General features: G+C 36.3%; 1 protein-coding gene and 1 long non-coding RNA gene across 3 annotated transcripts; both read right to left on the bottom strand.

Annotated features, from left to right (window-relative positions):
• Positions 1-305: 305 nt before the first annotated feature.
• On the bottom strand, positions 306-30,606 carry LOC310726406. Of its 2 annotated transcripts, none has more exons than XR_014533740.1 (3): positions 30,470-30,606; positions 1,184-1,304; positions 306-488 (listed from the first exon to the last, which is right to left on the bottom strand). It is a non-coding gene; the product is annotated as an uncharacterized lncRNA (long non-coding RNA). The 2 variants fall into 2 exon arrangements; XR_014533741.1 differs by having other exon boundaries at positions 1,184-1,313; positions 30,470-30,519.
• Positions 2,918-5,175, bottom strand: LOC310726592 (uncharacterized protein; the record flags this gene model as incomplete). Its single annotated transcript, XM_083542347.1, has 2 exons — positions 3,499-5,175; positions 2,918-3,452 (listed from the first exon to the last, which is right to left on the bottom strand). Exon 2 carries the CDS (start codon positions 3,221-3,223, stop codon positions 2,918-2,920), a length of 306 nt encoding a protein of 101 aa, XP_083398473.1. The 5' UTR covers positions 3,224-3,452; positions 3,499-5,175.
• Positions 30,607-60,948: the final 30,342 nt, after the last annotated feature.

The following is a 60,948-nucleotide window of genomic DNA, read 5'->3' as shown; positions in this document are numbered from 1 at the left end:
CTTAGCGCCACCTTTTGACAAATCAACTTATGATCAGTGTAAGCTGCAGGAAGGTGGATCTCCACAGGCTCCTACAGTAAACTGCACTCATTCCCTATTTTACTTTCAGCAGCTTCCATCTCCATCATCCTGCTCTCTATACTGTTTCTATTAGTGCTTCTTCTAGATACATTCATCTCAATGTTATTTCTAAAGAAGAACAGTGGTAATGCTTTAATGTTACTTGACTAAAGACACCACAAGCATGGATCACTGTTTAGCATTTTGCTTTATTATTGAATAAGTTACTTTTGGAATGTATTGATTAAAACCTCCACCTCCTCCTCCTGCAAACCGTCGCCGCACCGTTCATCCACCTGGTTTTCCCTCAGAAAGTGGCGCTGGAGCGACTGCAGTAACGTTCAGAGCCCTGAAGTGACACAGCGACATCTTGTGGAAACATCCGTCATTTTATAACAAAAACGGTCTCAGCTTCAGCATTTCAGCTTCTTTTTGATCCGATACCAAAGATTTTCAAGACTGGTATTGGGGAAATCGATACCGAGAACAAAACAAATATGAAAAAGTTTTCTGTGTAATTATATAGTTTATTTAGTTTATGAAATTCATTATTATTAATGTTAAATTAACTGTAATGAGACTTTCTTCCTTCTGTTACATTTATTGAAAGAAATAATCTGTATGATAAATGGAGTGGAAAAAGTAATAGTTCCTTTATCACATTAAAGAAATGTGAGGTATGATCAATATTTAAATGTCAGAATCAATTCTCTCTATACATCACCAGCATGCCTAGCTAGCAGCAAACTTGTATTAATATAATCACGTAGAAATTCTCCAGAAACTTATAAAACAGATGATACTTGGTGTTATTTACAATTCCACACAAAGTTTTATGTTTTAAAGTAAACTGTCACTATAACCTCTAAAATAGATTTTAAAAAAGCTGAGCTTAAATTTTACAGTATTTTTATTTATTAATGTTTTATGGCTCGAAATGAGTGCAAAGATATAAACAATATAAAGTATATAATAAAAAGTATCTATATATAAATTGTAATGTATTATTTAATAAGTAAAGTACTCTGATACAGACATTTCATAAACATAATTATATACAGTAACAAAGTAAAAATCCCTAATTCCTGTCCAACACACGTCACACATGTAGCTACTCTCTTACCTTCTGATTCTCTCTCTCTTGAATAGCATCTGTTTCATATTGAAAGACGTCACTGTATCAAGACGTCACTCTGAAATAAGTGTTTGGGTGGCACACAGTGAGTGTGTATGGAGGACGAAACCTGCAAAAACTACTAAATAAGTAAATTAATGTCTACAAAAGATGAAAAATGTGTCATATTCTTACAGATAACTACATTGGGAAAATTTTCGAAATCTTAAACACCTATAGTCCTTTTTTGTTATTGTTACTATACATACCAAAATATAAAACAATCACATTATAAATATACTAATAATAACTTGCTATATTAAATGATTTATTATGACCTAAATGAGGCTGAAAACTCAGATACACCACTTATAAAAACATGAACACAGATTGAATTATTAGATCATGTTTTTGCAGACTAGAATGATTTCCTTTGCGTTGAGTTCAGGGCAGGTTCCCCATGTGAGAGTAAATGTGAAGAATGTTGAAGGAAGAATCGACCATCTGTCAGTAACATTGGTGATTCTGTCAATGCTGTGGGGTGGAGCTTCATGAACCTTTATGATGTTAATATATGAGAGTTCAGAAAGATCTCAGAACATTTTCATTAATTTAACACCATTCATCATGTTCCCTCTTATAGCTGTGTGTTTGTGGCTTTTAGTAGGTGAGTTATACATTCATATTTTTGATATTTTAGAAATATTATTGTGTTGAATTAATGATGATAAAAAAAGGATATGGATATAAATGTTCTGGTTTGATTGTGGTAAGTTATAAACGTTTGTTTTCTCTATGACAGGTAACTCCATGGCAGATCCAATAGAGCGACTTTTCACTCATACAGTTGTAGATGAAGGTGATAATGTTACTCTGTCCTGCAAATACAAACCAACCACCTCTACAGGAACCATCTACCTGCACTGGTACATACAATATCCACAATCTAAATCCAGCTGCACTGTACAAAAACCCTGACTCAGGTCTGATGCGTGGAAAGTACTGTAGATCTGCTGATGATTTTAAGTCATTTACAAGTCATTTTGGAGGGAAATCTGTCTGTTTCTCGTTTAATTTATTAAAAGTTTATAATTTGAGTAATGCTGGATCTTTTATTTAAAGTGTATATTTGTTTTTATATAAGAACTATTAATACATTGTTTGAGTTTTGTTTTTCACTGTTCTTCTGTATTTCCTTATTTTGCTTTTATGCTACACAACCAGCCTCTTTAAAAATCCTCCCATCACATGCACAAAGAAAAATAAATGTTTACTTCTTACCTTTTTTATCTTCCATACATTGCTACATTATATTACATTAAGTCTGTAAGTTTTGGAGAAAGGAAGACTCCATCTTCTGCAGAACAGAATGATTCTTCACTGGAAGAGATCTCTGATAAAGAGCATCAGATCCTCAAATCATTCTATGTCATTAATAAATAAGCCTGAAAGCTGTCTATTATGTCGTGCTGATTAATAAATCAGAATTGTGTCCATGGTTGAAGTGTGATTTCTTTTCATTGTAAATGTCACACTTTGGCACTTTTGTCTCCTTGGTGAACACAAGATGGTGCAGTCACTCATCTTATTGTGGGAAAAGTACTAGAGCTCTACACAACCCTGCTCACATTCTCTGATGATGAATCCTCATTTTCACAATAAAACCTCTGTGATATAAACTACAGCTGTTCTTCTATCATACACACTGCACTAATATCATCCTCACTCCTGCCCTGATTACTCTTAGTAGTAGTTTCCTCCTCTCCTCTCCTCTCCTCTCCTCTCCTCTCCTCTCCTCTCCTCTCCTCTCCTCTTCTCTTCTCTCCTCTCCTCTCCTCTCCTCTCCTCTCCTCTTCTCTCCTCTCCTCTCCTCTCCTCTCCTCTCCTCTCCTCTCCTCTTCTCTTCTCTCCTCTCCACTCCTCTCCTCTCCTCTCCTCTCCTCTCCTCTTCTCTTCTCTTCTCTTCTCTTCTCTTCTCTTCTCTCCTCTCCTCTCCTCTCCTCTCCTCTCCTCTCCTCTCCCCTGTAGCTCGTTGGAGCCGTCCTTCATTTGTAGTGACTGTAATGTTTTATTTGTCTATGTGAGATCAATAAACCTGGTCTTTTATATTGATATCAATGTTTCCTTGCCATCTATGTTAACGAACCCGTGTGCTCTTCCCACCACCTCACCATGCATAAATAAAATATTTGAGAATGTAATAACTGGATTATATTTTAATAGATTCAAATGTTAGATTGTATATAGTACATTTATCATCAGCGTAGTCATAATTACACTAATATCAGTGTGTGTTTGCTAAATCTCAATAAAAAAAAGAGCACAAGTTTTCCTATGTGATGCTGAATGTAAAACTAGAATGTCAGTAACATTGTTGACTCTGTCATGTGATTCTGTGGGGTGGAGCTTCATGAACTTTTATGATGTTACAGAATCAGAGAACAGAAAGACCTCAGAATATTTTCATTCTGCTAAAACCATTCATCATGTTCACTGCTGTATTTATGTGTCTGTGGCTTTTATTAGGTGAGATTAGATTTTTTTAAGTGAATATAAATTGTGTTGAAATTAAATGTGATTATTTAGTCTCCAATAAATCAGAATATGAGTTTGATTATGCAATTCTGGTGTGATGTAAAGTGTTCTAATGTTTAATGTTCTGTGTAAAAATTTAAAACATTATGTTCTCTTCTCTATGACAGGTGACTCCATGGCAGATTCAATAGAGCGACTTTTCACTCATACAGTTGTAGATGAAGGTGAAAATGTTACTCTGTCCTGCAAATACAAACCAACCGCCTCTACAAAAAGAGACTACGTGCAGTGGTACATACAACATCCACAATCTAAACCTGAGTTCCTTCTTTATATTTCTCAAAGAGGAGATTTAAGTCCAGACAAACCCCCAAGAATGACTGCTGAAATTGATGATGGTGATAATAAACAAGTGGATTTGATCATCTCCTCTGCTGCTGTATCAGACTCTGCTCTATACTACTGTGCTCTGGCACCCACAGTGACAGGAAATCCAGCTGCACTGTACAAAAACCTTCGCACTGTTTTTCTTTATGGAAAGTAGTTCTGCTGATGATTTTGATTCATTTACATGCTTTCAGAAAAGAGCCATTTCCTTCTCTTGTCATTTATAAAGGGTTTATATGAAGATTATTAGGCAGTAATAATAACTGATGTCTTCACAGTCTGATAATCTCTAAAAGATAGAAATGTGACAAGAAATTAATTTATAAATGTAGATTATTTTTTTTATGGACTTGTAAGAGTTGTTTTACTATATTTTGGTTTTAACTGTTCTTTGAGGATCGTTATGAGACATTATACATTTTAAAGCCCCCAACTTCCTGGATGTCCACTTCCATCCTTTTACCAAAATCTTTACTCCACCACTATAGCAAACAGTATTAGAACATCTAGCCCACCACTGCCAGAGTCTGTAACAACTTCTTCCTGCAGTCTCCCCAAAATTCCACCACCATCTCATTTACTGTATATACTTCAATTAATTTGTGAAATCTATCATCTATCATCTATCTATTCAAACACTGCATTTAACATTGCAGAATATGAACATTTCTGAAAATTAAAAAAAAAGTATTTATTATATATTAGATTGATATACCGTATTGATATACTTTATTATATCCATCTGTATACTGTAGTGATTTTGAGTCTGGTTTCTTTTATGACTTAATCCTTGTAACTATACAGACAGATTTCTATGAAATAGGTTTATGATAATGGTTGTGATAAAAGCATTCTAGAATTTTTTTATTTTAACCGAATTCCTTTTAGACCTTTTAATTTTAGAAACTAGTATTTGGCAGTAGCAGCTCATCTGAAGGGGCAAATGGGGGCACAAACACTCATATCATCCATTCCACAAATGTTCATCATAAAGTCTTCATTAACAGCACATCTTAAACTGTATTATCATCATCCAATACTGGTTTTAAATAATTTAAATATTGGATTGTTTCCCAACCTGATTCCAGAATTGTCATGACTACACCTCAGCAAAAGTGGGCGGAGCTACCTGAGGTGTGATACACTTTAGACAGATTCACAAAGATACTGACATTTATATCTACTGCAAGAGAGGGACCGTCATGTTTCACCAGTGGTGGGCGGTCAGGGCCAGTAAAGCCTTCTCTGCTGGCCTAAACGCTATCAGAAGCACTGACCTACATTTACATCCTAAATTCTCATATTTGTTCCATTAAAGTGTATTAATTTATTCCCAACAGATATTCTCTTCATTTCATAACGTTTCTCGTGGCTGCACTGCTTCCAGTGTATGTGGATATTAGATTTTTTTTGTCTAATCAGATTTCAGCCTCTATGTGCTGCCATGTCAATCTAATCTGCCCAGGGCCTTCAAAGTCTGTACTGCTGGCCTTTTTACTTTAGTCTCCTTAAGAAATAGCTTTGTTTCTTTAACCAATCAGATTTTCATATTCTCAGCCTGGGAAAGGGTTTGTTCACCACTTCCAGACCAGTGAATACGAGCGGTACCACTGGCTTACAGCCTCTGAGCAGCGGTGCAAATTATGAGTCTGCACCTCCCTGGTGAGTAGGTTGTATTTTATTAACATGTTTTTAGGTTTTTGTCATGTTATTAGACAAATATTGATTCTATCCGCTCCAGATGATGTAGGTGGCACAGTTGCTGTTGTAGTGTAGAGGTTTGGAGTTGTCTAAACTGGGTTTCTTGCTTTAGTAATAATGGTATTCACCCACAATATGTGAAATGCCTCTCTCGTTGTAATATTGCATTTTTGTATAGTATTGAAATATAGAGGTCCCCTGGTGGTCTAGTGGTTAAGATGCAGCGCTCCCACCGCTGCGACCCGGGTTCGATTCCCGGTCAGGGAACCAACCCCAGCCACTCTTAGTGCCGGTCCCAAGCCCGGATAAATTGGGGAGGGTTGCGTTAGGAAGGGCATCCAGCGTAAAACATGTGCCAAATCAAACGTGCGGAGGATCCGCTGTGGCGACCCCTAACGGGAGAAGCCGAAAAGAAAGTTTTTATTGAAATAGATAGTATAGATAGTATAGATATAGTTTTTATAATCGCAACGTGATAGTTGTGGTATTAAGAGGTGTATTAAGTCAGGTAAGCCCTCACTGAAGGCTCAGGTACCAAATGCACGGCCCGCCACTGTGTTTCACTTATTTGTTTTCTTAGTTACAATCATGGGTAAGTATTTTATAAAACGCACAAACTTTATGTGGATGCTGAAGATTTGTACTAAAACCTGAATTGGTGACTGACGTCCTTAAGTACATAGAAATGTTGTTGTTGTAATGTGTTCACAGCAGGAGCTGTTGGCAGCAGCATTACACCAGAACAAACCCTCATATCTAAATCTGTAGGCAGTATCACCACACTGCAAATATGATGCATCAGCTGACTATCTGCACTGGTATCGACAAAAGCCTCAATCAGGATCATCTACAAATTAAATCACTAGAGCTGAACAAACTGACCCGAGGCTATCCATCAAACTTCAGGAGGAGAGCTGTTCACCTGTTTCACTTAAATACAGTTTCATTTCCAGACCCCAGTATTTACAGCATCAACTATCCACAGCATCAACTAATTAAGATCAACTATCCTCTACCTGCCTGTAGGTAATGTTTAATGGCTAGTTAGGTGAGATGAAGTCTGATGCTGTGGGCTGATTTTTAAAAAGTGGAATAGTCACTGTAAAACAGCAGCACTTCCTGGGTGTGGCCTTCTAGAGACGTGTTCCCTCATGTGTAAAGTTCAGCACATACAGCACTATTATACAGAATCCTCACAGAGCTGTGTTCAGAAATGACTCAACTCTACACCTTACTGTACATAGTGAGATACACACCACTGATTCTCACTGTAGTTACAGGTAATTCATATTCATTAGTAGATTCAGTGTACTTATTAATATTTATGTTTAAGGCATTAGGCTATTTATTTCTTAAGAAAATGTTTGTGTGCTTACAAAATAACTATGTAGTAATTATTAACTTCATAGAAAATTCTTTACTTTCTTCTTTACAGCAGGAATTTTTGCAGATACAATTGCACCTACACGTGAAGATGTCAATGGGAAGGAAACAGAAACTGTTACTCTGAAATGTTCATATGAGACAAACAGTGAATACATTGTTCTTTACTGGTACAAACAATATCCTAACAGCGCACCACAGTTTTTACTGTATAAAGGCGCAAGGTCAAGATCTGATGGTAGCTCTCCTGCTGATCGTCGATTAAAGGCAGAAACTACCAGAGACTCTACTGAACTTACTATCAGAGGTCTAAAGCTCTCAGATTCTGCTCTCTATCACTGCGCTCTTAGAGACGTAGCACAGTAATACAGAGTCAATAAAAGGCTGTACAAGAACCCATCAAAGATATTTCCTTTATCTACTTGTTATCAGTAAACCACAGACACATGAAACATTTGTTGTAACAGATGCAGCTGAATGAAATAGAAAAGAATAAAAAGGGATTAAAGATGCCAAGCACAGAAAATTACATTCACAAATATACATTTACTATATACATTGACATTCACTGACTTTCTGTTCAGTATATATGTGGATGTATATAAATATGAGGGTTATTTTGCAGGATGTTATCAGCTTTTCACTTACTAAAGGGAAAATGTAAGACTCAAGTACTAGCAAAGAATTTAAATGGAGAAAACTCAGTATTTGCTGATGTCCATGGATTCCAGATTTTAGTCACTAAGTGCCAATGATTGGCATTCAAGTATTAAAACTATTTCTAATGACAATAATAGTGCACATTTGTCTAATATATTTTGAGCCTGCGGAAATGAAGGTGCTATGTACAAAACAGCTGTGAATATAAATATAAAACCCTTTGAATAAAATCTGAACGTTTACACGAAAATAACATTATGATTTGTTTCATCTCATATCCATTCTAAAATTCTTAAATTCTCTTTAGCAACTGGCCCATAAACAATTTCTCTTTCATTCACACCCCACATTTTAAAACCCCCTCCAATGGTCCTGGTCTTACTCCCCTTTCACTTGGTCTCCTGAACACACAAAATATCTACCTTTCTCCTCTCCATCATATTAGCTGCCTCTCTCCCTTTACCAGTCATAGTACCAACATTTAAACTACCAACCCGAACCTCCACTGTCCTACACTGCTCCTTTTTCTGCTGTCTCTGTAGACATGTTCCTCCTCTCCTTCTCCTCCTTCGGCCAAAAGTATCCCAGTTTCTACCAGTACCGTTCACCTAACAATACCTGAAGACGACTCTCTGGTGCTCTAGCTTTAACCCAATTCAATAACAAATGCAGTCTCATGAGGTATTAAATATGTGTTGTCAGTCAGGGCAGACCAGGGCAACAACAAACATTTATCAGGCACTTGTTCCAATATTTATAATCACTTGCAAAATGGTGGGCTTGAATTAAAGGTGCTAAACTGTTTAACATATCCAAACGTACAAACCAGGAAATGAAAGTTGAAATTGTGATGAATTATTTCATAATTATATTTTGATATTTAAGCAAATTCTCTTTAAGAATTGGCCCTTGGTGTTCTAATACTTTCAGAGGCTACTTTATTTGGTTGTATAGAGAAAGTTTCAGAAGATCAAAATCATGTGGGTCATTTTCCAACCTCACCTGCATCTGTTCATTCATTTAGTACTCAAATGTGTTAGATTAGATTGTAGTCACTTATTACTTGATGGATTCATGATTTTCAACCAATATTCCATTCTGAAAAAGTATCCCAAATAAAACATTTTTTAAATCAGGCCCATATTTTTGTGATTTTTAATGTTGAAACACAGGGCAGGCCTTAAACTCCAAAAGATATGTGTAAGAATATAGAAGTGTAGGTCTGACTTCACAATGCAGTGTGTTGATCATGAACACTGGACTAGTTGTGTGTTGTATTGGAGAATCAGTTCACTGTTACTGATACTGTGAAGTGATGATCTGTACAGTGCTATACTACAACAGCAGCACTTCCTGGGTGTGGCCTTCTAGAGACGTGTTTCCTCATGTGTAAAGTTCAGCACATACAGCACTATTATACAGAATCCTCACAGAGCTGTGTTCAGAAATGACTCAACTCTACACCTTACTGTACATAGTGAGATACACACCACTGATTCTCACTGTAGCTACAGGTCATTACTATTCCTCTGTAAATTCAGTGTTCTTTTTCATATTTTTGTTTGAGGCTTTATTATATAAAATACTCCTTTATCATTTTCTTCTTTACAGCAGGCAGTTTTGCAGATAAAATTGGGCCGACAGATGAAGATGCCAACGGGAAGGAAACAGAAACTGTTACTCTCAAATGTTCATATGAGACAAACACTGAATACATTTTGCTTAACTGGTACAAACAATATCCAAACAGCGCTCCACAGTTTTTACTGTATAAAGGTGCAAGGTCAGAAAGGGCAGAGCGTAAACCCACTGACACTCGATTAGAGTCCAAAACTACCAGAGTCTCTACTGAACTTACTATTAGAGGTCTAAAGCTCTTAGATTCTGCTCTCTATCACTGCGCACTTAGTAACACAGCACAGTAATACAGAGTCAGTAAAAGGCTGTACAAAAAACCCTCATAGATATTTCCTTTGCCAGTAAACCACAGACAAGAAACAGTTGTGGTAACAGATGCAGCTGAATGAAATAAAAAAAAAAAAAAAAAAGATATTAAAGATGCTCAATACACATCAGTCACATTACATTTTATTTACATTACAATTAAATCAACATTTTCTCTTGTTTTCCGCACCAATCACTGGAATTCAATTTCCTTCCATCCTTTCTGTCATCTTTCATTCATGTGCATGTGTATAACAATTCATTACTTTGTTGAATGTGAGCAACTTTTCACTTCCTGGAAACAAAACTCATATCAGAAAGACCCCACACATGAGCAGAATTGAATGTAGCTGCAGTAAAGTCCTGCTAAAGAATCTCAGCTTAGAAAAGTCAGTATTTGTATTTAATTACTTTTTTACACAGCAGATTAAATACACTCCCTTTACCAACTTGTTTCCAGTCAATCACCGACAACATTTCTGTAAGATTTGAACCTGCAATAAAAAGATATAAATAAATAAATAAGAATGCACAACTTATTTTAATATAATATAATATCATTTAGACTTTTTTACAGTATTTGTTTTATAGTCCAGCTTTTGTGAATTAGCTGCTAATGATGTAGTTTATAAAGTGCAGTGAGACTGAAAGTGATAATATAATATAATATGTCTCAGAGCAAACCTGGGTATTTTTCACCACTCTCTTCTGTGCCTTGGTTCCTTGTGTATACAGTCATACACCTATAAAAGTGGGATCTCAGTGGATAAGTTGAAGGGCTTCTGGCCTGAAGGTCATGGGTTCAAATCTAAACTGCCACTGTTGGGCCCTTAAGTAAGGCCCTTAACCCTAAATTGCTTAGATGGATAACTTAGCGTGTTTCTCAATCTTTCACCACAAGATGGCGGAGTATGCTATCGTACAGTATTATGTTGCAAGTACTAGGACACTTCTCACATCCCACATCTTTACATTTCTGAATTTTACTTTAAACTACTTTAACATATATTTGTCTCCAGCATGGACAAACACATTACTACTGCATGTTCATATTCTCTAGACATGTTGCAGGTACAGTTTCATGTTTAGATGATAACCAGCTCTACTTCTACACACTTCTTTATACACTTTTATTAAGCAGAATGATTTTATTACAGTCATGAGTCAGATGGCTCGGCTTGATGGTATCTTTCATGGTATTACCAAGAACAGCAGTTTTTTTCCTTAACACAGTGGAACAACAAATTAGAAACAAAATCCATTTTTAATAATCAATATTTTTTAATATTATTCGAGACATTTACACTTTTGGCTCTGGACTCAAATATAATGAATGACTACAAGTTTTTATAATTACACCTTTTTCCTGCTTATAGTTTGTGTTTACTGACAAATAAACAACAATCTGTCAGTAACATTGGTGACTCTGTGATGTGATGCTGTGGGGTGGAGCTTCAAGAACCTTTAGGATGTTAACAGGTTAAAGTACAGAACTTTTCACTGAACTAAGAGCCTTCATCATGTTCACTGTTATATTCATGTGTCTGTGGCTTTCACTAGGTGAGTTATACATTCATTTTATGATTTCAGAAATATTAAGTGTTGAATTAGTGATTATTTGGTCTGTGTGGTGTTTAGAAACAGTAGAATGTGAGTCTGACTGTATTTCTGGATTGACCGTGTTCTCTTCTCTATGACAGGTGACTCCACTGCAGATCCAATAGAACCACTTTCCACTCATAAAGTTGTAGATGAAGGAGAAAATGTGACTCTGTCCTGCAGTTATAAAAAGTTTAGTGGTACAGTAAACTATCTACAATGGTACAGACAATATCCAACATCTAAACCTGAGTTCCTTCTTTACATTCAAGAATCTACTAAATTTAAAAGTGACATTCCACCACGTCTGGATGTTGAAGTTGATAAAAATAATAAACAAGTGGATCTGATCATCTCCTCTGCTGCTGTATCAGACTCTGATCTATACTACTGTGCTCTGGTGCCCACAGTGACAGGAAATCCAGCTGCACTGTACAAAAACCTCTACACACTTTACTTATTCTGCTAAACTACTTGTATGCCTTTCAATCCTTATTTTACTGGATGTGTTCAGATAAAACTATTAAGATTTCTAAGCTATGTGAATCTTATTATTATTCATATTACCACTGTGATAACTTACTAAACCATTATTTAGGATGAACTGGATCATAGAGATAAACCCAAGTGAAAAAAAAGCCTTGCTGTGTTAAAGTCTTTCTCTTTTCTTCACAAGATGGTGTAGTGAAATATATATGAATTCAACCCCCTGTTTTAACACAAATACACTTTTTTCTCCAGAAAGTGCACTGACTCACCTTAAAAATACTTACGTTATCATAATAGATTGTGTTCCAACAGTTAAATGTGAACACAGTTTGCAGTAGTATTTCAGCAAGACATATTGTAGTTACATTACACACATTGTAGTTAACACTCTTTATAGCACATACAAATCCCACACAGCTGTCTGAGAAACTCACAATGTCTTTGTGCTCAATATTAGTATTAACTTATTATTTTCTGTGTGGGAGCCTCAGAAAACTGCCAAAATTTCAAAATCTCTAAATGGGAAATATCCCTTAAGAGGGAAATATCAAGGTCCGTGACGTCGGAGTGACGTGGGACCGCCTTCCGGTGGGCTCACCACCTGCAGGAGGGACCGTAAGGGACGGTGCTGTGAGGATTGGGCAGCAGTCGAAGGCGGGGGCTTGCTTAGACTGCTGCCCCCGCGACCCGAATTACGGATAAGTGGGAGAAAATGAATGAATGAATGAATGAATGAATGAATGGGAAATAGTTGGTATATAAAAATGTCAACATACAAAGTATACTGTTAATAGTGTATGTTTATTAGTTTACAAATTATTATAAAATATTATCATCTGCTTCCCTTCATCATAATCTTCTCAGTATAACAAATTATTTATGGAGGATAAAAGCTAGAAAGACTCAGTTCACTGTTACTGATTCTATAAAGTGATGATCTGTACAGTGTTATACTACAACAGCATCACTTCCTGGGTGTGGTCTTCTAGAGACGTGTTCCCTCATGTGTAAAGTTCAGCACATACAGCACTATTATACAGAATCCTCACAGAGCTGTGTTCAGAAATGACTCAACTCTACACCTTACTGTACATAGTGAGATACACACCACTGATTCTCACTGTAGTTACAGGTAATTAACACTCATTTGTTAATCAGTTGTATTATAGAACACAAATGGATATTTTAAACATTAATTTATTGGTTGTTTTGGTTTTGTTTACAAAATAAATTGATTTTATGTCACATTTATTCATTCATATTTTCTTCTTTACAGCAGGCAGTTTTGCAGATAAAATTGGGCCGACAGATGAAGATGCCAATATTATCGGAAAAGAAACAGACACTGTTACTCTGAAATGTTCATATGAATCAGGCAGTGAACAGATTCGGCTTTACTGGTACAAACAATATCCTAACAGCACACCACAGTTTTTATTGTATAAAGGCGCGAGGTCAGTTAGTTTTGCGAGCACTCCTACTGACACTCGATTACAGACACAAACATCCAGAGACTCTACTGAACTTACTATCAGAGGTCTAAAGCTCTCAGATTCTGCTCTCTATCACTGCGCTCTAAAAGTAGGAGCACAGTAATACAGAGTCACTGAAAGCCTTTACAAAAACCTAACAATGGAATAGGAAGCTTCTAAAACCACAACAGATTAAAGGTATTCATTTGATCAAATTGTCAGTTAACCACAGACACAAACATTTGTAGCAACAGATGCAGCTGGAAGAAGATATAAGAATAATAAAGGAGTAACACAAACATTTTCATCACAGCAGTGTACAAATAAATCTACATTGTAAATGCTCCAAAATATATTTAATGACACTTCCAGATCTATTGTGTCCGGTGTTACTGCTCTAAACTGTGTGGAATGAAATTCAGGAATCTTTTCCCTTTTTTTCCCCCCCGTGTTACTGTAATGTGATGCTGTGAGGTGGAGCTTCATGAACCTTTTAGAGTACAGAAAGACCTCAGATTATTTTTATTCAGCTAAATCTATTCATCATGTTCAATGTTATATTCATGTGTCTGTGGCTTTCAATGGTTATACACTGACTTTTGTTCATTTTGAACCCTTAATATTGATTTATCAGTTAAATTGTGATTATGTAAAAGTTACATTCTGTTCTCTATGACAGGTGACTCCATGGCAGATTCTATAGAGCCACGTTTCACTTATAAATTTGTGGATGAAGGTGAAAATTTGACCAACCACCTCTACAAAAAGCAACTACAACTTCATACAATAAAAGCTAGAAAGACTCAGTTCCCTGTTACTAATGCTTTGACGTGGTGATCTGTATAAAATTATACTACAACAGCAGCACTTCCTGGGTGTGGTCTTCTAGAGACGTGTTCCCTCATGTGTAAAGTTCAGCACATACAGCACTATTATACAGAATCCTCACAGAGCTGTGTTCAGAAATGACTCAACTCTACACCTTACTGTACATAGTGAGATACACACCACTGATTCTCACTGTAGTTACAGGTACTCCATATTCATTAGTGGATTCAGTGTACTTATTAATATTTATGTTTAAAGCATTAGATTATTTTTCTCTTAAGAAAATGTTTGTGTGCTTACAAAATAACTATGTAATAACTTCATAGAAAATTCTTTACTTTCTTCTTTACAGCAGGAATTTTTGCAGATACAATTGCACCTACACGTGAATATGTCAATGGGAAGGAAACAGAAACTGTTACTCTGAAATGTTCATATGAGACAAACAGTGAATACATTTTTCTTTACTGGTACAAACAATATCCTAACAGCGCACCACAGTTTTTACTGTATAAAGGCGCAAGGTCAAGATCTGGTGATGGTAGCGCTCCTGCTGATCGTCGATTAAAGGCAGAAACAACCAGAGACTCTACTGAACTTACTATCAGAGGTCTAAAGCTCTCAGATTCTGCTCTCTATCACTGCGCTCTTAGAGACGTAGCACAGTAATACAGAGTCACTGAAAGACTGTACAAGAACCCATCAAAGATATTTCCTTTACCTACTTGTTATCAGTAAACCACATTTGTGGTAACAGATGCAGCTGAATGAAATAGAAAAGAATAAAAAGGGATTAAAGATGCCAACCGCATAAAATTACATTCACAAATATACATTTACTATATACATTGACATTCACTGACTTTCTGTTCAGTATATATGTGGATGTATATAAATATGAGGGTTATTTTGCAGGAACCTCCACTGTCCTACACTGCTCCTTTTTCTGCTGTCTCTGTAGACATGTTCCTCCTCTCCTTCTCCTCCTTCGGCCAAAAGTATCCCAGTTTCCACCAGTACTCTTCACCTAACAATACCTGAAAACAACTCTCTGGTGCTCTAGCTTTAACCCAATTCAATAAAAAATGCAGTGTAAGGTATTAAATATGTGTTGTCAGTCAGGGCAGACCTGGGCAACAACAAACATTTATCAGGCACTTGTTCCAATATTTATAATCTCTTGCAAAATAGTGGGCTTGAATTAAAGGTGCTAAATTGTTTAACATATCCAAACGTACAAACCAGGAAATGAAAGTTGAAATTGTGATGAATCATTTCATAATTATATTTTGATATTTAAGCAAATTCTCTTTAAGAATTGGCCCTTGGTGTTCTAATACTTTCAGAGGCTACTTTATTTGGTTGTATAGAGAAAGTTTCAGAAGATCAAAATCATGTGGGTCATTTTACAACCTCACCTGCATCTGTTCATTCATTTAGTACTCAAATGTGTTAGATTAGATTGTAGTCACTTATTACTTGATGGATTCATGATTTTCAACCAATATTCCATTCTGAAAAAGTATCCCAAATAAAACATTTTTTAAACAGGCCGATATTTTTGTGATTTTTTTATGTTGAAACACAGGGCAGGCCTTAAACGCCAAAAGATAAGTGTAAGAGTATAGAAGTGTAGGTCTGACTTCACAATGCAGTGTGTTGATCATGAACACTGGACTAGTTGTGTGTTGTATTGGAGAATCAGTTCACTGTTACTGATACTGTGAAGTGATGATCTGTACAGTGCTATACTACAACAGCAGCACTTCCTGGGTGTGGTCTTCTAGAGACGTGTTCCCTCATGTGTAAAGTTCAGCACATACAGCACTATTATACAGAATCCTCACAGAGCTGTGTTCAGAAATGACTCAACTCTACACCTTACTGTACATAGTGAGATACACAACACTGATTCTCACTGTAGCTACAGGTCATTACTATTCCTCTGTAAATTCAGTGTTATTTTTCATATTTTTGTTTGAGGCTTTATTATATAAAATACTCCTTTATCATTTTCTTCTTTACAGCAGGCAGTTTTGCAGATAAAATTTGGCCGATAGATGAAGATGCCAACGGGAAGGAAACAGAAACTGTTACTCTCAAATGTTCATATGAGACAAACACTGAATACATTTTGCTTAACTGGTACAAACAATATCCAAACAGCGCTCCACAGTTTTTACTGTATAAAGGTGCAAGGTCAGAAAGGGCAGAGCGTAAACCCACTGACACTCGATTAGAGTCCAAAACTACCAGAATCTCTACTGAACTTACTATCAGAGGTCTAAAGCTCTCAGATTCTGCTCTCTATCACTGCGCACTTAGTAACACAGCACAGTAATACAGAGTCAGTAAAAGGCTGTACAAAAAACCCTCATAGATATTTCCTTTGCCAGTAAACCACAGACAAGAAACAGTTGTGGTAACAGATGCAGCTGAGTGAAATAGAAAAGAAAAAAAAAAGATATTAAAGATGCTCAATACACATCAGTCACATTACATTTTATTTACATTACAATTAAATCAACATTTTCTGTTGTTTTCCGCACCAATCACTGGAATTCAATTTCCTTCCAGCCTTCCTGTCATCTTTCATCCATGTGCATGTGTATAACAATTCGTTACTTTGCTGAATTTGAGCAACTTTTCACTTCCTCGAAAAAAAAATAATGGCTGAAAGACCCCACACATGAGCAGAATTGAATGTAGCTGCAGTAAAGTCCTGCTAAAGAATCTCAGCTTAGAAAAGTCAGTATTTGTATTGAATTACTTTTTTACACAGCAGATTAAATACACTCCCTTTACCAACTTGTTTCCAGTCAATCACCAACAACATTTCTGTAAGATTTGAACCTGCAATAAAAAGATATAAATAAATAAATAAGAATGCACAACTTATTTTAATATAATATAATATCATTTAGACTTTTTGACAGTATTTGTTTTATAGTCCAGCTTTTGTGAATTAGCTGCTAATGATGTAGTTTATAAAGTGCAGTGAGACTGAAAGTGATAATATAATATAATATGTCTCAGAGCAAACCTGGGTATTTTTCACACCTCTCTTCTGTGCCTTGGTTCCTTGTGTATACAGTCATACACTTATAAAAGTAGGATCTCAGTGGATAAGTTGAAGGGCTTCTGGCCTGAAGGTCATGGGTTCAAATCTAAACTGCCACTGTTGGGCCCTTAAGTAAGGCCCTTAACCCTAAATTGCTTAGATGGATAACTTAGCGTGTTTCTCAATCTTTCACCACAAGATGGCGGAGTATGTTATCGTACAGTATTATGTTGCAAGTACTAGGACACTTCTCACATCCCACATCTTTACATTTCTAAATTTTACTTTACACTACTTTAACATATATTTGTCTCCAGCATGGACAAGCACATTACTACTGCATGTTCATATTCTCTAGACATGTTGCACCACAGTTTCATGTTTAGATGATAACCAGCTCTACTTCTACACACTACTTTATACACTTTTATTAAGCAGAATGATTTTATTACAGTCATGAGTCAGATAACTCGGCTTGATGGTATCTTTCATGGTATTACCAAGAACAGCAGTTTTTTTTCCTTAACACAGTGGAACATCAAATTAGAAACAAAATCCATTTTTAATAATCAATATTTTGTAATATTATTCGAGACATTTACACTTTTGGCTCTGGACTCAAATATAATGAATGACTACAAGTTTTAATAATTACACCTTTTTCCTGCTTATAGTTTGTGTTTACTGACAAATAAACAACAATCTGTCAGTAATATTGGTGACTCTGTGATGTGATGCTGTGAGGTGGAGCTTCATGAACCTTTAGGATGTTAACAGGTTAAAGTACAGAACTTTTCACTGAACTAATAGACTTCATCTTGTTCACTGTTATATTCATGTGTCTGTGGCTTTCACTAGGTGAGTTATACATTCATTTTATGATTTCAGAAATATTAAGTGTTGAATTAGTGATTATTTGGTCTGTGTGGTGTTTAGAAACAGTAGAATGTGAGTCTGACTGTATTTCTGGATTGACCGTGTTGTCTTCTCTATGACAGGTGACTCCACTGCAGATCCAATAGAACCACTTTCCACTCATAAAGTTGTAGATGAAGGAGAAAATGTGACTCTGTCCTGCAGTTATAAAAAGTTTAGTGGTACAGTAAACTATCTACATTGGTACAGACATTATCCAACATCTAAACCTGTGTTCCTTCTTTACATTCAAGAATCTACTAAATATAAAAGTGACATTCCACCACGTCTGGATGTTGAAGTTGATAAAAATAAGAAACAAGTGGATCTGATCATCTCCTCTGCTGCTGTATCAGACTCTGATCTATACTACTGTGCTCTGGTGCCCACAGTGACAGGAAATCCAGCTGCACTGTACAAAAACCTCTACACACTTTACTTATTCTGCTAAACTACTTGTATGCATTTCAATCCTTATTTTACTGGATGTGTTCAGATAAAACTATTAAGATTTCTAAGCTATGTGAATCTTATTATTATTCATATTACCACTGTGATAACTTACTAAACCATTATTTAGGATGAACTGGATCATAGAGATAAACCCAAGTGAAAAAAAATCCTTGCTGTGTTAAAGTCTTTCTCTTTTCTTCACAAGATGGTTTAGTGAATTCATACGAATTCAACCCCCTGTTTTAACACAAATACACTTTTTTCCTCCAGAAAGTGCACTGACTCACCTTAAAAATACTTACGTTATCATAATAGATTGTGTTCCAACAGTTAAATGTGAACACAGTTTGCAGTGGTATTTCAGCAAGACATATTGTAGTTACATTACACACATTGTAGTTAACACTCTTTATAGCACATACAAATCCCACACAGCTGTCTGAGAAACTCACAGTGTCTTTCTGCTCAATATTAGTATTAACTTATTATTTTCTGTGTGGGAGCCTCAGAAAACTGCCAAAATTTCAAAATCTCTAAAAGGGAAATAGTTGATGTCTAAAAATATGCTTTAAAAGCAATTATTTTATTTTTTTGTATTACGTAGGTAAATTGTACTGAAGTCATCACACCAATAGTCTACTTGTAATAGTGTATGTTTATGGGTTTGTGGACAAATTAATAGAAGATATTATCATCTGCTTCCCTTCATCATAATCTTCTCAGTACAACCAATTATTTATGGAGGATAAAAGCTAGAAAGACTCAGTTCACTGTCACTGATTCTGTAAAGTGATGATCTGTATAAAGTTACACTACAACAGCAGCACTTCCTGGGTGTGGTATTTATAGAGACGTGTTCCCTCATGTGTAAAGTTCAGCACATACAGCACTATTATACAGAATCCTCACAGAGCTGTGTTCAGAAATGACTCAACTCTACACCTTACTGTACATAGTGAGATACACAACACTGATTCTCACTGTAGTTACAGGTACTTCATATCCACCAGTTAATTCATTGTATTAACTAACAGAATGATTATACTTTAGATCACAAGTTGATGTTTTGGGTATGTTTACAAAAATAGTTAAAAAAAATGTTTACAGTATATGTTTTCATTTATTTGTATTTTCTTCTCTACAACAGGCAGTTTTGCAGATAAAATTGGGCCGAGAGATGAAGATGCCAATGTTGTGATCAAGGAAACAAACATTGTTACTCTGAAATGTTCATATGAGTCAAACAGTGACTACATTGTGCTTTACTGGTACAAACAATATCCTCACAGCGCACCTCAGTTTTTACTGTATAAAGGTGCAAAGTCAGCAAGTGCTGCAAACTACAATCTCAGTGGATCTCGATTCAGAGCAGAAACAACGTCAGATGCTACTGAACTTATTATTAAAGACCTACAGATCTCAGATTCTGCTCTCTATCACTGCGCTCTAAGAGTAGGAGCAGCACAGTAATACAGAGTCACTGAACGACTGTACTAAAACCTAACGTTTGTAGAAACCACAGAAGATGACAGATATTTCCTTTACCACCTTGTTATCAGTTAACCACAGACACATATAAACACATGGTAACATTTGTAACTGAAATAAAAAGAAAATAAAAGTAAACAGGTGAACATTCAGAACAGGAAATTCACAATTCAACATTTTTGATGCTGCAGAACATATTTTAAATATAAAAATATATCCAAGCGATTGGGTGAAGTGTTACTGGTGCACAATATGTGGAATTGTAATCATCTGACTTTCTTTACTTCATTCATTCATTCATTCAGTCATTATTGTGATAATTATGCTGTATATATAACTGCATGTTTCATGTTAAGAGAAAACTCTTTGATGAACAGATGTGAGTTTTATTCATACAAATACAAAAAAAATGTCACTGGAATTTCCTTTTTGTATAATGACAATTTCTGATTGTGCACAAATATGATAAAACATAATTATTTGATCACTGTTCTTTATTACTTTTGAGTTTTGATTTGAGTTTTCAAAATGCACTTATTCAGACTGCTTACACAATAAATTGACTGTAACTGTGTGTGTACTAGTACTAGGATTCTGCTCACATCCCTCAGAGATGCAGTACTGAGTTCTTTAGATTTTGAATGCTACTTCACACTACTTTAAAATATTTATACATTACTACTGCATGTTCCCATTCTCTGAACATGTTGCATCCACAGTATCATGTTTTGATGACAAGCAGCACAACTTCTACACACTACTGTCCTACACTGTCTTGTGTTGTCTTTTCACTGTCTGTCTTGCACTGTTTGCACCAGGTTGCACACGATGCACTTTATGTGGCGAGGACACTTACTACTCTTTAGCTCTGTGTTTTCTGTTATGTAGCTTTGTATTGTTTTATGTACTGTACCTCCAGGGTTCAGGAGGAACGTTGTTTCATTTCACTGTGTACTGTGTCAGCTATATATGGTTCAAATGACAATAAAAGCTTCTTGATTTGACTTGACTTTTGACTTGACACAAAATTAACTAAATTATTTTATTACAATAATAAGTCCGAAGGCTCGGCTTGATAGCGTCTTTCATGATACCATAAAAGACGATATCAAGCCGAGCCTTCTGAATCATAATTATAATTAAATCATTGTTACCAAGAACAGCTGCTTTTTTTTCTCAACTCAGTGAAATTCTCCAGTGACACGGTGACGTGATTATGAGCGTTGGAGCTTCATAAACCTTTAGGATGTTACCAGTTTGAAGTACAGAACTTTTCACTGATCCAAGAGCCTTCATCATGTTCATTGTTAAATTAATGTGTCTGTGGCTTTCACGAGGTGATTTATATGTTGGTGTTTTACGATTTTAAAAATAATAAGTGATTAAAAAGTGATTAATTGGTCTGTGTTTTGTCAAGAAACAGTAGAATGTGAGTCTGACTGTATTTTTGGCTTTTTTCTCTCTATGACAGGTGACAATGAGCCACTTTTCATTTAGAATGTTGGAGATTAAGGTAAAATGTTACTTTGTCCTGCAGATAAGAAACAAATATTTACAAACAGTGATCTGCACTGGTACAGACAACAACCAAATGGTACAGAAAAAAACATCTTCATTTTTCTCAAAGAGGAGAAGTCCAGACAAATCCCAAACAATGACTGCTGAAATTGATGGTGATAAAAAAAAAAAAAAAAAACAAGTGGATCTGATCATCTCCTCTGCTGCTGTATCTGACTCTGCTCTATACTATTCTCTAAGGATGATTCCTTAAAAAAGCCAGAGGATGCCCACTAATATACAGCAAGAACATTCAACACAATGCACAGACAGAAAACTGAGTGCAATCTTTAATTCTGGTTTAACAGTTTTGTTTTGGTTGTTATAAATTGTTTTTCAAGTATTTAATTAGATACTGAGATCACAAGGATAATCTAAAACCAATTATCAATGTCTATAAAGTATACCATGTATATATTGTCTTAAAAAAAAAAAAAAAAAAAAAATATATATATATATATATATATATATATATATATATATATATATATATATATATATATATATATATATATATATATTAGCACAAAATTGTATTGCTGTATTGTAGTCCTCCAGTTGCCATCTGTCATCAACTGCCTTAATGCTAAATTTAAATTTTAAAAACAACCCAATACATTTATGCATATATAATTAAGAGAGTAGTGGATCTTCAGGGCCTCTCTGTGGCACCCTCAATTCTGGAGTTTACTCAAGCATGGCCAGTGCCTTCCTGTATCCACCTGCCATGCCCCCTTCAGCAGCTGTCATGCTGCCACTTTCTCTGAACCTCCCGGCTTAAATCACACACACCTGGGACTCGTTCCCGGCTCCTACATAAACCCCTCGTTCACACTCACTCCCGGTCTGTTATTGTATGTGTAAGTGTGTGTGTAAACCCATGCGGTTCTTCCCGGCGGACTCTTCCATTCCTGCTAAACATTGTGACTCTGGAATGTTCATATGAGACCAGCAGTGATCGTGTTTGGCTTCACTGGCACAAACAATATCCTAACAGCACACCACAGTTTGTATTGCTTAAAGGTGCAAAGCAAGTAATTTCTGAAGAGTACAATAAAAGTGGATCTCGATTCACAGCACAAAACACCTCAAACTCTGCTAAACTTACTATCAACAATTTACAGCACTCAGATTCTGCACTTTATTACTGTGCTCTTGATTATGACACACAGTAATACAGTCACTGAACGACTGTACAAAAACCCAAAGTGTGTAAAAAAAACACAGACGATGACAGATATTTCCTTTACCCACTTGATATCAGTTAACCACAGACACATAGAAAATATTGTGGAAACATTTTTAACTGAAAAAAAGAAGTAGAGAATAAAACTAAACATTAATTACAACTATACATTAATTTTCATCCTCATTTTCATCATTTTAATACCGGTGACCTGCAAAATTTTGAATAAATGTCTTCTTATATCAGTGAAGTTGTAAATTGTCATTTTCTTAACCAAAAAACCTTTTAGAAACGTTAAATTCCTAATCTTTTTAATCATAAAATGCAGCAAAACCTGGACATTAACAGAAATAACGTGCTTCATTGTTGATTTAATTAAGATATTATTACTCCATCTTTGTAATTTCACATGAAATGAGGGCAGAATTTACACGACTACAAACTGAGGGATTGATAACAGAATTGTCATGACTACACCTCAGTAAAAGTGGGCGGAGCTCGATGTGGTGAGATACAGTTTAGACAGTTTCACAGAGATACTGACATTTATATCTACTGCAAGACACAACCATCATGTTCCTCTTCTTTCTTTTCATAGTTGTTCAAATCATTGGTAAGTCTTTTATATTCTACACAAACTTTATGTGGATGCTGGAGATTTGTACTGAAACATAAACATGATGATTCAGTTGATGAAACAAATTTTGTTAAGAAATGACATTAGAAATATTTGTTGTTGTAATGTGTTTACAGCAGGAGCTGTTGGCAGCAGCATTACACCAGAACAAACCATCATATCTTCACCTGAAGGCAGTAACACCACACTGACCTGCACATATGATGACGTTTTTCTTCACTGGTATCAACAAAAACTTCAATCAGGAGTTTTTGGTGATGATTAGTAAAACTACAGAAACTGTCACTAGAGCTGAACAACTTGAACCACGAATATCAATCAGACTTCGTAAAGACAAAAAGAAAGTAGATCTGGAGATCTTTCCTGCTGCAGTATCAGACTCTGCACTGTACTACTGCGCCATGGAGCCCACAGTGACACAAAACTCATACACACTGTACAAAAAGTGAAGCTTTGTCTCTTTTCCAGAAGGGGGAGCTGTTCACCTGTTTTAATCAAATACAGGTTTCTGTCTTAGTTCCAATTCCAAAAATAAATGAAGAAATCCTTTGAAAATTATTGTTAATATTTAATCTAAAAGAATGATTTCTGCTAAGGTTCATGCTGTTTTTTCTCCTGATGTATTAAAAATATAAAACTTCCCCACTAAAATGTAACACAAGCTTCAAACACTAATATGAATTAAATTCATTTGAAATATTGATCTCTGAAACTGAACCAGACTGAACTGAAGTCTTCATGGTTAATTATAACAGTTTATAAAACAGCACTTGATCCAGTACACTGATGTTCCTCAACAGTGATGTTGCTCCTTCAGTGTGTTTGTTCAGCAGAGGTCTGATTGTGTTGGATGATATTTGAGAACAGAACACAGAGCTGAGCTCACTGCTGTTTCACCACTTCATAAACAGCTGCTTTCTTCCTACGATCTCTAACACCATTTATATTTAGTGTTAATGTGCTGATTGCACTTGTTACAAATTTGATCAAAAACAACTAAATGCAGTTCACAAGCATTATTAAAGCACTAAGCAGTCATGTTTGTGTTTTACATCAGCTGCACAGCTGTTCTGTGTTTCTTCTGCCCGTGTTACCTGCAAATGAAACCACAGTAACTTCTGTCTCTCCTGCTTTGTCTCCTGTGGGTTGTTCTGCAGCAGCATCAGGGTTCCTCCCAAAAGGTCCAGCCATGATCACAGGGGGTTTATCATGACAGACTCTATCATGGAGGGGGCGGTTACATTCACAGTTGTCATGAATATGCATTAACATGCAGAAAAAAGGTGGAGCTTGAGGTGGTGAAGTTCAAATAGTCATCACTGTTATTTATTCTAAAGCTGGAGGTCTGAAGTGAAAACTCAGGATCACAATGTTATTCCTCTTCTTGCTTTTCCTCACTGTTTCTGATATTGGTAAGTCTTATATATTACACTTTAATTTATTTTTATTTTTTACAATCCAGAAGAAGCACAATTTCAATGTGAATTATACCTTATAATGTTTTTTATAGCAGAAGCTGCTGACTCAGCATTAAACCAGACCAAACCCATGTATTTTCAACTGAAGGCAGCAACATCACACTGTCCTGCACATATACTGGAACAGCTTATGAACTCCACTGGTATCAACAAAAACCTGGATCAAGACCAGAGTTTCTGCTGATGATTAATGAAGCTAGTGGACATGTCACAGAGGTTTAACCTCCTCATCCTCAATTTTCTATCACAAATACTAAAACAGAGGAAAAGAAAGTGGATCTGCACATCTGCTCTGCTGCTGTATCAGACTCTGCACTGTACTACTGCGCTCTGAGGCCCACAGTGACAGGAAACCCAACTCCACTGTACAAAAAGCACTACACATGACTGCAGCAGATTCATGCTTTTCTCACTAGATGGAGCTGTTTACATGTTTACATTCACTTCCATGATATCGACTACACCTGTTCTTCTGTCATACACAATGTTTATGTGTTATCCGAACTCCTGCTCTGGTTTTTCTTAGTAACGAGCCTCAGCTGTAATCTACACACTGTCAGCTTGATTTCACAGAACTGAAATGCTCATTAAATATCATTTCTTTACAAAAGCAATATACTTTCTGAATCAAGAAGACTGAGCTCAGGAAAAAAGGAAAAGAGAAGAGATGACAAACAGGAACAGGAACATATTAAATTCTGAAGGTTTAAAGCTGTATGATTTATGGGTTTTTCTGGAAGTCCAGTGCAGAAGTCTGATATTAAATTTTTAGTTCTGAATATATAAATTGTGAGATATGCCTCTGTTTTCTGATCACAGTCACATATATTATTGAGCCAAAATTCTATCCTACACACATAAATAAAAATAATATAAAATAAAGTAAATAATATGCCAAGATGTCCAGAGGTTTATGTACAGTATTTTTTTTTAATCATGAGCCACAACATATTGAAATGATATGTGCAACATAGTGCAAAAGATGCAGTGTGTTGATCAGCAACAGTGGAATAGTTGTGAGTTGTAGTGGAGACTCAGTTCACTCTGACTGATACTGTGAAGGGATGATCTGTACAAAGTTATACTACAACAGCAGCATTTCCTGGGTGTGGCCTTCTAGAGACGTGTTCCCTCATGTGTAAAGTTCAGCACATACAGCACTATTATACAGAATCCTCACAGAGCTGTGTTCAGAAATGACTCAACTCTACAACTTACTGTACATAGTGAGATACACAACCTTGATTCTCACTGTAGCTACAGGTACTTCATATTTATCAGGAAATTAATTGTATTAACTAACAAGTATTTTATACATTTATTTATATGTTGTGATGTTTAAAGTATGTTTGCAAAAATAGCTATTTTTATGTCTTTATTAATTTATATTTTGTTTTTCAGCAGGCAGTTTTGCAGATAAAATTGGGCCGACAGATGAAGATGCCAACATTATGAGAAAGGAAACAGAAACTGTTACTCTGAAATGTTCATATGAGTCAACCAGTGGCTATATTCGGCTTTACTGGTACAGACAATATCCTAACAGCGCACCAAAGTTTTTACTGTATAAAGGTGTAAAGTCAGCAAGTGGTGATGACTACAATCCCAGTGGATCTCGATTTAGTGCAGAAACAAATTCAGATGCTACTAAACTTATTATTAAAGAGCTACAGATCTCAGATTCTGCTCTCTATCACTGCGCTCTAAGAGTAGCAGCAGCACAGTAATACAGAGTCACTAAACAACTGTACAAAAACCTAACGTTTGAAGAAACCACAGAAGATGACAGATATTTCCCTTAACCATTTGTTATTAGGTAACCACAGACACACACAAAAAATGTGGTAACATTCACAACTGAAATGAATAGAAAATAAAGTGAACAGGTGAACATTCAACACAGTAAATTCACAATTCAACATCTTTGATGCTCCAGAACATATTTTAAGAAAAATATCGAAGTGTTAATTCAAGCTTTCAAAATGTATTTATCCAGACTGCTTACACAATAAATTGGCTGTAACTGTGTGTATATTCCTGCTCTGTGCTCCATTTTAGTGAGAGAAGTTTAAGATTCACCACAATCCTGACCAGGAAGATGAAGGATTGAATGTAACTATTGTATGAATATGTTTCTTAAAGTGTCAAGTCAAGTCAAGTTTATTGCAATAGGACTTTTCACAACGGACAATGTCTCAAAGCAGCTTTTCAGAATTTAAGAGTTAAGGTGAACGATGTGTATATATCCCTGATGAACAGCCGCCATCATAACATCTATAGGAGGTTTTCTTAGCCACAGTCACCATGACTTTGCTTTGCAACTTTAAGATTATGAGTTTTGTATCTCACTTTACTGTTTGTGCTGAATTTGCATGTTTAGCCATTCTTTAGAGGTTTTCTCCACCAGTCCAAAAACATGCCTTGTTGGCTAATTGTCCATATGATGTGCAGTATGTGAATGTGTGTGAGTGTGTATTATTGTGGCCCCTACGAAGCAATTTATTGTATTTGTAAACTGGCTTTTTCACAAGTACAGTGTTTCATCTTCTGCTCTTTTGCACAGTGGTTAATTTGAGAAATAAATCTTAACAATTTCTCAAAAATATACTGGCTTTAAAGTTACCATAACTTTTTTTGTTTGTTTGTTCGAATTTGTTTAAGCAGCAAAATCTTTGGCAGCACCTCCCTCTGTGAGGAGACGTTCAGTCTGATGAATTTAAAGAAGAATACAGTAAGAGATAAATTAACAAACTCCCACCTACATAATATCCTGAGTTTCCCTGAACTAGAAATGTTGAAAAGAAAACTGCATTAGCTCAGCATTTTTCCATTTCATTATTTCTAAATATTATGAATGCTTCTTGCAACTGCGCCCCCAAGAGGAACGCTGATGAGTAGAGAAAAGACTATTGGGAATCATTTTATACATATTTAGGAACAAAAATATATTAAAATGTAGTTCAGTAATTCTAAAAGAGACGCCCTGATGACCTGCCACTGATTTATAGAGACACCATTCTGATGACACTGTTCACTTCAGACTGCACTGTCATTAGAATAAATACTCATTAATATTCATCTGTTATTATTTTAACAATGCAAAGAAGCTGCTGTGTCTGAAACACTGAACTCACAATGGTGACTCTGTCATGTGATGCTGTGGGGTGGAGCTTCACAAACCTTTATGATATTACAGAATTAGAGTACAGAAAGCCCTCAAAACATTTTCATTCATCATGTTCACTGTTATATTTGTGTGTCTGTGGCTTTCACTAGGTGAGTTTTTTTTTTTTTCATTTTATAAATATTAGGTGTAGAATTGTGGGAGAGTGGTGGCTCCAGCGGTTAAGGCGCTGGGTTGCCGATCGGAAGGTCGGGGGTTCGAGCCCCGGTATCGCCAAGCTGCCATTCTTGGGCCCTTGAGCAAGGCCCTTAACCCTCTATGCTCCAGGGGTCCCTTACGAGGGAAATATCAAGGTCCGTGACGTTGGGCCGCCTTCCAGTGGGCTCACCACCTGCAGGAGGGACCGTAAGGGACGGTGCTGTGAGGATTGGGCAGCAGTCGAAGGCGGGGGCCTGCTTAGACTGCTGCCCCCGCGACCCGAATTACGGATAAGCGGGAGAAAATGAATGAATGAATGAAAAAAAGGATGAAAAAAAAAGGTGTAGAATTTAAGTGTATTTGGTCTCTGTAGTCAAAAAAAAAAAAAATGTGTGTTTGACTTATGTAATTCTAACTTATTTATGTAAAAGTTTAAACATTGTTTTCTTCTCTATGACAGGTGACTCCATGGCAGATTCAATAGAGCCACTTTTCACTCATAAAGCTGCAAATGAAGGTGATGATGTTACTCTGAGCTGCAAGTACAAGACAAGTGATACAAACACCTACCTGCACTGGTACAGACAACATCCACAATCTAAACCTGTGTTCCTTCTTTATATTCATGAATCTACTAAATTGAAAAGTTACTCAATTCCACCACGTCTGGATGTTGAAGTTGATAAAAATAATAAAAGAGTGGATCTGATCATCTCCTCTGCTGCTGTATCAGACTCTGATCTATACTACTGTGCTCTGGCGCCCACAGTGACAGGAAATCCAGCTGCACTGTACAAAAACCTTCACACTGTTTTGTTATACTGAAGACTGCCAACAGGGGGAGACAGTGGCTTAGTGGTTGGTATGTTTGCTTTGCACCTTTGAGATTCAGGATTTTGAATCTCACCTCCACGGTTTGTCCTGAATGTGGATTTTTTCATTCTGCTTTAACGGTTTCCTTCACCAGTCCGAATCATGCTTTGTTGGCTAATTGTCATGTCTAATGATCTGTAGTATGTGAATTTGTGTGTAAATGTGTGACAATGTATTGTATTTTTAAATAATTGACTAAAACTAGTTTCTTCACGTGCAGTGTTTCATCTTCTGTTTTCAGTGTAAGAAAATTTGATGGAAAAAATCTGAATCGTTTCTCAAAAGTGTGAGACTTGATTCAGATCATTCACGGTTCCTGAGTTTAATCATCAATGCTTGAGGAAGAACAACCCTGGAATAAAGATCAGGTAAAAACATGTCTAATGTCTGCACCATGTGACTTTTTCTGTAGTTCTATGTATCACTAAACTTTAATAATAAACAGATTCAATACTCAATAATCTGATTAAATACTAACTACATACTTCCTCACAACTCAATTCAATAATACAGAGAACATCTTAGAAAATGTGATGCAGTTCATCAGTTTCCTCCACAATAGAATATGTTTCTTAAAACAAAAAGAAAATAATGTTACATTTTTGTAGTTAATTATGTTTCACAGTTGATCACCTCAGAGAAAATTATATCTAAATACAATGGAATAAAGAGGCCTAATGAAGTAAATACATACAAGAATGTCTATATATTAATGGACTCCTCATATTTTAAAGCATGTGCAGCATTTATGAGTCTATAGTGCTGCATTTCCACAAAAAAATACTATCACACTGTGCTGATATCATATTACCCACGATAAGTGAAACCACAAGAAGGCATAATTATAATTTTAGCAAAATTGTTATTATTTCTGACTTGTCATTGTTTATTTATTTGTTTGTTATAGTAGCAGATATTCATCGATACCACCTTTTCAGCATTATCAGAAATTTCAATACAACATGGACTTGTCGTCATGACTACACCTCAGTAAAAGTGGGCGGAGCTCGATGTGGTGAGATACAGTTTAGACAGTTTCACAGAGATACTGACATTTATATCTACTGCAAGACACAACCATCATGTTCCTCTTCTTTCTTTTCATAGTTGTTCAAATCATTGGTAAGTCTTTTATATTCTACACAAACTTTATGTGGATGCTGGAGAATTGTACTGAAACATAAACATGATGATTCAGTTTGTCCTCAAGAAATGACATTAGAAATATTTGTTGTTGTAATGTGTTTACAGCAGGAGCTGCTGGCAGCAGCATTACACCAGAACAAACCATCATATCTTCACCTGAAGGCAGTAACACCACACTGACCTGCACATATGATGACTCAGCTGTTTATCTCCACTGGTATCAACAAAAACCTCAATCAAGACCAGAGTTTCTGCTGATAATTAAAAAATCCTCAGATTATGTCACTAGAGCTGAACAACATGACCCAAGAATATCCATCAGACTTCATAAAGACTAAAAGAAAGTAGATCTGGAGATCTTTCCTGCTGCAGTATCAGACTCTGCACTGTACTACTGCGCCATGGAGCCCACAGTGACACAAAACTCATACACACTGTGCAAAAAGCCTTTTTCTCTCCCAGTAGGGGGAGTTTCATGTTCCAGGAGTTTCATGTTTATTTGATATGGTTGGACATCAACAATCATCATCTTACACATGCTAATAATGTGAATTGCTTAAACAATCAATCAAAAAATGTCCCTATAGTGAATAAACTTATATACTCATTTATACATTTAAATGTACTATTTATTATCTATTTATATCTTTATGATTATATTCAAATTACATTGAAGAAATCATGAAAAATAATGTTCTCTGCTGGTGATTGTGGTGACATGAAATCATATGAAATGATGGAATAAAGATGTAATACTTCTATTATTATAACAATTCAAAATAAAGTATTACATTAAAAATAGGGTTTTATTATAAACACTAATTATTTGGCATTTTATAGATTAGCACTTTACTCAACTTTAACAACCTCAAAAGAAATGTGGTAACATCTGAAACTGGAACGAACAGAAAACAAGCATATAGATGAATCAACACAACAGCTGCACACCAATCACACTGAATTCACAAATGTACATTTGTTAGTGCTCCAAAATACATTAAGGAAAATATTACAGCCATTCTTTTATGTGTTTCTGATAATTCAATGTAATCAATTTTCTTTTCATTTAATTTATGCTTTTATTTAGCCAATATTTTAATTATACACATTTAACCTATTTACTCCAAGTAAAATTAAACTGATAGCCTGATACCAACACATGAAGCAGGATAGGGCCTCACTGATGCTCTGAATGTGTCGATAAAAAACAAAAAAAACATGTATGAGGCAGATTAAGTAGATTTATTGGTGAAGAAGAACTCGTAGGCCTTAGAAATTAGAGAAGACATAGGAGAAAATCAAGGTCAGCCTAAGTAGAAGGTATGGGAGGATAATACACAGGAGAAAGATTTGCAGCTGGAGATAGAAGTTGGAGGGAAGTTAGAGAATAATCAGTAGGAGACCAGTAGGCAAGATAGGGAGAAGATGTGGAATGAGAAGAGAGAGAGGAAAAAGTTGATGCATGTGTACGAAGGTCTTCAGAATCTTCAGTATTGGTCTGTGTCTTGTGGTGGAGAACAGCAGGGAGGTCAGGTGAGGTCTGTGTGCACATATCACGCGTAAAAGTACGCTGAACGATGCGAGGAGGCAGGAAGGGGTTTTCTGGGTAGAGAGATGCTCAATGAATTGTGCAACCTCGGTGGCTTGGGAGCAGAGGTGGTAAAAGTACAAAAGTACTTCTGTAATTTTATTTCCTGTAAACTTTTTTGTAAATTACTAAAATACATTCCATAATGGGTATAATTCTTCTCCTAGTCTGTATATTTATCGATATCATACAAATTGCCCTCTGCACAGACATAGATAACTGCTTTTTCACCTGGTTTTCTTAAGTCTTAAGCATTTAATTTACAGGTGCATCCCAATAAATTAGAATATTAAAAAGTTTATTTAATTAAGTTATTCAAAACAAAGAGTGAAACTCGTATATTATAGAGATTCATCACACACAGACTGATATATTTCGAGTGTTCATTTCTTTTAATTTAGGTGATTTTGGCTTACAGGTAATGAAAACCCTAAATTCAGTATCTCAGACAATTAGAATATTGTGGAAAAGTTGAATATTGGAGACTCATGGTGTCACACTCTAATCAGCTCATTAAATCTAAACACCTGCAAAGGTTTCCTGAGCCTTTAAATGGTGTCTTAATCTGGTTCAGGCTACACAATCATTGGGGAAGACTGCTGACTTGACAGTTGTCCAGAAGAGGATCATGACAAACTGCACATGGAGGGTAAGACACAAAAGTTCATCGCTAAAGAAGCTGCTGTTTACAGAGTGCTGTGTCCAAGCACATTAATGGAAAGTTAAATGAAAGTTAAAAATGTGGTAGAAAAAGGTGAAAAGAAGCCCATTCAAGAATTTGGGAAGATTCACAAAGAGAGGACCGCAGCTTGAGTCAGTGCTTCAATAACCCATGGGCTACAACTGACTCATTCCTTGTGTCAAGCCACTCCTGAACCAGAGACAACATCACAGATGTCTTACCTGCGCAAAGGACAAAAAGGACTGGACTGTTGCTCAGTGGGCCAAAGTCATCTTTTCAGATAAAAGAAAAGAAAACTTTGCATTTTATTTGGAAATCAAGGTCCCAGAGTCTGGAGGAAGAGAGGAAAGGCACAGATTCCAAGTTGCTTGAGGTCCAGTGTAAAGTTAGCACAGTCAATGGTGGTCTGGGGAAACATGTCATCTGCTGGTAGTGGTCCACTGTTTTTTATCAAGTCCATAGTCAGCACAGCCGTCTACCAGAAAGCATTAGAGCCCTTCATGCTTCCCTCTGCTGACCAGCTTTATGGAGATGCTGATTTCATTTTTCAGCAGGATTTGGCACCTGCCCACACTGCCAAAAGCACCAAAAGTTGGTTAAATCACCATGGTGTTGGTGTGCTTGACAGGCCAGCAAACTTACCGACCTTCTCAAGAGGAAAATGAGAAACACAAAACCAAAAAAAAATCTGGACTTCCATACCACCTCAGCAGTGCCACAGACTGATACCACGTCGAATTGAGGCAGTAATTAAAGCAAATTGAGCCCCTACCAAGTAAGCCAGAATAATAAAAAAATTAACAAACACTTGAAATACACTCACCGGCCACTTTATTAGGTACACCTTACTAGTACTGTGTTGGACCCCCTTTTGCCTTTAGAACTGCCTTAATCCTTCGTGGCATAGATTCAACAAGGAACTGGAAACATTCCTCAGAGATTTTGGTACATATTGACATGACAGCATCATGCAGTTGCTGCAGATTTGTCGGCTACACATCCATGATGCGAATCTCCCATTCCACCACATCCCAAAGGTGCTCTATTGGATTGAGATCTGGTGACTGTGGAGACCATTTGAGTACAGTAAACTCATTGTCATGTTCAAGAAACCAGTCTGAGATGATTCGCGTTTTATGACATGGCGCGTTATCCTGCTGGAAGTAGCCATCAGAAGATGGGTACACTGTGGTCATAAAGGGATGGACATGGTCAGCAACAAAAAAGGCTGTGGCGTTGACACGATGCTCAATTGGTACTAATGGGCCCAAAGTGTGCCAACAAAATATCCCCCACACCATTACACCACCACCACCACCAGCCTGAACCGTTGATACAAGGCAGGATGGATCCATGCTTTCTTGTTGTTGAATGCCGAATTCTGACCCTGCCATCCGAATGTCGCAGCAGAAATTCGAGACTCATCAGACCAGGCAACGTTTTTCCAATCTTTTATTGTCCAATTTTGGTGAGCCTGTGCCAATTGTAGCCTCAGTTTCCTGTTCTTAGCTGTCAGGAGTGGCACCCGGTGTGGTTCTGCTACTGTAGCCCATCCGCCTCAAGGTTCGACGTGTTGTGCGTTCAGAGATGCTCTTCTGCATACCTCGGTTGTAATGAGTGGTTATTTGAGTTAATGTTGCTTTTCTATCAGCTTAAACCTGTCTGGCCATTCTCCTCTGACCTCTGGCATCAACAAGGCATTCGCGCCCAGAGAACTGCCGCTCACTGGATATTTTCTCTTTTTTGGACCATTCTCTGTAAACCCTAGAGATGGTTGTGCGTGAAAATCCCAGTAGATCAGCAGTTTCTGAAATACTCAGACCAGCCCGTCTGGCACCAACAACCATGCCACGTTCAAAGTCACTTAAATCACCTTTCTTCCCCATTCTGATGCTCAGTTTGAACTGCAGCAGATCGTTTTGACCATGTCTACATGCCAAAATGCATTCTCTGATGATGAATCCTCATTTTCACAATAAAACCTCTTTGATATAAACTACAGCTGTTCTTCTATCATACACACTGCACTAATATTATCATAACAATAAATACTCATTAATACTTCATTAATACTCATCTGTCATTACACTGCATTTATTCTCTTCTCTTCTCTTCTCTTCTCTTCTCTTCTCTTCTCTTCTCTTCTCTTCTCTTCTCTTCTCTTCTCTTCTCTTCTCTTCAGGTCGAGGCCTGTAAAATAGAGACACCACTAAAAAAACACAAGTTAAATATTTCAGAATCTAATTACTTGATTATATTTTTTATATATTAAAATGTCTTAGATGCATTTCATAATTTTATTAATTTCAGTTTTTGTTTGCTCAAATGTGCTCAGGACAGGTTCCACATGTGATGCTGAATGTGAATGTAAATCCAGGATGTCAGTAACATTGGTGACTCTGTCATGTGATGCTGTGGGGTGGAGCTTAATGAAGCTTTATGATATTATAGATTCAGAAAACTGAAAGACTGTAGAATATTCTCATTCAGCTAAAACCATTCATCATGTTCAGTGTTATATTCATGTGTTTATGGCTTTCACTTGGTGAGTACATTTTGTATTTTATTAATATTACATTTTGAAAGTGAATGTGATTATTAGTCTCTGTAGTGAATGTGGGTTTGATTATGTAATTCTGGTTTGATTGTGTAAAGGTTTAAAACATTATGTTCTCTTCTCTATGACAGGTGACTCCATGGCAGATTCAATAGAGTCACTTTTCACTCATAAAGCTGTAGATGAAGGGGATAATGTTACTCTGTCCTGCAGATACAAACCAACCAGCTCTTCTACAGGAAACAATCTGTTCTGGTACAGACAACATCTAAAATCTAAACCTGAGATCCTTCTTAATGTTATGCAAAGTGGAACTCTAATTTCCACAACACCAAGAATGGATGCTAAAGTTGATGATAAGAACAAACAAGTGGATCTGATCATCTCCTCTGCTGCTGTATCAGACTCTGCTCTATACTACTGTGCTCTGGTGCCCACAGTGACAGGAAATCCAGCTGCACTGTACAAAAACCTTCACAGTTTCTGCTATAAGGAAAGTAGTCATTTACATGTTATCAAGGAGCATTTCTTTCTCTTGTAAATTATTCTTTTGGAACTTGTCTTCATCTAACAGCCTGAAGGTCTCTGAAAAGTAGAAATATTACAAGAAATTCATTTATAAATATAGAATATGTTTTTACTGACTTTTGGTTATACGTTTTACTGTATTTCGCTTTTCATTGTTCTTTGAGTAGCCTTGAAAGACAATATGTATTTTAAAGCCTCCAACTTCCTGGATATTCCTTTCCATCCTTCTACCAGACTCTTCACTCCACCACTATAGCAGACAGTATCAGAACATCAGCCAGAGTTTTTAATGATTTCTTCCTCCAGACAGTCTCCCAAATCCACATTAATATATACATCAATTATATTGTAAAATAATCTATTTAATAAATATTTTAAACACTACATTCATCATCCCAAAAGATAAACATTTTTTGCATTTCAGGTATTTTTTTTTATATTATTATTAATATGCCTTAATATTCATATTTATATTGTATTCCATTTGGAAATCAGCAATCATCTTTTTACCAATCCATCTAATGATCATTGTTTGAACAGTCAATAAAGAAATTCTTTTGAAATCAGTGTTTCATGCGATTGTTTTAAATCCTGTTTTAAAGTCTTTCTCCACAAGGTGGTGCAGTCACTTATCTTATTGTCAGACATGTACCAGGATCCTGCCACATCTGTCAGCAATGTTGAGTTCTTTGATTATGAATTATACTTTGCACAACAATACACTTACACACACTCACACAAGTGAATACACACTGCAACCTTCACTGAACCAAGCAAACCTCCCACACTGTGCACTGTGCACACACTGGTATTACAAAGAGCAGCAGCTGGTTTGTTCCTCATCTTACTGAAATACCTAGAAAAAGGTTGGTTATCGTATTTAATAAACAGGATTTTTTACAGAAAAAATAAATAAATTAATGACAGTACTGTATAAAAAATTCACATAATTCACATAATTATTTACAATGACTTACTTATTCACTTATACTTATTATTACTTACATACTTATTCACAGCAATTTCTGTTGAGGCTGAAGCCCCCAATGCAGCGACACCACTTATAAACACAAATATAACAGAAAATGAAAATATGTAATAATTGAATCAGCTAATTATATTTTTACAGATTAAAATAATGCATTAATTCCGAATGCTTCATTAAGAATCAACAATCTGACAGTAACATTGGTGACTTGGTCATGTGATGCTGTGAGGTGGAGCTTCATGAACATTTATGATGATATGATTAAATAAATAATAATAATATTAATAATAATAATAATAATAATAATAATAATAATAATAATAATAATAATAATAATAATAATAATAATAATACATTTGACAATTTAAAGAATTACAGGTTTGTGCTGAGGAAATTTACATTGTAAATACAGTAATTATTTATTTGAAGTTATATATTTTTGTAAATTGTATAGAACATAGTGAATGTATATGATTTGTGATCTTATTGCAGTCTTGCACCAACCTTTGGACTTTGAGTTACATTTCTGATTATTTTATCATGCTGATTAATAAAAATGTTCAATTCATCTTCAATAGAAAGTATTGATTACTGTTTCTTTTACTACAACATTCACTCAATCCAGGACACATTACACACACTGTGCACACTTCCCTTTAAGCCCTAGAGGCTCACTGACATTTTTATAGTATTACTAAGAGCAGCAGCTGGTTTGTTTCACACCTCAGTAAAATACGATTCACATTTTTCAAATTACACAATTTTCACGCTTTGTGTTTGTTTATTATGTGCTCAGGACAGATTCCCCGTGTGATTCTGAATGTAAAGTCAGTATGTTTCAGTAAGAATCAACAATCTGTCAGTAACATTGGTGACTGTCATGTGATGCTGTGGGGTGGAGCTTCATAAACCTGTACGATGTTATGATGAACATATCAGAGAACATCAGAATATTTTCATTCAGCACACACATTCATCATGTTCACTGTTATATTCATGTGTCTGTGGCTTTCACTAGGTGAGTTATACATTGATATTTTTTGTTATTTCATTTATGTTTTGTGTTGAATTAGTGATAAATGTGTGTGTGGTGATTAGAAAAAGCAGAATTTAAGATTATTTATCCATTATTTGTGCACACATTAAAGGTTAAATGCATTATGTTCTCTTCTTTAACAGGTGACTCAATGGGAGATTCAATAAACCCAAGATTCACTCATAAAGTTGTAAATGAAGGTGATGATGTTACTCTGTCCTGCAGCTACAGCACAAGTGCTACATACAGCTACCTGCACTGGTACAGACAACATCCGAAATAATAATGATTTAAGTGGAGATAAAAGTGACTCCATTCCACCATGTCTGGATGTTAAAGTGGATAAAACTAATAAACAAGTGGATCTGATCATCTCCTCTGCTGCTGTATCAGACTCTGATCTATACTACTGTGCTCTGGCGCCCACAGTGACAGGAAATCCAGCTGCACTGTACAAAAACCAACACAGTTTTGTTACAATATTCCCTCTTATAAAGAAAACACTGTATTTCCATCAGTTCATTGATGTACACTGAGAATTTAATTGAAAATTAAACTTAAAAAATGTAACAAGAACAGCAAAAATATGTACATACAAAAACAAATCAATTCTTGGTGGTAAAACCCCTATCCATTTATCCATCCATCCATCCATCCATCCATCCATCCATCCATCTATCCATCCATCCATCCATCTATCCATCCATCTTCAGTAACACCTTTGCGCTGGTTAGGCACCACACATGTACAGTGATTCACACATATTGACTATTCAGAGTGGCCAAAGGCATGTTTTTGCCAGGATGAAATAAAAAATATAAAAAAACTTTGTCTGACAGAGTAGTTGTACTAAATTTGTCTTATTAGATGATATAATATCAGGTTTGAGGTGACTAACAGGGGACATTATAAATTATGAGTTAAAGGTTAGATTAAGCAAAACATGTGAATGTTAATGTCTCTTGGTTTTGTCTTCACTAGAAATCTAAACTCACACATATTTTATTGTTGTGTCAGTTCGACAATGTAACAGTCTTTAAAAATTTGTTATCAGCATCTTACATGAAACTAAAAAATAAATAAGAACTGATAAATAAAAACTTAAATTAATCTAAACCCACTTTACACCTTATCACTGAAATGTAGTATAAACACACCACTTTAAGCCCTTTCCTTATTGTATACTTTACAAAGCCAAAACCATAAAACACCAAAGAATTTTGGTCTTTAAAACTGCATTATAAGCAACCCAGCCATTAGGGTTGCACAAGCCAATGCACTCTTAGTGCTGGTCCCAAGCCCAGATAAATGGGGAGAGTTGCGTTATGAAGGGCATCCAGCGTAAAACATGTGCCAAATCAAATATGCAGATACAAATCAGAATTTCATACCGATTATGTCGAGACCTGGTTTCCATTAGACAACGGTACCGTTGGAAATTGGAAGATTGTAGTGTAGTACAAGAAGAAGACTGTAGTGTGAGATTCAGGGAGGAGGTCAGACAGGGGCTCGGTGGTGGTGAAGAGGTGCTGGATGATTGGGAAACTACTGCAGGAGTGATGAGGGTGGCAGCTAGAAAAGTACTTGGTGTGACATCTGAAAATATAAAGGAAGACCAAGAGACGGGGTAGTGGAATCAAGTACAGGAGAGCATAAGGAGAAAGAGGTTGTCAAAACAGAATTGGGATCGGCAGAGAGATGAGAAAAGTAGGCAGGAGTACAAGGAGATGTGGCAGCAGGTGAAGAGGGATATGGCAAAAGCAAAGAAAAAGGCATATGAGGAGCTGTATGAGAAATTGAACGCTAAGGAAGAAGAAAAGGATTTGTAGCGATTGGCCAGGCAGAGGGACCGAGCTGAGAAGAATGTGCTGCAAGTTAAAGCAATAAAGGATGGAGATGGAAATGTGTTGACTAGTGAGGAGAGTGTGTTGAGGAGATGGAGGGAGAATTTTAAGCAGCTGATGATTGAGGAACTTAGAGAGAGAAAAGGATGATGTGAAGATGGTGAAGCAGGTAGTGGATAGGATTAGTAAGGAGGAAGTGAGAAAAGCTATGGATGAACAGTGGAAAGTCGGTTGGCCCCAATGACATACCAGTAGATGCGTGGAGATGTTAAGGTGAGAGCATGCCTGAGGAATGGAGAAGGAGTGTGCTGGTTTTCAATAATATGGGAAATTTGCAGACCTGCAGTAACTACAGGGAAATAAAGTTGATTAGTCACACGATGAAGTTATGGGAACGAGTAGTGGAAGCCAGGCTGAGGGAAGATGTGACCATCTGTGAGCAAGAGTGTTGTTTTATGCCGAGAAAGAGCACCACAGATACATTATTTGCTTTAAGAATTTTGAGGGAGAAGTATAGAGAAGGTCAGAAAGAGTTGCATTGTGTGCTTGTGGATTTAGAAAAAGCGTACAACAGGGTGCTGAGAGAGGATCTGTGGTATTGTATGAAGAAGTCAGGTGTGTCAGAGAAGTATGTGAGGGTTGGGCAGGACATGTATGAGAATAGTGTGACAGCAGTGAAGTGTGCAGTAGGAATGACAGACTGGTTTAAGGTGTAGGTTGGATTGCATCAAAAATCGACTCTGAGCCCTTTTCTGTTTGCAGTGGTAATGAACAGGTTGACGGATGAGGTCAGACAGGAGTCTCCATAGACTATTATGTTTGCAGATGATATTGTGATTTGTAGTGACTGTATGGAGCAGGTTAAGACGAGCCTGGAGAGCTGGAGGTACATGCTGAAGAGAAGGGGAATGAAAGTCAGTAGGAGTAAAACAGAGTATATGTGTGTGAATGAGAGGGAGGGCAGTGGAGTTGTGTGGTTGCAGGAAGAAGAGGTGGAGAAGGTGGAGGAGTTCAGGTACCTGGGGTCAACAGTGCAAAGTAATGGAGAGTGTGTTAGAGAAGTGAAGAAAACAGTGCAGGCAGGGTGGAGTGGGTGGAGAAAAATGGCATGAGTGATTTTTGATAGAAGAGAATCTGTGAGAGTGAAAGGAAAAGTTTAGAGGACTGTGGTGAGACCTGCGATGTTGTATGGTTTAGAGACAGTGGCATTGAGTAAAAGACAGGAGGTGGTGCTGGAGGTAGCAGAGCTGAAGATGTTAAGGTTTTCATTGGGAGTGATGAGGATGGACAAGATTAGAAACAAGTTTATTATAGACATATAATGCAGGTTTGAAAGAGGCAGATGTAGAGGATAGAGTAGTATGGAGGCAGATGATCCACTGTGGTGACCGTGGCATTTTTTTACTACATAATAAAAAACATGAAGAAAAATCACTCCAATACTTTACAGAATGATGTGCATGTAGATTTTATGTGAAAACTACATGCTTATTGTATTTATATTAGTGATGAAAAAGTTTTTTTATACAACAGCAGCACTTCCTGGGTGTGGCCTTCTAGAGACGTGTTCCCTCATGTGTAAAGTTCAGCACATACAGCACTATTATACAGAATCCTCACAGAGCTGTGTTCAGAAATGACTCAACTCTACAACTTACTGTACATAGTGAGATACACACCACTGATTCTCACTGTAGCTACAGGTACTTCATATTCATTTGTTTATTCTTTGTAATTACTAACATTATTATTATTATAATACTTAAATTCATAAGTTAATGTTTTGGGAATGTTTACAAAAATAGTTTAAAAATTAATTGATATGTTTCTATTTATTTATATTTTCTTTTCTACAGCAGGCAGTTTTGCAGATAAAATTGGGCCGAGAGATGAAGATGCCAATATTCTGAGGAAGGAAATAGACACTGTTACTCTGAAATGTTCATATGAGACAAACAGTAACAACATTTGGCTTTACTGGTACAAACAATATCCTCACAGCACACCACAGTTTTTACTGCTTAAAGGCGCAAGGTCAAGATCTGAAGACTACAATCCCAGTGGATCTCAATTCAGAGCAGAAACAACCTCAGATGCTACTGAACTTATTATTAAATACCTACAGATCTCAGATTCTGCTCTCTATCACTGCGCTCTAAGAGTAGCAGCAGCACAGTAATACAGAGTCACTGAGCGACTGTACAAAAACCTAACGTTTGTGGAAACCACAGAAGATGACAGATATTTCCTTTCCCTACTTGTTATCAATTAACCACAGACACAGGAAAAAAAATGTGGTAACATTTGCAACTGAAATAAAAAGAAAATAAATGTAAACAGGTGAACATTCAGAACAGGAAAATCACAATTCAACATTTTTGATGCTCCAGAACATATTTTAAGAAAAAAATCATAGCCATTGGGTGAAGTGTTACTGGTGCACAATATGTGGAAGTGTAATCATTTGACTTTCTTTACTTTATTCCTTCATTTATTTATTAATATGTCAATTATCCAGTATGTTCAACTGCATGTTTCATGTAAAGAGAAAACTCTTTGATGAACAGATGTGAGTTTTATTCAAACAAATACAAAGAAAAATCTCACTGGAATTTCCTTTTTATTTTATGACAATTTCTAATTATTTGATCATAGTACTCTTTTACTTTTAAGTTTCGATTCAAGCTTTCCAAATGTATTTATCCAGACTGCTTACACAATAAACTGGGTGTAACTGTGTGTATATTCCTGCTCTATGCTCCATTTTAGTGAGAGAAGTTTCAGATCCAAAACTATCATGGAAGATGAATGATTGAATGTAAGTGTGTATACTGTAAATATATTATTCTAAAAGTGTCGTCAAGTCAAGTTTATTGCAATAGCAGTTTTCACAATGGACATTGTCTCAAAGCAGCTTTACAGAATTTAAGAGTTAAGGTGAACGATGTGTATTTATCCCTGATGAGCATCCATGGTGACTGTGCCAAGGAAAAACTCCCGTAGATGTTATGAGAAAGAAACCTTGAGGGGAACCAGATTTAAAATTGAAACCCATCCTCATTTGGGTGACATCAAGAGTGTGATTATAGTCTTTAAAACAATACAGAACACTGGAGAGTGAGAACTAACATGAGCACCGGAATGTAAGATTGTGAGCAATGTCCTTTCTACAGTCTTAAACAGTTATTTGAAGTTATGGAACTAGGCGCTACTGAGCAACTCACAAAATAGTTTAACATTTGTGATCATCAAAGATTCAACACCAGCTTCTCCATGCCAGAGCCTTTAAACACTCAAAAAGTTCCAATGTCCAAACTCCACTTGAGGTGGAATCCAAATGGCACTGGTACGTCTCTAGATGGTTCGGGATGTTTGCAGGGTCGGCATCTACTTCTTTAAAGGTCCATAATCTTCATGAGTTAGGAGGTAACCGGAGCTGGTGCAACCTCGGGATGTCTCGGGATGGGTAGTGTCCAGGATAAAATGGTTACTAAATATGAATGATGGGTAAAAGTGTATAGTAAAGTGAACTTATCAGGAACTAATAATGTGCCAACCTTAAACTAAAGCTGGACTGATGATGATTTGTGTGTTAATAACATGTATTAAACATAATGATTTTATTACAATAATGAGTCAGATAGCAGATAGGCTTGATAGCATCTTTCCTGGGATTACAAAGAAGAACAGCTTTTTTTTTTTCGTCTGAACTCAGATAAATAACTGAGGAAATATTATAGTCAGTAACATTGATGACTCTGTGATGTGATGCTGTGAGGTGGAGCTTCATGAACCTTTATGATGTTAACAGGTTAAATTACAGAAACTTTTACTGAACTAAGAGCCTTCATCATGTTCACTGTTATATTCATGTGTTTGTTGCTTTCACTAGGTGAGTTATACACTAAAACATTTTAATTTCAGAAATATTAAGTAATTAATTGTGTGGTGTTTAGAAACAGTAGAATGTGAGTCTGACTGTATTTCTGGATTGGCCGTGTTCTCTTCTCTACGACAGGCGACTCCACTGCAAATCCAATAAGGTTTTTCTCTTTGGTGAACACAAGATGGCGCAGTCATTTATTTTATTGTGGGAAAAGTACTAGAGCTCCACACAACCCTGCTCACATTCTCTGATGATGAATCCTTATTTTCACAATAAAACCTCTGTGATATAAACTACAGCTGTTCTTCTATCATACACACTGCACTAATATTATCCTCACTCCTGCCCTGATTACTCTTAGTAGCTCAACTCATTTATAGAGACACCATTCTGATAAAACTACACAACTGTCCACTTCACACTAAACTGTCATAAGAATAAATACACATAACTACTCATAGCTCATTCTTTTGATAGATCTGAGCATCAAGAGGTTTAACAGTCATTGAAAGCAATTAAAAGATACATCACTATTCATTTCATTGTTCTGAGTCCTTATTTCTTTTCTAAAATATAAACTATAGTATATATATATATATATATATATATATATATATATATATATATATATATATATTAGTGTAATTGTTAAATTGATTGTGTGTTTTCTGTAAATAACATTGGTGAATGTCATGTGATCCTGTGGGGTGGAGCTTCATGAACCTTTATGATGTTCACATTTCAGAGAACAGTAAGACCTCAGAATATCTTCATTCAGCTAAAACCATTCATCATGTTCACTGTTATATTCATGTGTCTGTGGCTTTCACTAGGTGAGTTACACACTGACTATTTTACTCCAGAAATATTACTAGTGATTTATTAGTGTAATTGTGAGTTTGTGTAAAAGGTTTAATCATTATGTTCTCTTCTCTATGACAGGTGACTCCATGGCAGATTCAATAGAGCAGCTTTTCACTCATAAAGTTGTAGATGAAGGTGAAAATGTTACTCTGTCCTGCAGATACCAACCAACCAGTGCAACAACAAACTACCTGCACTGGTACAGACAACATCCAAAATCTAAACCTAAGTTCCTTCTTTATATTTATGATGCAACTGGAATTAAAAGTGGTTCAATTTCACCACGTCTGGATGTTGCAGTTAATAAAAATAATAAAAGAGTGGATCTGATCATCTCCTCTGCTGCTGTATCAGACTCTGCTCTATACTACTGTGCTCTGCAGCCCACAGTGACAGGAAATCCAGCTGCACTGTACAAAAACGTGACTGAAGACTGCAAACAGGGGGAGACAGTGGCTTAGTGGTTGGTTTTTTTGCTTTGCAACTTTGAGATCGATAATTTGAATCTTACCTCCACTGTGTGTGCTGAACTTGTATGGTTTCACACATTCTCCTAAAGCTTTACAGAAATAAATAGACTCAAAATATATATTTAAAATGTATAGATTATTAGTTTATCCTTAATGAATAAGCCAGTGGATCAAGAAACATAAAGAGAATTATTCTTTATCTGGGTGACACCAAATATCCATTCATTATAGTTTCAGCTTTGTTAAGGTTTTCAACTATTTATTGATGGAGACATGATTGAGCTCATTCAACTTTTAATGAGAATTGAAACATTAAATGTTGGTTGTTAATTATGTTTCACAGCTAAACACTTCAGAAAACAATTAATCTAATTTAAAAAAAATATTAGTTAAGATTGTCTTTTTTTTTTTATTTGAGCCAAAATTATCAAAATTTACAATATATATATATGTGTATGTTTATATATGGCCATATTTTGGATTTCCATATAGGGCATATGCAACTTTCATACACACTCTCTTAGAAACACTAAATATTGTTAAATATCAGCAGGATTCCTGAAAAAGTAGTGCAAATAGTTTATTTGCTCCATGTTGTGTCTCCCTGAGGCTCAAAAAACAAAATGGTTGTAAAATGTAAATAAAAAAATTAATGTTTTCTTTACTCTACTCCAATCTCTCACCATGCTGCTCCACATTGGGTCTGTTTATATACACCACCTCACAGTGCAGCAGCTGCAAAGGAAACAGACAATAAAAGACAATCAAAACTTTTTCACAATTCAAACGACACCGTTAAGAATCTCATTACCTGACTGAAATGTATATGTATGTGTATATAGCATTCATGTGGTTTCATTCATACGTACTGGAAATTAATAAATTATATAGCACTTTTATAATTATTATTAATATTATTATTCCTTAATATTAGGAAGTAGTGAGTCACATTACTACAATAGCATATGTAATGCACATACAAGATATGCTAATAGTGTACACAGAATGGTGTAAAAAACACAATCAAACATTACATGATACGATTTGATGGTGGTAACATCAGATAAGAAAGGTGAAAGGAGAATGTGCAGATTAGTTTGTGCTGAGATTAGGAAAACCTAAACCAAAGCCTCTAAATCAGATGCGGTGTGTTGATCAGCAACACTGTCACTGATACTGTAAAATCCTAGTAAAGTTACACTACAACAGCAGCACTTCCTGGGTGTGGTCTTCTAGAGACGTGTTCCCTCATGTGTAAAGTTCAGCACATACAGCACTATTATACAGAATCCTCACAGAGCTGTGTTCAGAAATGACTCAACTCTACACCTTACTGTACATAGTGAGATACACACCACTGATTCTCACTGTAGTTACAGGTACTTCATATTCATTTGTTTATTAATTTTATTATAGAAAATACATGCTTGTATTAATCTAATGATTTCCTAATTTTATATCTTAGTAATTTGTTTACAAAATCTACTTCATATTTTATTTATGTTAATATATTGTGGTTTGTTTGTTTCTTCTTTACAGCAGGCAGTTTTGCAGATAAAATTGGACCAGCAGATAAAGATTCCAACATCATCAGGAAAGAAACAGACACTGTTACTCTGAAATGTTCATATGAGACAAACAGTAATTACATTGATCTTTACTGGTACAAACAATATCCTAACAGCACACCACAGTTTTTACTGTATAAAGGCGCAAGATCAAGATCTGGTGAGGGGAGCAGTCCTGATGATCATCGATTAGAGTCAGAAACATCCAGAGACTCTACTAAACTTATTATCAGAGGTCTAAAGCTCTCAGATTCTGCTCTCTATCACTGCGCTCTTCAAGTTGTAGCACAGTAACACAAAGACACTAAAAGCCTTTACAAAAACATAACACTGGTATATAGGAAGCTTCTAAAACCACAGCAGATTAAAGGTGTTTGTTTTACCAAATTGTCAGTTAACCACAGACACAAAGAACATTTGTAGTAACAGATGCAGCTGAAAGAAGATAAAATAATAATGAGGGATTAAAACTGACATTTTCATCACAGTAGTTTACACATAAATAGGAATTTTAAGACGTTCCAAAATCTATTTAATTTACATTTCCAGATCTTTTGTGTCAGTAGTTACTAGTCTACACTGTGTGGAAATAAATTCATGAATAATTTAGTTTTTTTTTCCTATAAACCACTGTAATTAATTTCCATCTGTTGATTCATGCATTTGTTCATGTGTTTATTATAAATGTATCTGTATATACTGTATGTTTATTTGAACAGACATAAATATGATCTTTCTGCTTCATGTGTGATGTTACTGGGCTTTAAATCCACCACAACCCTGACCAGGATGAAGCTGTTAATGAAGATGAAGGATGAATGTATATATGCAGTTAGAGAAGTGTGACCCTGATAAAATCATTACTAAAATAAATGAATGATAAATGAATGTACAGTTGTTTATGTATGAACTGAACATGGTCTATGTGACTTAATCCTGTTTCTTGTAGTATCTTTTAAAACCTGACTGATCTCTGCATCTGTGTAAATCACATTCATCTCATCAGTACAAACACTGTGACTAACAACATTTTCACCTCTGCCTGTGTTACCTGCTAATGGAACCACAGTAACTTCTGTCTCTCCTGCTTTGTCTCCTGTGGGTTGTTCTGCAGCAGCATCAGGGTTCCTCCCAACAGCTCCAGTCATGACCACAGGGGGTTTATCATGACAGACTCTATCATGGAGGGGGCGGATACATTCACAGTTGTCATGAATATGCATTAACATGCAGAAAAAAGGTGGAGCTGGAGGTGGAGAAGTTAAAATAGTCATCACTGTCATTTATTCTAAAGCTGAACGTCTGAAGTAAACACTCAGGATCACAATGTTATTCTTCTTCTTGCTTTTCCTCTCTGTTGCTGATATCGGTAAGTCTTATACATTACACCTTATTGTGTTATATTTTATAATCAACAAAAGCACAATTTCCATGTGAGTTATTGCCTTTTTTTTTGTTTGTTTTGTTATAACAGAGGCTGCTGACATCAGCATTAAACCAGTCCAAACCCATGTATTTTTAACTGAAGGCAGCAACATCACACTGTCCTGCACATATACTGGAACAGCTAATGATCTCCACTGGTATCAACAAAAACCTGGATCAAGACCAGAGTTTCTGCTGCTGATTAATGAAGCTAGTGGACTTGTCACAGCCCCTTAACCACCTCATCCTCAATTTTCCATCACAAATACTAAAACAGAGGAAAAGAAAGTGGATCTGCACATCTCCTCTGCTGCTGTATCAGACTCTGCACTGTACTACTGCGCTCTGACGCCCACAGTGACAGGAAACCCAACTCCACTGTACAAAAAGCACTACACATGACTGTAGCAGATTCATGCTTTTCTCACTAGATGGAGCTGTTTACATGTTTACCTCTGCATGCTCAACCTCCTGTTTATAATTTTAGCTTCTTTTTGAAGATCAACAATCATTAGGGTAATTTGCTGATGTATTTTATTTGTAAGATTTACATTTTCTCTTATTTCCTTCATTAACAATAGATTTGGGAAAATAAATCTTGTATTAGTTCAGCAGTGTTTCCTACACAGGTGTTATTGAGGAATTTACAAATATATTGTGCCTTAATTAAGCAGATGGAGTTTAGCAGGAGATGAACCTGAGATTAATCTTTCAAGTAGCCTGGATCAGTAATGTGTCCTAGAACTTTATGGAACACTGTAACTTTAATGAATTTTATTTAACTGGAGCATCGTGATTTGATAGATTTAATTTTGTTTCACAGTTGATCACCTCAGAGAAAATTACATCTAAATACAATTAATTAAAGAGGTTAAAAAAAGTAAAGTAAAAATAAATAAACAATGTTTATGTTAATTGACTGTTAATTATTTAAAAGCACGTGCAGCATTTATGAGTCTATAGTGCTGCATTTTCACAGAAAAAAATCATATCACTTTGTGCTGATATCACATGAACCATGAGAAGTGAAACCACCAGGAAAGCACCATCACAATGTTATCATCATTGTTTTATGAGGTGTCTATATTTATTTATTATTTCTTCATTATAATAGCATATATGAATCTATACCACCTTTACAGCATCATCAGAAACTTCAATACAACATGGACATTAAGGAAATTAACACACATCATAACTCTGTATTTTCCTACATTTCATATTTACTTTAATTATTTGATTGAAAAAATAATAAAAATCCTTCTTTGTAATTTTAGGCCAGAATTCACACGACTACAAACTGAGGGATTGATGACAGAATCGTCATGACTACACCTCAGTAAAAGTGGGCGGAGCTCGATGTGGTGAGATACAGTTTAGACAGTTTCACAGAGATACTGACATTTATATCTACTGCAAGACACAACCATCATGTTCCTCTTCTTTCTTTTCATAGTTGTTCAAATCATTGGTAAGTCTTTTATATTCTACACAAACTTTATGTGGATGCTGGAGATTTGTACTGAAACATAAACATGATGATTCAGTTTGTCCTTAAGAAATTACATTAGAAATATTTGTTGTTGTAATGTGTTTACAGCAGGAGCTGTTGGCAGCAGCATTACACCAGAACAAACCATCATATCTTCACCTGAAGGCAGTAACACCACACTGACCTGCACATATGATGACTCAGCTGTTTATCTCCACTGGTATCAACAAAAACCTCAATCAGAGCCAAAGTTTTTGCTCCTGATTTATAAATCCTCAGAAAGTGTTACTAGAGATAAACAACTGGACCCAGGAATATCCATCAGACTTCATAAAGACAAAAAGAAAGTAGATCTGGAGATCTTTCCTGCTGCAGTATCAGACTCTGCACTGTACTACTGCGCCATGGAGCCCACAGTGACACAAAACTCATACACACTGTACAAAAAGCCTTTTTTTCTCTCCCAGTAGGGGGAGCTGTTCACCTGTTTCACTTAAATACACTTCTTTGTCTCAGTTCCAGGAGTTTCATGTTTATTTGGTTTGTATATCCACAATCATCATCTTACACATGCTGATAATGTGTATTGTTTAAAAAAATAATCGATGCATTTCACAACAGTGGATAAAGTTATGGGACTATTTTATGAATTTCAAAATTAATTTTTGTTATCTGTTTATTTCTTTAAAGCTGCTTTGGGATAATGTGCACTGTTAAAAGTTCTTTACAGTACAAATAAAATATAATCGAATTTTAGAAATTAACTGAAAACAAATCTTTAAGCAAAAATACTGATCTCCGCTGGTGATTTTGATTAAATGAAATAATGAATTCAAGATGTAATACTTCTATTATAAGGATGTAACAAAAGTCCAAAATTATTTCTTAAATTAAAAGTATGGTTTCATTATAAACACTAATTATTTGCCAGCTTATTAAATAGCACTTGATCCAGCACACTGACATTACAAACTTCACATACCTCGAAAGAAAGAAAGAAAGAAAGAAAGAAAGAAAGAAAGAAAGAAAGAAAGAAAGAAAGAAAGAAAGAAAGAAAGAAAGAAAGAAAGAAAGAAAGAAAGAAAAAAAGAAGGAAAGAAAGAAAGAAAGATTATTTATATATATATATATATATATATATATATATATATATATATATATATATATATATATATATATATATATATATATATATATATATAATTGTAAATTAAAATATAATGATTTTTATGTATAACATTTTATATTTATTTAATATGTTACAAATGCCCAGTTGTGTTTATTGTTAGCTCAAGCAAAGTTATAATTTCCGACAGATAAAAATAATTTTTTTTGGAGGTCAGACTACAATAGAAAGCAGGAATCAATCAACCAATCAGCTCAGCACCTGCCAAAAAGTGCTCTTTTCTCTCTGTAACCAAGTCTCTTTCCTGTAGAGCCTTTAGGAGGTTTCACATCATCAGGGGTGAATCCTGAGACATTTAAACCTTTAATATTTTTATTGGATTTTTTTCTTTCAAACTATATTAATATATCAGTGTTGATTTGTGTACATTCATTAAAAAATAATACTCAAAAAGGGGATGCGTGTTTATCTGTTTTGTAGGTTACATTCAGAATGTAGCTGCCAGATAAAATGCTGATGAAAAAATTCAAGTTATTTTAAATGTATCTGTAAAATGAAGTTAAAACCTGATCGACCAGTGAACTAAAACTTTCATTTATAGTCAAGTCAAGAGTCAAGAAGCTTTTATTGTCATTTCAACCATATATAGTTGATGCAGTACACCAGGGGTGGCCAACCAGTCAGAGACCGAGAGCCACATTTTTTACTGTGTTACCGCAAAGAGCCACATCATACACATGGGCACAAATTAACATCACTCATCCCTTCCTCTTACACACACACACACACACACACACACACACACACACTCCCCTCTGCTCAGCCAGATTTATTGTAAATGTCACACACCAACATAATGACAGAAATTGACTCCTACAGTTCTAAGACCACAAGACAGTCATTTTCAACAATGAACATTGTGTGCACTCACACACACAAACTCTTAGTTTAACCAAGTCCACAAACAAAAATATAATAATTTACAATAGAGTTTTTCTTTTACTATGCATGTTACTTAGTGGGACTTTTGGCATTCCTTGCCTTAAACAATCCCCTTCAAATCTGCCTCGTATTCCGTTGTTGCCACTCGAAGCAATTCTTTCACATGTGTGTCAGTCAGAACAGATCGGTGCTTTCCTTTTTACGTGTTTCAGGGTAGAAAACACAGACTTCGTGTTTTTTTTTTTTTTTTTATGTGCGTGTTCACTTCGCTTGAGTTCAATACGGTATTTTCGTCAAATGCGCATGTGCGTGAGATGAATATACCGCAGGGGGGGGCAATAAATTTTTACAAGGGGCCACATGAGAAACCTGAATTGTGTCAGAGGGCCACACCAACGATAATATTTTAGGGATGCACCGAAATGAAAATTTAATTCAAAAAGGCAATGAAATCCATATTTTTTTGTGTTATGCCTTTTGCCTTGGCACCATCACTGGAAAACTTTCCTGCGAAGTTTTTTGCATGTTGCTCTTATCCAGATAACCGTGTGCTGCTGCGCTTTTTTATTGCATCATTACAATTGTGTTTCTGCCATGTTGTTTCTGTAATTTAGGTATTTCGGCCGAAAATCTTCGGTGCATCCCTGTAATTTATGATTGGCCTGGTTTTCCCAGGTCTGATATACCGCAAAGTTTCCCAGTAGAGGCTAAGCTCATTTAAGTCTTAAAAATACCGAATTGAACTCAAGCGAAGCGAACACGCACATTAAAAAACAAACAAACACAAACTTCGATATGAACGTAAGAGCCGCATGAAACCAGCCAAAGAGCCGCCCCTGCAGTACACAGTGAAATGAAACAACGTTCTTCCTGAACCCAGGTGCTACATAAAACAACATAAAACAACATAAAACAACAGTCAGAGAACAGAAAAACACAGGGCCGAGAACTAAGATCCTCGCCACATATAGTGTTTATGGACTGACATCTATTTTTTTATAAATAAATCTATTTTTTTCATTATTTTCCTGTCAGTCTGACCCACAGATTCCCCATGTGAGACTGAATGTAATATCAATCTGCCAGCAACATCACCACCACTGTCATGTGATGCTTTGGGGGGTGGAGCTTCATGAACTTTCAAAATGTTAATTTCAAAAAGACCTCAGGAAATTTCATTCAGACAAAAACTATTGATCATGTTCACTGTTATATTCATGTGTCTGTGGATTTCATTAGGTGAGTTTTACATTGACTTATTTATTAATGTAGTTATTAATTGCCTACTAATTTGTGTTTTATTACAAAAATCAGAATGTTATGTAACTAACTTGCTTGTTTGAAGGTTAAAAATGATTATGTTCTCTTCTCTATGACAGGTGACTCCATGGCAGATTCAATAGAGCCACTTTTTACTCATAAAGCAGTAGATGAAGGTGATGATGTGATTCTGTCCTGCAAATACAAGACTTCAGTAAACAACCTGCAATGGTACAAACAACATCCAAAATCCAGACCTAAGTTCCTTCTTTACATCACTCCAACTGGAGATACAAGTTCCCTTCCACCACGTCTAAATGCTACAGTAAAAAATGAGCAAGTGGATCTGATCATCTCCTCTGCTGCTGTATCAGACTCTGCTCTATACTACTGTGCTCTGGTGCCCACAGTGACAGGAAATCCAGCTGCACTGTACAAAAACCTTCACACTGTTTTGCTGAGTGAGTGAACATTCAGGTTCTGTTTGGTTCTCTGTGAAAGCATAGAGGTAACACAATTCAGAATTCAATTCAATTCCATTTCCAACAGTAGTTTTAATATGTACATTTCATAAAAATGGTAACACTCTATAAATTGCAAAATTGAACTGAAAATATTTTACCCAAATTGATTTGATGTGTAACATGTCTGAGCATAAATAATAGCAAAATGATCATTTAAGTCATTTGTCCAAAATGCATTTTGACTCCCGATTAGGACACTTGCATTTTCAGCATAACGCTGTGTGATATTTGTCGCGTAATTCTGTGCATTTCAAAATGCATTCTAAAAAATAAATGGTATGGCAAAAAGAGCAAAATGTGTGATTTAAATGTCATTTTTAATGCATTGACACACACTTAAATATGTATTGTCAGTCAGTGCAGATCTGGGCAACAACAATCACCTGCACATTGGTGGGCTCAAACAAAAGGTTGGAAAGGCAGATGGTGGTAGATTTTAAAATAAGGATGAAAAAGGCAGTGGTGAATACTTATTTTAAGTATTAAAGGAGCAGCAGAGGGTGAAGTATAAGAGCAGAGGAAGATGCACACAGGTGGAATAACTACATTTTTATACCTGAGATGCCACCTGAAAGAGATTGGAGACTGTAAGGCGTTGCTAGGGGACTGTGTAGCTAGCCAGCATTGGATGATGATCTGTAAAATGTCTTTGGAGCTGAAAAAGAAACTGAAGGAGGAAGAATGTAGTGTGAGATTCAGGAAAAAGGCCAGATAGGGACTAGGTGGTGGTGAAGAGATGCTTGGGCAACTAGTGTAGCTAAGGGAGACAGCTGGGAAGGTACTTGGTGAGACATCTCGAAAGAGAAAGGAAGACAAAGAGACGTGGTGGTGGAATGAGGAAGTGCAGGAAAGCATAAGGAGAAAGAGGCTGGTGAAACAGAATTGGGATCGGCAGGGAGATGAAAAAAAAAGTAGGCAGGAGTACAAGGAGATGCGGCAGCAGGTAAAAAGGGATGTGGCAAAAGCTAAGGAAAAGGCATATAGGATGAGCTATATATGAATAGTACAGTACGGTTTTCCTGCGGATTTGAAATGAAGTCAAATTGTGTGTTTCTGTTCAAATCCTACAGAAAAGAGAACAAAAAAGTAAATGGTTCGTGCCTTTTCTTTACAATGTCCAGTTTATTCCTCATTCCACCACCGTCTTGTAAATGTCTGTGACCAAATTAATTTATCCTCTGTCAGCCATTGTGGAACAAAAAACAGCTATTAAAGCAGCAGCCTATAATGATGAATATGAATAAATATGAGTGGGCGGAGCTTCATGTGGAGACATCAGAGACAATCTCACATACACAACCCTGACATTTATTTCTAAAGCTGGAGGTCTGAACTAAACATGATGTTACTCTTATTGCTTTTCTTCATTATTGCTGATATTGGTAAGTTTTATATTACACATTAAATTATTTGTAATAAACAGAAACAGATTCTATTTCAATTTATTATTAAAAAATGCTCATGATATTATTGTATTTTTTTTTAAGTAGTAACTGCTGATATCAGCATTAAACCAAAAGAAACCCATTTATCTGTAACTGAAGGCAGCAACACTACACTTCATTAAGTGCTGAGACTATGATTGCCTGGTGCACTTCTTCTTCTACATAACTTCATATTCTGACTAAACTATCCAGACATTCCACTCTAGAATCATCTCATCTAGACTTATTGTATTAATGTTTTTTCGCTACACAAACCCAGCCTCTTTAAACATCCTCTCATCACAAGCATAAACAAAGATAAACTTACCTCTCCTTTACCAGTCATATGCACATTGCTGCATTCTCTTACATTAATGCTCTCTGTTGTTTTGGGGGAAAGAGGGGCACTTCTACTCCACCTTCTGCAGCAACAGCATGGTTCCTCATTTGAAGAGATCAGTGGTAAAGAGCATCTGATCCTTAACTCTTTCGCATGAAACAACCCTAAGAACTGTCTATCAATAAATGCTGACTGAGAAATCAGAATTGTGTCCAGGTCTTTCACTGTGAATGTCACACTTTCATTACAGGTTTTTCTCCCTGGTGAACACAAGAGGGCACATCCACTTATCTTATTGTGAGAAACGTACTAGAGAGACACAGATCCCTGCTTACATTCTTTGATGATGAATCCTCATTTTCACAATAAAACCCATGTGTGTAGACACCTGTTCTTCTATCATGCACACCATATTAAACTTACCCTAACTCCAGTTCTATTCATGTAATTTTATATACAGTAGCTTTCCTCTTATGTTCTCCAACGCCTCACTCCAAAATATGTCATAAGTGTTCAGGTGGAGACACACTGAGTGTGTATGGAGGAGAAAACCTATAAAAACTATAAATAAGTAAATGTCTACTAACAACACTGAAGGTTAAGATTGTCACTTTCTTACAGATAACCACATAGAAGAAATATTTTATTTTATTTTAATGGTAATGTTAAATGCCTATACTTTGGTTTTTAATAAATATCAGAAAATTCAGCAAAACATGCAAAATACATGATTCATCTTTGATTTAATTCCTACTTTACCCTTGTAACTTCACATAACATTCACATTCAGAACGACTACACCTCAGTAAAAGTGGGCGGAGCTCGATGTGGTGAGATACAGTTTAGACAGTTTCACAGAGATACTGACATTTATATCTACTGCAAGACACAACCATCATGTTCCTCTTCTTTCTTTTCATAGTTGTTCAAATCATTGGTAAGTCTTTTATATTCTACACAAACTTTATGTGGATGCTGGAGATTTGTAATGAAACCTAAACGTGATGATTCAGTTGGTAAAATATATGTATTCAAGCAATGACATTATACATATTTGTTGTTGTAATGTGTTTACAGCAGGAGCTGTTGGCAGCAGCATTACACCAGAACAAACCATCATATCTTCACCTGAAGGCAGTAACACCACACTGACCTGCACATATGATTCACAGTCTTCTAGATTTCTCCACTGGTATCGACACAAGCCTCAATCAGGACCAGAGTTTCTGCTGCTGGTTATTATATCTTCAAATGCTGTCACTAGAGCTAAACACGTTGACCCGAGAATATCCATCAAACTTCGTAAACAGGATAATAAAGTAGATCTGGAGATCTTTCCTGCTGCAGTATCAGACTCTGCACTGTACTACTGCACCATGGAGCCCACAGTGACACAAAACTTATACACACTGTACAAAAAGTGAAGCTTGATTTATTTTCCCCATCAGAAGGGGGAGCTGTTCACCTGTTTCATTTAAATACAGGTTACTTTCTTAGTTCAAAACTTTTATGTTTAATTGCTCAAAATATCAACAATTATCTTCTTACCTGTGTTGGGTGATGGTATTGTTTGACAAAACAATTAAGAAACCACCTGAAAATGAATCTTTAATCAGAAAGAATAGTTTCTGCTGAGGTTTGTTGATAATTTTCCTGATGAAAGATGTAATATTTAAAATTGCACTTGATCCTGCACACTGGTGTTAGTAAGTCAGGTTCTTAGGCAGCAATCTGTTCCTTCTGTTTATTGTTCCTCAGTGCTCTTGCTGCTATGTGGAGTCAGAATACAGAACTGACAGCACATGATGGTAATGGAATACTTTTAATGTCTTCAAAGTAAAATGTTACTCAGATTTACATTTCAAACAACCTATGAAGGACTATATGAACCTTCAACCACTTTTCTAAAATATCATGAATGTGATGTTTGGAAAAGTCAAGCTTAATTATTTTTATGATTAAAAAATTCTATTAGAATGATTAAAGACACAACTAGTCATGATAAATGATTAGGAATTGTTGTGTGTTGTATTTGGAGACTCAGTTCACTGTCACTGATACTGTGAAGTGGTGATCTGTATAAAGTTACACTACAACAGCAGCACTTCCTGGGTGTGGTCTTCTAGAGACGTGTTCCCTCATGTGTAAAGTTCAGCACATACAGCACTATTATACAGAATCCTCACAGAGCTGTGTTCAGAAATGACTCAACTCTACACCTTACTGTACATAGTGAGATACACAACACTGATTCTCACTGTAGCTACAGGTACTTCATATTCATCAGATTATCAACTGAATTTATTAATATCAACTACTTTAAGATTTAAACACTTAAGATTTATGTTTTAATTTTCGTTTTCACAGCAGGCAGTTTTGCAGATAAAATTGGACCGACAGACACCAAAATTGTCAGGAAAGTAGAAGACACTGTTAAGCTGAAATGTTCCTATGAGTCAAGCAATGCATATGTTTATCTTTACTGGTACAGACAATATTCTAACAGCGCACCTCAGTTTTTACTGTTTAAAGGCGCAAAGTCAGCAACAACACAATACAATCCCTCTGGATTAGAATCAGAAACAACGCCAGACTCTACAGAACTTACGATCAGAGGACTAAAGCTCTCAGATTCTGCTCTCTATCACTGTGCTCTTGGAGTAGGTGCACAGTGATACAGAGTCACTAAAACGCTGTACAAAAACACAACAATGGTACATCGAGTTTCTAAAACCGCAGATACTCACATTGCCAACTTATCAGTTACCCAAAGACGCAACAGCAGTTGTGGTAACATATGCAGCCAAAAGTGTGTATCAGGTGTTACTGCTGTGTTCTCTTTTGAAATAAATTTAGTTGTAATGTGTTGCCCTTGTGCAACCTACTTCTTAGTCCCATTGTTACTCAATTTTACATTTCAAACACTCTATAAAGGACATTCTACAACTTTCCTAAAATGTCATGAATATGAGGTAAAATCCTTTAACATGGATTAAAAACACACCCAGTCAACTCAGAATGAAAACAGATGGCTTTTGGTTTCTTCTTAACACAAAAACATAAAACCTACAATATTATTTTATATGTTCTGACACAAGCCTTTAATAAAATAAAACACTGCTTTATACACTATTTGATGCAGTGTGTTGATCACCAACAGTGGAATAGATGTGTATTATATTGTAGACCCAGTTAACAGTCATTAATGCTAAAGTGATGATCTGCACAGTCTTACACTACAACAGCAGCACATCCTGGGTGGGGTCTTCTAGAGACGTGTTCCCTCATGTGTAAAGTTCAGCACATACAGCACTATTATACAGAATCCTCACAGAGCTGTGTTCAGAAATGACTCAACTCTACACCTTACTGTACATAGTGAGATACACACCACTGATTCTCACTGTAGTTACAGGTACTTCATATTCATTTGTTTATTAATTTTATTATAGAAAATACATGCTTGTATTAATCTAATAATTTCTTAATTTTATATCTTAGTAATTTGTTTACAAAAGCTACTTCACATTTTATTTCTGTTAATATATTGTGGTTTGTTTGTTTCTTCTTTACAGCAGGCAGTTTTGCAGATAAAATTGGACCAGCAGATAAAGATTCCAACATCATCAGGAAAGAAACAGACACTGTTACTCTGAAATGTTCATATGAGACAAACAGTAATTACATTGATCTTTACTGGTACAAACAAAATCCTAACAGCACACCACAGTTTTTACTGTATAAAGGTGCAAGATCAAAATATGGTGAGGGGAGCAGTCCTGATGATCATCGATTAGAGTCAGAAACATCCAGAGACTCTACTAAACTTATTATCAGAGGTCTAAAGCTCTCAGATTCTGCTCTCTATCACTGCGCTCTTCAAGTTGTAGCACAGTAACACAAAGTCACTAAAAGCCTTTACAAAAACACAACACTGGTATATAGGAAGCTTCTAAAACCACAGCAGATTAAAGGTGTTTGTTTTTTACCAAACACAAAGAACATTTACCAAACACAAAGAACCAAACACAAAGAACCAAACACAAAGAACATTTGTAGTAACAGATGCAGCTGGAAGAAGATAAAATATTAATGAGGGATTAAAACTGACATTTTCATCACAGTAGTTTACACATAAATAGGAATTTATTTATTTAAGGTGTTCAAAAATATATTTTATTTACATTTCCAGATCTTTTGTGTCAGTAGTTACTAGTCTACACTGTGTGGAAAAAATTCATGAATATTTTAGTTTTTTTCCTATAAACCACTGTAATAAATTTTCCTCTGTTCATTCATGCATTTGTTAACCCAGCCATTAGGGGGGCACAAGCCAGTGTACTCTTAGTGGCGGTCCCAAGCCCGGGTAAATGGGGAGGGTTGCGTTAGGAAGGGCATCCAGCGTAAAACATGTGCCAAATCAAATATGCGGATCACAAATGAGAATTTCATACCGGATCGGTCGAGGCCCGGGTTAACAACGACCGCCACAGGTATCGTTAGCCGACAGGGTACCGGTGGAAATTGGGCTACTGTTGGCCGAAGGAGGAGAAGGAGAGGAGGAAGGCGTCTACAGAGACGGCAGGAAAAGGAGCAGTGTAGGAGAGTAGAGGTTCGGGTTGGTACTTTAAATGTTGGTACTATGACGGGTAAAGGGAGAGAGATAGCTGATATGATGGAGAGGAGAAAGGTAGATGTGTTGTGTGTTCAGGAGACCAAGTGGAAAGGGAGTAAGGCCAGGAACATTGGAGGTGGGTTTAAACTGTTTTATCATGGTGTGGATGGGAAGAGAAATGGTGTAGGGGTGATTCTGAAGGAAGAGTACAGTAAGAGTGTAGTGGAGGTGAAGAGAGTTTCTGATAGGGTGATGATCGTGAAGGTGGAAGTTGAAGGGATGATGATAAATGTCATCAGTGCCTATGCTCCACAAGTTGGCTGTGAGATGGAGGAGAAGGAAAGATTCTGGAGTGAATTAGATGAAGTGGTAGATGGTGTACCTAGGAAAGAACGATTGGTGATTGGGGCAGACTTTAATGGGCATGTAGGTGAAGGGAACAGAGGTGATGAGGAGGTGATGGGTAGGTATGGTTTTAAGGAGGGGAATGTGGAAGGGCAGATGGTGGTAGATTTTGCTAAAAGGATGGAAATGGCAGTGGTGAACACGTATTTTAAGCAGAAGGAGGATCATAGGGTGACATATAAGAGTGGAGGAAGGTGCACACAGGTGGATTATCTTCTGTGTAGGAGATGCAACCTGAAGGAGATTGGAGACTGTAAGGTGTTGGCGGGGGACAGTGTAGCTAGACAGCATCGAATGGTGGTCTGTAGGATGGTTTTGGAGGCGAAGAAGAAGAGGAGGAAAGTAAGGTTTGAAAGAAGAATAAGATGGTGGAAACTGAAGGAGGAAGAGTGTAGTGTGAGGTTCAGGGAAGAGGTCAGACAGGGGCTTGGTGGTGGTGAAGAGGTGCCGGATGATTGGGCAACTACCGCAGGAGTGATGAGGGAGGCAGCTAGAAAAGTACTTGGTGTGACATCTGGAAATAGAAAGCAAGACAAGGAGACGTGGTGGTGGAATGAGGAAGTGCAGGAGAGCATTAGGGGAAAGAGATTGGCAAAACAGAAGTGGGATCGACAGAGTGATGAGAAAAGTAGGCAGGAGTACAAGGAGATGCGGCAGCAGGTTAAAAGGGATGTGGCGAAAGCCAAGGAAAAGGCATATGAGGAACTGTATAAGAGGTTGGACACTAAGGAAGGAGAAAAGGATTTATACCGATTGGCCAAGCAGAGGGACCGAGCTGGGAAGGATGTACTGCAAGTTAGAGCAATAAAGGATGGAGAGGGAAATGTGTTGACTAGTGAGGAGAGTGTGTTGAGAAGATGGAGGGAGTATTTTGAGCAGCTGATGAATGAGGAAAATCAGAGAGAGAGAAGGTTGGAGGATGTGGAGTTGGTGAAGCAGGATGTAGATAGGATTAGTAAGGAGGAAGTGAGAGCAGCGATTAAGAGGATGAAGAATGGAAAGTCGGTTGGACCAGATGACATACCGGTAGAAGCGTGGAGATGTTTAGGAGAGATGGCAGTGGAGTTTTTAACCAGATTGTTTAACAGGATTCTGG

Source organism: Silurus aristotelis (genome assembly GCF_946808225.1).
Source record: "Silurus aristotelis genome assembly, chromosome: 5".
NCBI classification, from domain to species: Eukaryota; Metazoa; Chordata; class Actinopteri; order Siluriformes; family Siluridae; genus Silurus; species Silurus aristotelis.
Note: the sequence above shows the minus strand (reverse complement) of the source record. Positions and strands in the feature narration are given on the sequence as shown.